The 72,089-nt window shown below is 44.6% G+C and overlaps 2 protein-coding genes and 2 long non-coding RNA genes across 4 annotated transcripts; all 4 read right to left on the bottom strand.

The window, feature by feature from the left end:
* Nucleotides 1-18,179: 18,179 nt before the first annotated feature.
* On the bottom strand, nucleotides 18,180-23,992 carry LOC132460779 (uncharacterized). The gene is made up of 2 exons (XR_009526435.1): nucleotides 23,839-23,992; nucleotides 18,180-18,380 (listed from the first exon to the last, which is right to left on the bottom strand). It is a non-coding gene; the product is annotated as an uncharacterized LOC132460779 (long non-coding RNA).
* A 3,438-nt stretch (nucleotides 23,993-27,430) lies between these two features.
* Nucleotides 27,431-30,634, bottom strand: LOC132461131 (uncharacterized). Its single transcript, XM_060056177.1, has 7 exons — nucleotides 29,742-30,634; nucleotides 29,055-29,175; nucleotides 28,838-28,893; nucleotides 28,655-28,723; nucleotides 28,162-28,224; nucleotides 27,907-28,053; nucleotides 27,431-27,714 (listed from the first exon to the last, which is right to left on the bottom strand). Exons 1-7 carry the CDS (start codon nucleotides 29,926-29,928, stop codon nucleotides 27,431-27,433), a joined length of 927 nt encoding a protein of 308 aa, XP_059912160.1. The 5' UTR covers nucleotides 29,929-30,634.
* Nucleotides 30,110-35,492, bottom strand: LOC132461132 (uncharacterized). The gene is made up of 3 exons (XM_060056178.1): nucleotides 35,107-35,492; nucleotides 32,004-33,458; nucleotides 30,110-30,124 (listed from the first exon to the last, which is right to left on the bottom strand). Exons 2-3 carry the CDS (start codon nucleotides 32,937-32,939, stop codon nucleotides 30,110-30,112), a joined length of 951 nt encoding a protein of 316 aa, XP_059912161.1. The 5' UTR covers nucleotides 32,940-33,458; nucleotides 35,107-35,492.
* Nucleotides 35,493-46,984: 11,492 nt separating this feature from the next.
* On the bottom strand, nucleotides 46,985-50,196 carry LOC132461088 (uncharacterized). The gene is made up of 3 exons (XR_009526514.1): nucleotides 50,097-50,196; nucleotides 49,877-49,986; nucleotides 46,985-47,558 (listed from the first exon to the last, which is right to left on the bottom strand). It is a non-coding gene; the product is annotated as an uncharacterized LOC132461088 (long non-coding RNA).
* Between the last annotated feature and the right edge of the window lie 21,893 nt (nucleotides 50,197-72,089).

Here is a 72,089-nt window from a genome sequence, read left to right on the forward strand (position 1 = left end):
TGAAACCAGAATGTAAATTTAGTGTATGTGTTTGTATATTTGGGGTTCTGTGTGTCTGGGTGCTGAAATACAGGGAGCCAGTCCCTAGTTGATATCGGCAAAACACGCAAATATTTGTGTAGGTTGTAATCAATGTTTTTTGATTCACCAACATTAATAGTTTAAACGATCTGTAAATGTTTACATTTGTACTAAATTTGTTTTTTCTATTCAGGCCTTTGCAACCCAAGCAGTGATGGATGCCCGGCATTCATCATTTTAATTGTTTACATTACCACCCAACACTGATCATTTTACTTCTGTGCATTGATCTTAATATTATCTCTCTCTCTCTTCAGGAAAAAAGTATATGCAGTAACGAATGCCTAACACTCAGACATTAATGTTTTTCAAGGTTGCTGGGCCCTTCTGTCTGTTTCATGCGTTTTGTGTATCAAAACAGGAGTGCAATAGACACTGGTTGTGTCATGCACATGGATATTTGAGAACCAGGATGGATCAAATAGACACGGGGTTCAACTGCTAAAATAATATGTTTAATTAATAAATGATGCACATGGTTTTAACCGGTGCACAAGGCGGGAGTTAGCTCAACTGCTGTAGTTCAATTACAATAACATTTGTTTCAACCGATAACTTCTGAATTTTTCTTTTAGGTTCAGTTTTTGTTTTGTTTATAAAATATCACCATATATTTAATACCCAGATGTGCATAATTGTTGTGAGTTTGGATGACTCTTTCTTCTACCTAGTTTAGACGGTTTTGATTTATAGTGTCAGACGTAGGATTGTGGCACTCCTTGGGAGCCCCCGAGCCACACGTCAACTGCACCAGGTGTCAAGACGTAGGATTGTGGCACTCCTTGGGAGCCTCCGAGCCACGCGTCAACCGACTAATCGTTCCTGCAGTGTTCTGGAGTGGTGACGGTGGAGCTCAATGGGAGGCTCCAGGAGAGTTGACCATCGCGGGCTCACACGGGGAGTGGTGACGGTGGAGCTCATGGGGAGGCTCCGGGAGAGTTGTCAATCACGGGCTCACACGGGGAGAAATCAAGTAAGTCAGTAAGACAGAAGGTTGAATTAATGTATCGATTTGATGTTGACCAACAAAAAACTAGATAGTTATAATAATAAATACTGTTCATGTAATGGTATAGTTAGGTCTGGGACCTGCGTAGCTAAAAAAACTGTTTTGGAAATAGTAATGGACGTGTCCGGGACATGTATAGCTATAAAATAAGTAAAGATAAAACTGGGTTTTACTTTACTTCACTTTGCTAAGACATATGCACGTTTGATGTTGTTACGTATTTTAAAGGTCCCATGAAATGCTATTTTATGTATTCTTTAATATAGGTATTAGTGGGCAACTAACACAGTATTCAAAGACGTTCCCGAAATTCAGCCGTGGTGCAGAGTTACAGCCACTCCGAGCCAGTCGCACATTGAGCTTCCCCCAAATGCGCTGTTTTGGTGTCTCTAGCGATAATGCAAATGAGGAGGAGCGAGGCGGGTCAAGGAGGAGGGTGGGGGTGTGGCCCTGAGCAGCTTGCAGCCACGGTACCATGCGCTCTGTTTACAGTGGATGTATCGCAATGGCGAGGCGCGCACAGCCTTTAGCCGTGTTCTGTAAATATTGTAGAACACACGGGAGTCCTGGAGCTCTATATCTAAATATTATCATATAGCCTACATAGATATCTATATCATATAATATATATTATAACGGCCAAAAGCTGTGTGAGCCGATATTATGAATCTCAAATGACCGCGTTGGGTTCTCCGACGTTCCTGGTTCTTCAACGTCCTCATCAATGTGAAGTAGACTGAACCGCGACAAGGAGGAGAAAGGGATCGTTGCCGGGCAGCGCTGAGGCACCTCCGCCTCCGCCGGTGGTCCCTCAGCAGGTCTCAAGCTGGAGACATTCGCCGCCAACAATCCCTTTCTCCTCCATGTCGTGGTTCATGTTCTTGAGGGAGTCAAAGCCAAAGTTCCTTCCCCCCAATTAATTCTCAACCTTGGCTGAGATAACCCCCAATACGAGTCTCGTTGTAGAAATACCAGAGACGAGAGTCCGACAGAACGGTTATCCAAATAACAAGGAAGTGTACAACGCTTGCGTTACAGTCCTGGAGCTCTATATCTAAATAATATCCTATAATACATAGAAATCTATATCATTTAATACATATTATAACGGCCAAAAGCTGTGTGCGCCTCCAGACGATATAATGAATCACAAACGACTTTGTCGGGTTCTGCGACGTCTCTGGTTCTTCCACTTTCACATCAACCTGAAGTCGACTGAACCGCGCGCTGCCTGCTGCCGGCTGCCCGCTGCCGGGCGATGGTGCCTCGCGGCAACCGGCGGCATGTCGCAGTTCATGTACTTCAGCCAGTCAAAGCCAAAGTTCCTTTCCCCCAATTCCTTCTCAACCATGGCTCAGATAACCCCCACAACAGTCTCGTTGTGGAAATACAAGACACGTCAAAGAACGGACAAGAAACACTTGCGTTACAGTGTGTACACAAACACACACACACATGTGGCGCTCGCACGGTCGAGTCTCATTGGCGGGCCAACGTCTCTGGGCGGGCCAGGCAGAGTAAGGGGAGGAGCTGAGATTCCTGATGACGTAATGAATACAGACATTCCAAATCAGCGCACTTGAGCCTCCGTTTTTTCAAAGGCGAGCAGAACAGCTAGTGCTCGTTTTACACCAAACGCAAGTTTTAGCCATTGGGGGACCATAGGCAGGCTAGGGGAACTCATATTTATGTTTGAAAACCTCATAAAGTGAGATTTTCATGTCATGGGACCTTTAAGAACCTAAGCTACCCACACATATACCCTATGAAGCAGGACCAAAACATATAAGCCGTAAATACTATACATAGCCACAAGGGGAGCAAGACCTTATTGAAGGCTGCTCCACCACAGAAGACATCACCTTTAGTCAGGTGAAGAAGCCGAAGCCATTACGTCACCCCGGCCACGCCCACTACATAGGACACGCCCACTTGACGTGCTCAAGCGGGTGATTCGAAGGAAACAGCCCCAGAATCTCACCGGCAGCTATTGGACAGGGTTAATGTTTCTTGATCAGCTGGGAGACGCTTGCACATGCTTAGATACGCTTCAACCTCCCATTGCTTCATAGTCTCAGTTTACCATACCGAAAATACGAGATATCAAATAAAGTCTCTTAAAAGCTATCCTTTGGATTTGACCACTTTCCTTGAAGAACTCAGCAAAATTTGTGACTCCTGGCGTTCTTGGAAGTTCTAAGGACCGAGACTCGAACCACGCGGCCACCGAGACGCATAACAAGCTCTTCGCAGGCCATTCAGGAAATAGGTAAGCAGAGCCCATTGTCTTAAAGATTGAATCTGCAATATAATTAGTTATAGAAACGTTTAGGTGAAGAGCTTGTTGTGCCTCCGTCTGGTCGCGAAGCTCTGTGGTCTCGGCCTGGATTGAAATTCATAACAGCCGGTTAGATAAACGGCCTCGGATACGCTAGCAGATTAAAATAAATTACTACCTCAAGAAGCAAAGGGCTAGGAGTGTGTTTTATATGGGTTTGTAGATAGACTGTATCCAATCCCGTCTAGATCTAATGTTTGTACCGCGTGGGAGACATATTACCTGTGGTTTCAGTGATGTATGGTGAATGTGCCGAAGTTAAGCCGGGCCACCATAACGTATTATTTATTACCGGCCACAAACGTTCCAAACTCTTACGGTGGGGTGAGGGATAGGTCAGGTTTTTAACGTTAATCTAGCTTAGTTGCATATTAAACCGGAGGCTTGGCCGTTGTTTGCCATGGAGTTCCAATGAGATTGATTTCTCCCGGCCCGGTTCATGTGAAAATCGAATGTGCAATTTCGTATAGTGTATAACGCAGCCGTAGAGGCAAACTTGCGCAGTTTTAACCCAGCTGTGTTGTATGCTTCGCTAACCCGCCGTGGGGACAAACTTGCAGGAATCTCATGCTTCTTATAGAGATCCAATACAGTGCGTTTGACCAGTGCTATCTGGGTCGAACCAAACTAGTTTGATTCTACCACGGATATTGGATGTACCACGTGGTGTACGGTTTAAAGAGACGGCGCGTCTTGGAAACGTGCGTTTCTTTTGTTCAAACCTCCACCGTCTTTGTAGTCAGAGCCCTTTTTTTTTTTTAAAACAAAACGCCATTGCTCAAGAGCAGCGGGGGGCCCAGCTAAAGTGTTACATCCTCTCTCCCTCTCTCTCTCTCTCTCTCCCCCCCCTCTCTCTCTCTCTCTCACTCCCTCTCCCTCCCTCTCCCTCTCCCCCTCCCTCCCTCCCTCTCTCTCCCTCTCCCTCTCTCTCTCTCTCTCCCTCTCTCCCCCTCTCCCCCTCTCTTCTGCAAGTCGGTAGGGGCTGCATAGTCAGTCTTTTGTTAAGGCTGCATGACCTCTGACCTGGGCAAAAGCAGATCTCTCTCTCTCACGCTCTCGCTCTCTTCTGCAAGTCGGTAGGGGCTGAATAGTCAGTCTTTTGTTAAGACTTCATGACCTCTGACCTGGCTCTCTCTCTCTCTCTCTCTCTCTGCCTCTCTCTCTCTCTCTCTCTCTCTCTCTCTCTGCCTCTCTCCCTCTCTCCCTCTCTCCCTCTCTCGCTCTCTCTCTCTCTATAAATATATTCCCTTAAAGATCCATCTGTTTCAAATGATAATAATGTTTTGGCAGCTACTTATTCAGCTAATGATGCAAGTATAATTGTCACATTTCACTGGTCAATAGCTGGAGATATTATATTGTATATTTCATTCCAATATTTAAGGTATTTAGTTTAATTTTGATTTAAATATCAAAATTTACATCATAACTACAGTTTCCGCACGCTCATTAAGTGCCCTCATCATCTACATTTCATTTAATCCATAGCAATAAGTGGAAAACCATCGGTAAAGACACTAGTTTCTGAACACATAATATTTTGGCTAAAATTTTGTAACTAAAAGCATTCAACATCTTTGGGAGAATAATATTCATGTATACATGTGGTGATATCTGTAAATCCACTTTGTTTGTACAAACATATTACTTTTGGGCAACATACAAAAAGGTTGTTCCACAGTTTCAATATGGAATATTGAAAAGTAATTAATGTTGTACAATCTTGTAGCTCTCGCTCTCTCTAGCTCACACTCTCTCTCTCTCTCTCTCTCTCTTGCTCTCTCTACCTCTCTCTCTAGAGATATGTTCTCTCTATCTCTCTCTCCACGCACACACTTATTGAAGGCAACAAGTGTCATTTTGACCTGGGTGCTCCTGGCTGTTTGATAAGGCAATGGTAGCCTGCACAAAGGGACCCCCGGTGTTATATCTGTCTGTCTGTCTGTCTGTCTGTCTGTCTGTCTGTCTGTCTGTCTGTCTGTCTGTCTGTCTGTCTGTCTGTAGAAATATGTTCTCTCTCCATAAATATATTCCCTTAAAGATCCATCTGTTTCAAATGATAACAATGTTTTGGCAGCTACTTATTCAGCCAATGGTGCAAGTATAATTTTCACATTTCACTAGTAAATAGCTGAACGTATTATATTGTATATTTCATTCCAATATTTGAGGTATTTAGTTTGATTTTGATTTAAATATCAATATCTAGTTCATAACTACAGTTTTCGCACGCTCATTAAGTGCCCTCATCCTCTACGTATCAATAAATCCATAGCAATAAGTTGAAAACCATCGGTAAAGACACTAGTTTCTGAACACGTAATATTTTGGCTATAATTTCGGAACTAATAGCATTCAACATCTATGGGAGAATAATATTTATGTATACATGTGGTAATATCTGTAAATCCACTTTGTTTGTACAGACATTACTTTTGTGCAACATACAAGAAGGTTGTTCCACAGTTTCAATATGGAATATTGAAAAGTAATTAACGTTGTACAATCTTGTAACTCTCCCAGTTCCTCTCTCTTTCTCTCTCTGTCTAAAGGTAGGCCCTCCCTCACCCCGTAAATTCCTTCCCCACCCTTTGTCCCTGTCTCTACAGGTTCGGTCGTCGGACCCCCCCTCCCCATCCTTTTGTCCCTGTCTCCACAGATCTCCACAGATCCTATTGTAAACCCCCCCCCTTCCCCACCCTTTGTCCCTGTCTCCGCAGGTCCGGTCATAAGACCTTCCCCCCCCCCCCCCCCTCCCCACCCTTTTGTCCCTGTCTCCCACACCCCCCTCATGAAGACCCCCCCCCCCCCCCCACAGAATAGCTTTGTCTTTAATGCCCCACTCTGGCGTCGTTTTGAGTACTCGTCGTTAACGATTGTTCATGGCTATGGGTGCGAGGTAAGGTCCTCCACTATCGGTCTCTGTGAAGATCGAGCCACAATAGAACATTAACGAGAGTTCCAATCATTATTATCTTTCACTTCTCCCATTCTTCTGAACTTTCCTGAGGCCGGCACGGTCTGTGTTCCTAAGCAGTAGCTCCATTGCGGACGTTCAGAGTAAATACCATCCTATCTGCTGATCCGCGATTACCATCCAAGACGGCATGCTTACATTTTACATTCAAATCTGTTGGTATTTTGTTATTAAAGACGATGAATTATTAATCTACGAGTCCCTCCTAACCCTTTACACCAGTAAAGTCCCCACCACCCCCCTCCAGGCCCAGTCTAACACCCCGTCCCCTCACTGGCCTTCCATCTCTCTCTCTCTCTCTCTCTCCTACCCCGTCCACTTCTCCTCCTCCACTGTCTTAATGAACCCCCCACCACCAATCTTCCTCCCGCCAAGCCCTCCTCGTAAATCCAACCCCCAGCCTCTCCCAAAAACATCTCTCTCTCTGTCGCTATTTTTAACAACGATAACTTCTATTTGTAGTTCCCCTTATCATCCAAGGATCTCATAGGGCTATCTGTGTACATATAAATGTACATACAGCGCAGAAACAGTGTATTGAGAACACAAATTGCGGTTAAGTGGTAGCCTTATGCCGTAAGGTACCACAGTTTCCAGCCGGACAGATAGAACTCAGAGAAGTTTCTGTAGTCGGCTGGTACGTATGTAGTTTGCACCGCAGCCATATTTGTAGTTCTTGTTAGTGAATCCAACCCCCCCCTGTCCCCTCCCTTCGATCCCCCTTCATGGATCTCCTCCTCGTCTCTTCCTCCCGCCTGAACCTCCTCGTAAAGACCACCCCCCACCCCTCCCACGACACCTCTCTCTCTCTCTCTCTCTCTCTCTCTCTCTCTCTCTGTGTGTGTGGCTGTTTAAAACCAACGATAACTTCTGTTTGCAGTTCCCCTTTTCATCCGAGGATCACATAGGACTATCTGTGAATATGTACAATTGTGTACATATACACAGTGTGTACATATTGGTGGTGGTTAGTGAGGTCCCCCCTTCACTTTAGGCGTCTTTGAGTGTTATTAATTATTATTATTCTTCATGTTTAACCTCTGTTTTCCTTTTATTCCTAGTCTGTTTTACATAGTTTTGAATGATGACTCTATGCTCTGTAAGGTGACCTTGGGTGTCTTGAAAGGCGCCTCTAAATTAAATGTATTATTATTATTATTATATATACATGTACACACAGCGCGGAGAAAGAGTGTACTGAGAGCGCAAAATGCGGTTAAGTGGTAGCCTTATGCCATAAGGTACCCCAGATATCAGCCGGACAGATAGAACTCAGAAAGTTTCTTTTATCGGCTGATACGTATGTAGTTTGCACCGCAGCCATATTTGTAGTTCTTGGTAGTGCCCCCTACTCGTTAACACGAGATTATTCCCAATTACATCTCAACATCTCCAAATGTACCACAAGAATATAACTATTATAAGTCCCAACTAGACGGCCCCCAGCTTTCCAAGTAGCCGATCTACTGTTTTCCCCTCATCCAGCTCAAGAAAACCAAATTTGCCTTGCAACAATAGGGTAACGCATTAAACAGCCGTTCAAAACCCCTCTTGACTTTAACATTCTGTTACGTATTTTAAGAATCTAAGCTACCCACACATAGACCCAATGATGCAGGACCAAACATATAAGCCGTAAATACCATACATAGCCACAAGGGGAGCAAGACCTTACTGAAGACTGTAATAAATACTTTAGCCACAGAAGGCAGCATCACAGACCAGGCGAGAAAATACCGAAGATTACCTCACATCGGCTCCCCCCTACTACTTCCGGACCGCGCTGATCAGACCCGGGCTGTTTCCCAATGTCAAGGAAGCATGCTCAACGGCCGCCCTTTTAAGGACGCTACGTCATAGAACGCCGACAAGCACTGTTCCAATGTTGAGGACACTCGAAAGCCACGCCATTTTTGCGTCCTTTGTTTTTGAGAATTCCGAGATTTTTCAAGGATGCATCGCTGCATCCTAGACGAGCCAAAACTACCCACAATCCTCTGCGTTCACTGGGCGGGTTCTTGAAAATGGCAGAGCAGTACACGTTCAAACGAAGTGAAGTTATATTAGTTTTCAGAAATATTTTGTGCCGTATTGCTTTTTATAGATTCATCATGTTAATGCAAATAATATATTTTGCATGGACGTAGCTGGTGTTAAACACCACTGTCACCAATGTCTATTTACTCGCTCACAAGATTACATTATTTATGTCTATTTATATTTGTGTTGAATCGTTTTTTTTAGGGTCAGCCCTGCAAACGGAGGCTTTTGTGCGCCTTAGGGTGGCGCACAAACATTTGTTTACCGGTGGAAGGGATAGTGCCACTATCCAATGTTGTAAAATTAATGCACAACCGATCATTTGCAATGTTTGTAATTTTTAATGAACGTATATAATTGTATTTTATATGATATACTTATGTGTTCAAAGCACTGGTAGATTGTAGGAATATATAAATGAATGAATCAGATCAGTTAAATAATATATCCAAATATATACACGTTTATCATCTCTTTCTTTGTCTTTTTCCCCCTGCATAATAGTAATCAACCGTACTGTAAATGTGATGCATGAATTAAGTTCTCAGACAATTTCACTTAGTTTTATAAAAATTTAATGGATTTTCCTTTTAATAAAGACAATTCGATCAACCACAACAAAGCTTTTGTGACTTCCCCAAAGAGGCTCCATGCGAAGGAGACATGACCGCATTCATAACAGACAAAAGTCAAATAAATATCGATCAGCTTGATTGCTGCCATGTTTTATTCATAAGCGCACATGTGTTTACAAGCGGACACACAGTATTAAAAAGCGGAAGCGGAAGCGCTTCCACACTACCAAGTCGTTCCCAAAGTCCGACGTTACAAACGCTAGGAAGCACTCGAGCTAGCACTCTAGTCTCATCTCCATAAGACGCGACTAGCAAGGACGCGTCCTAGCAAGGCTGCAGCCTTCACTTTGGGAAACAGCCCCTAACAGCCTACAGACCCACATTTGACTTCAGAAACTCCCGGTAGCTCTTAGATAGGGGTTAGGTCTATTGATCAGCTAGGAGTCGCTCAGCACGTGTTTAGAATACATCTTCAATCTCTCTTTGCTTCAGAGTATCAGTTTACCATACCGAAAATACTTTATACTAAATAAAGTCTCTTTAAAGCTATTCCTTTGGATTCGATTACTTCCTTGAAGAACTCTGCAATTCATACTGAATCAGAGGGATCTAATACATTTATATACACCCCTATGCCACATCAACTTGACAGACATAGACCTATTGATTTCCCTGCAGATCACACAGCCCTGCAACTTAAAGAGGATCACACCTAGGCTGTACCTTCAAACGCTCTCTACCACACACTGCCTTATTCACATTGCTGAAAGAAGGAGGCTAAACCCCTTCCTATAGACCCTTTTACTGTTTGTACACAATGATGACGTAGAACGCATGCGCGCGCAGTCAGGCGACAGAAGTATGGCAGAGATCAACAGCTTGTCAAGCTATGCAAGGGAATTATCAACACAAGATCGCGAATTTTACTTCAACAAGTTGACTTTGACAAATGGTGTGCGACTTCCAGATCCGTGTACTATTAATGAGTGGGTTGAAGACGTCAACAAGTGGCCGAATATACAGTGGCCCAACCCGGTCTCACGAAAAGACGTGACACTGTCACGTTATTTAATCTATTGAAACGTGTTCAGGATCACGTATTTTCAAATTTTTCGTGTTTACAAGCACAAATTCCAAACCCATGTATTTCAATTGGAAGTATTTGTCGTGTCACCAGCACGACTTCCAAACTAAGGTTCTGTGCGGGAGCGTTCTCCCTAATGTCCCTTAAGGAGCTCCGTACAGTACATTTATTGTTAAAAATTGTGAACGATATGACAGCTTTAGGCCACCCGTTTCTACTTTCACCTTTGATTCTGAGAAATTGTGACAATTCACGGATATAGGCTATTAAATGCAGGTGCGCTGCTCAGGCAAACTGCGAAAGAAAAAAGGGTAGCTGCTTAATCTGATCTTTTTAGAATTGTATGTCTTGATGTTTTGATCTAACCATAGATCTATTGTCTTGTTTTTGGCTATGTGAATGGAAGTCTGCGTCGATGCCTCGCAAGTCCAGTGTCGCGAGCGGACGTGACATCTAGAAGTCATACCGTATAATAATGGGTTATCACTATCCTCGGGCCGGGCCTTTGATCGAGCGTTTTTACTTTTATTTTATCATTATCATAAATTAGCCTAATCTGAGGAGAAATCTATGCCATAAACAGAAATATTATGGGTCTTTATTACACGGGTCTTCTCAATGCCGTGGAACGCTCCGTTCACTTGCATGGGTCCGGGGATATCTCGGGATTGGTTTCTTTATTAATCGAATGGGAAATGCAATAGGCCTATTTTAGGACCGAATCACAGTTGAACTTGTTTCTAATAACATTTCTAGCGAGAAATATACTTTTTACTTGCATAATCTTTAGTCAGTGATTACGTATGATCTTTAGTTTTATAGTTATTAGGAAGATTTTATCGGCTCGCTCGCATGTTTCAATGACGTCAGGTTGCTAAGGACGCTGCTTTTGCTAAACTAGCACACCCACACACACACACACACACACACACACACACACACACACACACACACACACACACACACACAATGCATTTCGCTGCAGATATTCCCTCAATTATTATTACTTTCAAAACGTTGGCCAAGGTTGAATATCCTTTTTATTTGGGCTGCTTCTAGGACATTTTGGGTGGATTTTGAACGGTATGTGGGCGGGACGTTTTTTGCAGGACCTGGCAACCCTGCGCTGTTGCCCGGGGTGCTGAAATGCTCCGGAACAGATCTGGATCCACTATGGCCAAAAGACTTGTATGCCCCCCCCCCCCCTTAAATAAATTCTATGGCAGAATAAAGAATAAATTCATGCATTATCATTCAACTTGAACATGTGTTTTTACAGTATAGCGTGGTGGAGGGCTGACGTATGTTGCCCAACCCGGAAGTGAGCGTCGCCCTGGTTTCCCTTGACAAAAAGGGGTTTTTCCATTGGATTTTGGATTATTGCAGAAAAATTAGCATCTTTGAAGCACCTCCTCAAAAACTGAAAATAAAAAAATAAATAAAAAATATCTGTGCTCCAAAGAACGAAATGTAAACCAATGCATTATGAATAATAATAATAATAATACATTTAATTTAGAGGCACCTTTCAAGACACCCAAGGTCACTTTACAGAGCATATAGTCATCATTCAAAACTATGTAAAACAGACTAGGAATAAAAGAAAAACAGAGGTTAAACATGAAGAATAATAATAATTAATAACACTCAAAGACGCCTACAGTGAAGGGGGGACCTCACTAACCACCACCAATGAGTAGCACCCACTTGGGTGATGAATGGCAGTGTTTCTCCGATTTTTCCATGCTACACAGAACGAAATGTAAACCATGCAAATAAAGACTTCATGTTCATAATCATTTAAATATCATTAATCTCCTGAGTGTGTCGAGTGGTATTCTATTTTTTTCAACGGGGCTGCATCCAGTCACTTGACCGCCCCCTCTAATCCTTACATGGTTCTAAAAACCACGCGGCAAAGGAGCTGCCGTCCATTGTGTTTTTTTTGTCGTAAACTAGGGTCAGATGGTTAAAAAATAGACAGATATTCCAAGGTATCCTTAAAAGGCAGCTTGGATGTTTTTATTTTGTGCAGTTTAGACCTCTTCTATAACCTATTTTTGAAAGCAAAACACCAAGCTCATTGATTTAACGAGGCAGGGTTATTTGAAACAATTTATTGAATAAATATTTATGAGAGGTCATTCCTTCTCCTGAGTTTGCTTCCTATTTATGTCTAGTGTACACCCCTACTGTCAGCAAGCATCACCCCCCCCCCCCCCCCCCCCCCCCCCCCCCATATGGATTTGGAGAATTGCTGCCACGTCCCGGTGGTGGAGGTATCATATATATGAAAGAGGGCATTCAATTATACTACAATGATCAATTAGGAGGCCGAAGCCCTAAAGGAAGTGATGCAATAGGTGACTGAGTCGACAACATTTAAGTAAGCCTTGGGGTCTTATATATCAAAGGGGGTCTCAAAGGACACGTATACGCTTCAACCTGTGGCTTACAGGAAATGACTCAGCAAGTGCTCCATCTTGTTGCACCCACCCAGCGGCTCGCTTGCAAGATTTAGGCCTGAAGTTCTTCCCAGACCTACACCGTAGCCATCCAACCTGCATATCGGAGAATCAGGCCTCTCTGTAATAATGACAAAAAGTTATGAGAGGAATACACATAAACTTTTGTTGTCTCATAAGCGGCGTGGTGTCGGCTGCTTTTGACCTTTTGACCCCAGACTTCTGAGGGAATAGCTGAATCAATTCATTAGTCAATCAGAAGTATGTAAATATCTTCCCGGTGTCGTAAGAGGGCGAACAAGGTGTCCTTCAACATCTACGCTTCCAGGTGATTGCAATGGTGCCATACATGAGCATATTCGAACATGTTTAATGGTAGTAATTAGCTGTCGAAATTGGAGGCCTTAATCAATAATGAGGAGCTATTGATTTACTTTCCGATAGAAATTTGTGACAAATTACATATTATTTAGCATCTACACGTTGAGCTGAGTCCAATGACACCAAGCATGACACTCTAGCAAATGTATTTTACATGGTACATATGGTCTAGGACATGATCTCGGTGTGGCAAGAGGGCAAGCTTGATCTCATTGGACTCAGCTTAACGTGTAGATGCTAAATAACATGTAATTTGTCAAGAATCTCCATCGGGAAGCAAATCTATAGCTGGTCATTATTGATAAAGGCCCCCAAAATCGACAGCTAATTACTACCCCGAAGCATATTCAAATATGATCATGTGTGACACTGTTGCAATCGCCTCGAAACGTAGATGTCAAAGGACACCTTGTTTTCCCCCTTACGCCTCCGGGAAGATATTTTCATACTTCTAATGGATTGATTCATATTTTAAGGTTCTCGGATTGAGACTTTAGGCGGCTGCAGCAGAAGTGTTGAGACGAAAGATGATATCAAGACATTTATAGAATATTCCGATTCACATTATGATTCTTCGTCATAACTATCCGACCAAACATCCTTCACATTCACCGAGCGAAGATTATGAAAGTCCAGGCCCCCCTCCATCTCGTTGCACCTGCACCCAGCGGCTCGCTTGTATGATTTTGGCCTGAAGTTCTTCCCAGACCTACACCCTAGCCATCCAACATGCATATATTAGAATCAGGCCTCTCTTTAATAGTGACAAAAAGTTATGAGAGAAATACACATGAACTTTTTGTTACCTCATAAGCGGCGTGGTGCCGGCCCCTTTTGACCTTTTGACCCCAGACTTCAAAAACGTGGCCACAGGCCAGCTGTGTCTACACACCTTAAGCCACAAATGTACACATCCATCCCACAAAAAATGGGGACTAGAAACTAACCTCTGTCTTATGTACATTTACTGTACTGTTGGAGGTCACGCCCCTTTTCCGGCCTTTTCGAGAGAGCTAGGGATACTGAAATGTTTACACACATTTCCCGGGGCCCAGAGAACGACATATCCGAGATTTGGAATTGTAGCCCTTAGAGAAAAAAAGTTTTCCCAAATGGACTGTCATTTGGACAAAGCCCCTCAGAAGTGTTGCCTGCAAGACCTAATGGTCCAGAATTAGGTGGAAAAACAGTTTTTGAGATAGGAAGGTCGTACCCCCCTGAAATTTGAATACCTTATTCTAGGGCCTAACTGGGACCCCTGCACCGAAACTTGGCCCGGTCGGACCCGGAGGGCCCTTCCTGCCCGAAACTTGGCCCAGTCGGAACCCGAATGGGGGCCTGGACTTTCATGATCTTCGCTCAGTGAATGTGAAGGATGTTTGGTCGGATAGTTATGACGAAGAATCATAATGTGAATCGGAATATTCTATAAATGTCTTGATATCATCTTTCGTCTCAACACTTCTGCTGCAGCCGCCTAAAGTCTCACTCCGTGAACCTTAAAATATGAATCAATCCATTAGAAGTATGAAAATATCTTCCCGGAGGCGTAAGGGGGAAAACAAGGTATCCTTTGACAATTTCGACAATTTCGACAGCTAATTTGACAATTTCGACAGCTAATTACTACCATTAAACATGTTCGAATATGCTCATGTGTGGCACCATTGCAATCGCCTGGAAGCGTAGATGTTGAAGGACACCTTGTTCGCCCTCTTACGACACCGGGAAGATATTTACATACTTCTGATTGACTAATGAATTGATTCAGCTATTCCCTCAGAAGTCTGGGGTCAAAAGGTCAAAAGCAGCCGACACCACGCCGCTTATGAGACAACAAAAGTTTATGTGTATTCCTCTCATAACTTTTTGTCATTATTACAGAGAGGCCTGATTCTCCGATATGCAGGTTGGATGGCTACGGTGTAGGTCTGGGAAGAACTTCAGGCCTAAATCTTGCAAGCGAGCCGCTGGGTGGGTGCAACAAGATGGAGCACTTGCTGAGTCATTTCCTGTAAGCCACAGGTTGAAGCGTATATGCGTCCTTTGAGACCCCCTTTGATATATAAGAGACCCCAAGGCTTACTTAAATGTTGTCGACTCAGTCACCTATTGCATCACTTCCTTTAGGGCTTCGGCCTCCTAATTGATCATTGTAGTATAATTGAATGCCCTCTTTCATATATATGATACCTCCACCACCGCGACGTGGCAGCAATTCTCCAAATCCATATGGGGAGGGGGGGGGGGGGGGTGATGCTTGCTGACAGTAGGGGTGTACACTAGACATAAATAGGAAGCAAACTCAGGAGAAGGAATGACCTCTCATATATATTTATTCAATAAATTGTTTCAAATAACCCTGCCTCGTTAAATCAATGAGCTTGGTGTTTTGCTTTCAAAAATAGGTTATAGAAGAAGTCTAAACTGCACAAAATAAAAACATCCAAGCTGCCTTTTAAGGATACCTTGGAATATCTGTCTATTTTTTAACCATCTGACCCTAGTTTACGACAAAAACAACACAATGGACGGCAGCTCCTTTGCCGCGTGGTTTTTAGAACCATGTAAGGATTAGAGGGGGCGGTCGATAGCAACCACCATAGCAACCATGACGGTCAAGTGACTGGATGCAGCCCCGTTGAAAAAAATAGAATACCACTCGACACACTCAGGAGATTAATGATATTTAAATGATTATGAACATGAAGTCTTTATTTGCATGGTTTACATTTCGTTCTGTGTAGCATGGAAAAATCGGAGAAACATTCCCATTCATCACCCAAGTGGGTGCTACTCATTGGTGGTGGTTAGTGAGGTCCCCCCTTCACTGTAGGCGTCTTTGAGTGTTATTAATTATTATTATTCTTCATGTTTAACCTCTGTTTTTCTTTTATTCCTAGTCTGTTTTACATAGTTTTGAATGATGACTATATGCTCTGTAAAGTGACCTTGGGTGTCTTGAAAGGCGCCTCTAAATTAAATGTATTATTATTATTATTATTATTCAGAATGCATTGGTTTACATTTCGTTCTTTGGAGCACAGATATTTTTTATTTATTTATTTATTTTCAGTTTTTGAGGAGGTGCTTCAAAGATGCTAATTTTTCTGCAATAATCCAAAATCCAATGGAAAAACCCGTTGGCTTTTTGTCAAGGGAAACCAGGGCGACGCTCACTTCCGGGTTGGGCAACATACGTCAGCCCTCCACCACGCTATACTGTAAAAACACATGTTCAAGTTGAATGATAATGCATGAATTTATTCTTTATTCTGCCATAGAATTTATTTAAGGGGGGGGGGGGGGGGGGGGGCATACAAGTCTTTTGGCCATAGTGGATCCAGATCTGTTCCGGAGCATTTCAGCACCCCGGGCAACAGCGCAGGGTTGCCAGGTCCTGCAAAAAACGTCCCGCCCACATACCGTTCAAAATCCACCCAAAATGTCCTAGAAGCAGCCCAAATAAAAAGGATATTCAACCTTGGCCAACGTTTTGAAAGTAATAATAATTGAGGGAATATCTGCAGCGAAATGCATTGTGTGTGTGTGTGTGTGTGTGTGTGTGTGTGTGTGTGTGTGTGTGTGTGTGTGTGTGTGTGTGTGTGTGTGTGCTAGTTATATGTTGCCATGGGGACCCCAACACCTACGCTGATGAAGTGAGGTGTTGCCATCGTTAACACCGTTGTAACTGCCATCGTTAATGCAGCAGAGAAAGATATACTTAGACATTGGTACCTAACATGTGCCTAGTCACAGTGCTACGGATCGCCTTCAAACAAGCCCTTGCCAGTGGCCGCATCTACAAACAACTGAGGCAAACCCATGATCCCGTCCCGCAACCGCCCCGCAACCGCCATCGGACGGTGAAGACCTCCCTGTGGATTTTAACAACTACGTGCGCCAACTTCAATGCCATGAATGGACAATGTTCGAGATTCATGAAAGACAATTCAGGAAATCATTGGATACCAAACTACTCCAAGAAAGAGCGCACTTTGCCTGCTCCGGCGATCCAGCGAAGTGGAGTAAAGTGGCATCCATCCTAACCGGAGTATTCTTCCAAAATGGAATATTCCGCACAGGAAATATCAACGGGAAGGAGTTCGGATTACCACTCCTGAAATACGCAACACGGATTCTAAAGAAATTTCCATTGAGCGATAAACATCCAACCCCACATAGCAAAAGTACTCCGCGCCGGATCCGCCGCGGAGGTATCGCGGCTTCCGGAACGGGCCCGCGAAACGGACCCGTATCGGGGTCCACTTGCACGCCGCGTTGGATCCGCCACGGAGGTGGATCGCGGACCAGGGACGCTGGAAGTAATTCACAGTTGGGGGGGCTGAGAGGGGGGGGGGGGGGGGTGAGAGTTTAATTTTTTTTGTACTGCTTGTGATATCTATATGTTTGAGTTATGTCAATAAAATGACAATAGTATAATAATAGTCTGATATATTTATGTATTTATTTCCACGGGGGTTTTTGCATTTCACATTCAGCCTCTCGCCACCAGGGGGGGCTGCAGCCCCCCCAGCCCCCCCACTTCCAGCGTCCCTGTCGCGGACCCGCCGTGGCTCCGCGCTGCCTCCGCTCCGCATCCACGACTAAAACCTTACCTCCGCGACGGGTACGTTCGGGACCCGTAAATTGATACATATATCCGTCGCGGACCCACAACGGACCCACAACGGACCCACAACGGACCCACAACGGACCCACAACGGACTCATACAAATCGTGGCTCATCCGGCCCGGATCCGTTTGTCCTTCCAAAATCCCTTCTGTTCTCGTGTAGGATAAAATAGGATAAACTAAACTATTTGATAAAACTAAAAACTATCGCTAGAACTAGGCCTACTACAGCAATATAGCCCTAAAGCTTAAATCTGCATTGCATATTTTCAACCTTACAATACAATAGGCCTAACAGAAAAGGTTCAATTCAAAACATCAGTTTACTGTACAAAAGTAATAACTTCTCAATGGAAAATGGACATTTATGGAAAGATACCGGTTATAGCCTATTCTGTTTTTGCTAACCTGTTAAATGAATGTGGCTACATTCATTTTGTGGTCAGAAACTAATTTAGTGCTTTACCGGCCTATAGTGCATACATTTTATATATTAGGCTACATCTTCAATGAAATTCAATAAAATGTTGTGCAATGCACAGCTAAAATATCAGAAAATTAAAAACTGGTTAACAACAAGAATCAAACGTTCAATAATTTGAGTAATTTTTTTATTCATTATGTTCTCAACTGCTTCATTACGGCTTCACTACGGCTGTGAGGGACATGTCGGGGGACGGACACCTCCTCGTCTCTTTGTCGCCCGATCCATGGCCAGGTTAAACCACCTGATGGTGTGCTTTGTGACCTCCGCATCGGTGACGGACTTTGTGAGGGAGTTTTTCCTCACAGCACCTGAAATCAGACAAATATGTTTATGTTTATGGTATGTAGCATTCAAAGCCAAGTAGGCTAACACAATACAATAGGTAAGGAGATTAAATAATAATAATTAAAAAAATTACGAGGTGCAAAAAAGTTATGAAGGTTGTGGGGATCAAAATAAGAGGTGGGTAAACTAAGAATTTGGGTAAATTAAGAATTTGTGATCAGGGCAAGGTGTGCCATGATTAAAAGGACATCCAAAATGTTCAAACAATATCAGTTGTATTAAATGTTTCCCTGATCAGGGGCCTCATTACAGAAACTTCCTAACTCTGAAATCCTATCCTATCTTGAGATAGGAAGGCATTTAGGGGTTTTGATATTACAGAAGGAGGTTTCCTAACTTAACTTAGGAAGAAATCCTATCTTATTTTAAGATAGGAATTTAACCATTACAGAACTATCCTAAGTTAGGAATTTCTTAAATTAGGCTCCCTAAGTTAGGTGGCCATACACCCTGTCCTAAGTTCAAAATAACTGTCAGTAACTGAAATAACAGAAAAATGGCAGCAGCACTGCTAGTGGGTCTGCTGTGTGACAATGAAGACGAGGACGAACATGACAACAGAAACTTGATGACTGAAAGGCTACTGAGACCGCATAATGACGCGTTACATTTTCCGGACCATATTTTAATATCCCTTTATCGCCTGCCAAGACAGTTAATTTTGAATTTGGTGGAAGAATTACGTCCTGCTCTGGAGAGGCCTACAAGGAGACATGGAGCCTTGCCAGTGGTTGTGCAGGTAACCAATGCTCTACGTTTTTTTGCCAAGGGGGACTTCCAGACTGAGGTTGCAAGCCTGTCTTCGGTTTCACAGCCATGTATTTCACGCAATCTCAGGGAGGTCACCAATGCCATCTGCAATCTTGCAACGAAATACATTCAGTTTCCTCGTGGAGAAGAGCTGCAGCAGATTAAGGAGGCTTTTTTAAGTCAGAGTGGGATGCCAGGGGTAATTGGGCTTATAGATGGGTCACTTTTCCCCATCAAAGCTCCGAGTGGCCCAACTGAGCCGGCTTATGTGTGCCGTAAGGGATACCATGCCATCAATGTTCAGGCCATAGGGGACCAAAATATGGTTAGACGGCATTTGTTGGCAAAGTGGCCTGGATCCACCCACGACTCTTTCATATTCAACACCAGGTGGGTCCCATAGACACTAACATAAATAATTGTTTTACCTGCTTTATTATTAGGCTTCACTCAAATAATAAATTAATATATTCAATATGTGCATTTACAGTGATATCAATGCATACCTGAGTGAGGGCAGGGGAAGTGGATGGCTTTTGGGGGACTCGGGATATCCCTTGAAACCCTACCTAATGACACCAGTCATGAACGAGCAAACGGAAGCAGAGAGCAGGTACAATGTGGCACACAAAAGGTGCCGTAGCCGTCAGGAGAGGCTATATGGTATATGGAAAGGAAGGTGAGACATATACTGCTTTGGTGCATTCAATAGCGTAGATAAGGAGTGTGTCGTAACCCCTAAGAAGATAGTGTTACACTATATACTTCAAAAGCAATGTAGCAAATGTATTTATTTAAAATGATTTAATAATATTAATATGGACTATAACATCACACCAAAAAAGGAGATAAGTAAAGCATTGTAAGCAAACAAACTGATTAACTTTTGATGTTGTAGATGGAGATGCCATGATATGAGCGGGGGATATCTTCAATATTCCCCGGAGAGAGCAGTGATGTTCGTGAAGGCCACTGCTGTGTTGCACAACATATGCAGGATTGCTAATCTCCCGGACCCTGAGGACGTCCCGGCCATGGTTGAAGATGAGGAGGAAGGCCATGATGGCATACATGATGGTGCACAGACTGGTAGAACTGCCAGAAACAACCTGATTGCACATTATTTTAGATAAGATAATTAAAAAGAAAACATACGAATTTGATGTAAAATATTTAATTCAACAATATAAAAAATAAATTAACAGTTTAACTCAATCAAATTTAAATAAGTGTACAAATTATTTCATTTCATTGTTCAAATAAATTCACAATATTGTTCCCGTTGTAAATAAAATACTGCTTCATGAATTCAAATTTTTCTTTATCCAATTTCAGTCTCTCCTTCTCAACATTTAGTGTCTCTCGCATCACCAACAGCTTCTCCTTCTCCAACTCCAGAAGCTCCTCTTGTAGGCTAATGTGTTTCTTCTTTTTAGCTGTAAAGAAGAATTTAAACTGTGAATCAAGACAATTTTCCTTGAACAGTAGCCTTCCTATTATAAACCTCAACTGTTCATAAATGGAGTAGCTACAGTTGAGACAGCGTCGTTGTAAAAATGCACCTCATATTTATTTAAACAGTGAGCATCAACTTGCCAGGTGATGGGATAATTATTGCTGTTGGCAGAGTCCTGCTGTCACACTCTGCTTCCATCAACGTCAGTATGACCTCAGTTGAATCAGACACCTCGGCACTGACGTTCTCAAGGATCTCCTCAGGCAGGCCAACCTCTGTGCCGGTTGAAATGCCTACACACAAATGATTTCATGTTAGGGGGGTTGGCTTTTCTTTTGCTGTTTACTGGTCCATATTCTGTATTTTGTAGTTCAACAACTATCTTTGTCTATATAGCTTCTAGTTTGAAGTGAGACGTCAGAAATCAAAACGAGGCCATGGTCCCGATGAGGCAGAAACACCGGGGACATTCCAGTTTGGATATTAATGTGATTGAAATATCCAATGGGACAGGCAATTAAAATCGGGGACGTCTGGTCGCCCTATTCTAGTTAGGGTTACTATGGAGCCACTCCTCAAAATCACTTATCGATAGCGCGTCTAGTTGTACATTTTAGATTAACCGTTAGTTGCTACACCGTAGCACTAGCAGTACACCGCCCCCAAAATGTGGACACTGACACTAGTTTATACAAATTCTGTGAATCTGTGGTCCACTCGTTAGGTTTGCCAAAATCTAACCTTCGCACCAGCGTTCTTGCCTTATGTATTGGTGAAGTCAAATTTAAACATAATCCGCGGTTGCTAAACTAGATAGATAGAAGCGTTGAGCTGAACTTACCTTGGGTGTAAACTTCACCCATGGTGGCCAGGATCTTCTCCTCTAGCATGGTTATAGGCTTCACTTCTGGCATACCAGCCCCCGTCTTTGCCTGGTCCCTCTTCTGTAGCGTCCCTCTGGTCTTGGCGTCACTCGCTATGGTCGACCACTTTTTCTTTACACCGTCCACCGTCCTCAGTACCCCACAAACCGCTGAGACAGCGTCCGACACCTCTAGCCATTTGTTTGCTTTGATCCGCGACGTTACATTTGGGGAAAATTTGCCGAATAAAATACTTTTCCTTTCGTCCACCGCCTGAACTAATGCCTCCATCTCGTCGTTTGTAAAGTTAAAACCCCTCCTCTTCTTGTTTTCCGTAGCAATCCCCGCCATGACCGTACCACTGCTAGAAGAAGCTTGCCGTTATTATTGCCGTTATTATTAAGCCTTATATCAATCTCGTGCGCATTATGTGCAGAACCAGACATCACCTGACGATTGCCGATCGAAAAATCAGATTGAAAGAACAGTTAGGATCACCTAAGTTAAGATAAGATAGGTGGCTAAAGATAAGATAGGAAACGGCCAACAGGTTAGGAACTGCTTCTGTAATAGGAAGTTAGGAGTTTTCCTATCTTTGAGTCCCTAACTTAAATTAGGATGAGAAGTTAGGATTTTTTCTGTAATGAGGCCCCAGAGCACATATATTGTGATGTTGATAGGTTTTCAATGTAGTGAGTCCCCGGGACCCACAGGTGGCGAGTTGGGTGGGTCCCTGAGAAATTCAATGGGTCCCGACTCCCCAGTTTAAAAAATGTGTTTCTTTTTTATTATTATTCTATTTCTTAAATTAAATGAATAGTGTTAAACTCCTTGATGGTGTATGATATGATTATAATAAACGGATATATCAATGTATTGTAGCGACCCTGGGACAGTTAAATAGTTTGTGTGTTATGTGTTACATTATATTTCGTTGTCCGTTATGCCAGTTGTTCTATGTGCATGTATTGTAATGTTCTTCTTGTCAATCAGCGTAATGTTCTTCTTGTCACCTAATGACAAAAAATCATTAGGTCAGCTGGGGGAGGGCCTTGGAAGAACAGGAGGGTGGGGGCCTGCACGCGAGTGAGACCGTGTTGCCGGGGTAACCGGGGTTTGTTTGGGTCCGGTTTGGCAGCTGTTGGTTACAATGTTGTTACAATGTTACGGGTTTCTGTGACCTGGTTTTTGGTCCATTAAAACTACCTTCAACTAATGACTCGACATGATTATGTCACCGGCGAGGTCGTTACAGTATGTTCAAAATGTGGAATGCGCGATGTATGCGCAGGCGCCGTTTGGGCATAACAATATGGCGGCTGCCGTTCAATGTAGTGTTCATCACCACCACCGGATTCATTTATTTCATTACAGCACGTCCCCTAAACGTTACAACATAATCGACACGAATGAGCACAGCGGAAACGAGTGAGCAGTGGAAACGAGTGAGCAGTGGAAACGTGGGTTTATTTACTATGAAGTTCGTATTTTCAATTGTTGAAATGAAATCAGCGGTGACGAGCTAGTTGTTTTGGTAGCGGCTAAATTAGCATGTCGCGATACTTTGTACAGGGGATCACGTCTGCGCCGAGTAGATGCGCAGAGGGTTGAAACAGCGCTTGTCCGGTCTGCTCACAAGAAGGTTTCTTTGGCCAGTTACTGTGATTAAACACGAGTTGTTTAATGTTCACAATGTATCGTTTTTCATGGGGAAAATGAGATGCGTCCCCGGGACGCATGGATAGTGAGTTTAGTGCGTCCTTTCAGATTTTAATGCGTCAGGGACGCAGGACGCGTACCTAGCAACATCACTAAATCGGGGTGGTTTTGTAATGTTTTGAATTTTGTAGGGTCCAACAGATACTGTAGGCTACATTCTATTTGAAGAAGACTAAATCCAAAACACACCGCTGCCGAACGGCACGCCTCAAAACAGAACATTTCTATGTAGGCCTACACCCCCCACACCGGCGGCGGCGTAGGAATGTACGAGAACCTTCCTACGTCATTTGACGCGATCGCCCGTTTCCGCTATTCGATTAAACAATTAAATACAATACAAATATAAAGTAAAAACAAGTTTTATCTAGCGATCCGTTATCTGTATTATGTTACTTCGTCTTTTGGAAACAGGAGCCGAATGTTTTTTGCAACCTGCCCGGCAACAGACGATCGCGTCGTCTGTTGCCAGGCAGGTTGTCAAGATGTAAACAACTGATGACGTAGGCCGGTAAAATTTTCGCCCCCGGTACAATTTTAACGTGACACCGCCTTGCTACACTTCACGCCACTGTCTACATAATGCTACACAACGCCACAGACAATCAATATTACTTTGAATTATATACTTACTGAAAAGCAAGCTCTTTGCCGACATCTGGCTGAAGGCCTTTTTGGTGTTCACACCTTTCCAGTTGATCTGGTGGGACACGTCGTCTGTGTAAAGCCGGCCTAGAATGTTCCAAGTCACCCTCTTCAAATCATGGCCTCCAATTGTGGCCAAAGAAGCAATCTAAAAGGCAAATATATATATATTTTTTTAGATATCAGCAAGGTAAACAATTCTAAGCTTATGCATCCCGAAATGTAGAAAAACAAAAACGTCTATATTTGTACTAGTTGCTCCCAAGAAAAAAATCCTGTTCCCTTGAATTTTTCTTTTTCTAAACATGTACTTGGCTCACACTCTCATGGACATGTGCCACCTTACACACAATGTCATACCAGGTAGACTGCCGCTCACTGACACAATCTGGGAAAAGGGGGTTCAGGACAGGCCTGTTCAGTGCTGCTTCAATAGAATACCAGGGACGCTGGAAGTAATTCACAGTTGGGGGGGCTGAGAAACGTTCCGATGATGTCATAATGCGAAAGGTCAAACATAAATAAATAACGTTCTCGATAGGGTGTTACACTTGGTTATTTATATGCCTAGTAATCATGTGATAAAGGCTATAATGAGATGTCATCACAACCGACCTGTATTAGACCAGAGGTTTTAGAAATACACCATAAGGCCAACTTGTGAATGTGCTTCATTGAATCACACATGAAATGCAAGTATTTCTCAGAATGTCTTTAATTAAGACCTCAAATATTTAATTACACGCACAAGGTACTGATAGTATGCATTACAGTGTTATGAACAAATAACAGCCTAGATGAGGCTAACTGATTTTGATTTAACGTTAAGAAAAAAAACTCCTTCCTCCGAACTCCGAAGCAAACGCACGCACAAACCATCCTCCTCTTGCTCCCATTCAAAGAACTACAGAAGAACACACACAAAAAAGAAGTAAATTAGTACTATTAGCCAAAAGGTCTAACAACAACTTTTTTTTTTCCCAACTAATCCAGCTGCACGGCCACTACATAATGAGAACACAAACCAACCATCTGATATCGCTAATCAAGGGCCCACACCGATATGCAGTTAAAAGACATTTTCTTACCTTAAGTAGATGGTATGACTCCAAAGGTGGTCTTTCGTTCTGGGGTGGTGCTGATGAATTCCGTCATCAGAGCAGGGACGTCCAGTGTATCCAGAATATCCTGGTGCATATGTAGAAGGGCCAGGTGAGTGAGTCTTCTCTGTACGACGGTGTTGCGCAGCCAGGTCTTCAAGCGGCGCAGTGCAGAGAATGACCTCTCTGATGAGGCCACGGAGATGGGCAAGGAAAGAGCGAGATGGAGTAGATTTCCTACGTCCTTGAAAAGACCTCTTGTTTGGGCGTGCAGGGAAGACATGAAAGTGGCGAGGTCATAGAGCGTTCCAAATTTCTCCTGCCGTGTAAGCCCCACCAGCATCCGAAGTTGCATATGCAGACCAGGCACATCAATATTACCCGGCAGCTTGAGAGAGACCAGGTCTTCTTCTGTTCCAACCATCCCGTTTGTGGCAGAAAGCAAAGTTGCTTCCCTTAGTGCGGCAGTTGTCATGCCACTCTGGTCAAATCGGCGCTCTATTTCAGCATGGACAAGGTCCAGTGCCTCAAAAAACTGCATTTTCCATGATGCCGCTCCCTTTGAAGTAACAGCATCTTCAGTCTGCCTTGTGTCACGGTATCTGGATGGAGTTTTCGTGATCCGGTTGGTGGTTGGGTCAGGCATCTTCAGATCGTATTTAGCTGCTGATGCGTTGGTCTTATTCAGCAGCTCCTCCACAGCATTATCGTTGCGCAGGGCCTGTATGCGCTCACTCAGCGTTTTTATGCATTCCAGCGCTCCAGCAGCTGTGGCCTTCTCAGCTTGAAGCACTTTAGCCACAGCTTCGCAAGGAGTGAAGAGGGCCTCGGAGCAAAGAAGACCAAACATGGTCTTTCCCTTTTTGGCTTGTTTCAGTAGCCCCGATATCTTTGCCTTCATTTCGCCGCGAACATCTTGCTGGAGTGTTTGTAGGGTTTTGAGAAGTGGGCCAAATGCACAGATTATCCTGGATACTGCAAGGGCTCTCACGCACCACCGCGTAGGACACAGTCCAAGGATGTTACATCTCGCATCCTCATCACCGAAACAGGACTCAAAAGTTGTCCGTCGCTTGTTGGATTCCCTGATTATGTTGGCTGCGCTCTGGACGAACTGAAGAGCCTCCTGGAGTGCCAGGTCAAGGGAGTGATTGCAGCAATGCACAAACAACGATCCCTGACATACCTCTCCAAGTCTTGCTTGCACTCCAGAAAATCGTCCGGACATATTGCTTGCGCCATCAAAACAATATCCCTTCAGCTTCTCTAACGGAAGGTTGAGACGCAAAAACACGTCTTTGATGCACACAAAAAGAGTTTCTGCTGTGGTGTCGGGCGCGTTATAGTAACCAAGAAACCGACTGTGCTGGATAAAATTGTCATCTGTGTAAAACAAGTGACAAGAGAACTGTTCTTTCGCTGTTATATCAGTGGTTCCATCAGCAATTAGCCCATAGTATGGGGAACCAAAAGCCTCTCTCACCACAACGCGCTGAACGGCATGGGCAAGACGCTCAATGATTTCATTTTGGATGTTGTCCCCCATCCAGTTGTCCCTCCGGAGAAGCCACTCACGAGCAGCAGGCAGGTCGTACGTCCTCTCTAACATCATCTGCCAAAATGTGCCATCCCGATGTTCTTGTCCTCTCAGCGGCAACCCCTGACGAGCTAGAAACTTGATGGAACGAAACGCCAGCTCCAGAACAGTCTGGGCAGTCACCTGGTCCTTGGCGATAGCCTGTGAGAGGAGCGCGTTGATAGGCGTTTGTTTTAACGCTGACAGCTTGCTGACTACCTCCAAGTGGAAACTGGATTTCTCATGTTCCCGAAATTTGTCCCCTGCTTTTCGCCAATTGCCAAACCCCCCCTTCATAAACACCCCCTCCCTCATTCTTTCTGCACTTATCAGTTTCTTCTCCATCGCCGAACAGCACACAAAACACACAGCTCTGTCAGTGTCTTTCAGATAATGAATCCATGGCCATTTCGAAAACCACCCTGCCTTGAAAGATCTGGAGAAGTTTTCATTGGCAAAACGCCTGGCTGGGAACGAAAAATATTTTGGCTGAAAAGGCTCCTCTATCAGACTGTAGCTAGTGCTAGCTTCCCCGCCGCTAGTAGCAGCAACAGAATCAACCGACGGCGCCGCAGCAGTTAGCATCGCCGGCTCATCCAAGCTCTCCTCCTCCAAGCTCTCCTCCTCCGGTCTGATTGGGGGGTGATGATCCTTTGATGGTAAAGACACTTGAATGCTGACACATTCTACATTCGTAGTAGTGTTTTGCCTTTTGGTGGAACCATGACCCACAGGATCTTTGAAAAAATCCGAAATTCTTTTCTGACTCATTTGACTATTGGACTATTTATTTATTTCCGCGGAGGTTTTTGAATTTCACATTCAGCCTCTCGCCGGGGGATGGGGGGGCTGCAGCCCCCCCAGCCCCCCCACTTCCAGCGTCCCTGTAGAATACTTGCAATAATCATGGACAATCAATATACCTAATAGCATTATAGCATGGACCATTCATATTAAGAAGACTCACTATTCTCTGTCGAGCTGGGTGGTTTGAGGGTTCTTTTAAAAACACCTCAAATGCCTCCACTGCCTCCAGGTGTTCCAACGGGAGATTAATATTATCAGGCATCTCAACTTCTGGCCCCGGGGTGCTGTTCATCCTGCTGCAGAGGTAGTTGACCTTTGCCACAAGCTGGTCTTGCTGCGTTTTAATCGTCTCCAGCAGGTTGAGGATGTGGACTTCAGCCACTGATGACAAACATGAAATATAGCTCAAATGTAGTGTGTGAAATACATCACGTTTCAGTGCTTATCCTCATTACTCACAATACTGACATTAGTTATTGATAAAGTTTGAAGAAAATATGTGAGAGTTGTTATAATTTCTTCCAAAATCTGTAGCATAGAATGACCCTCAAGTATTTGCCAGTTATTGCTTACCAGAGCAGGGAATGGACTCATTCATTCTTCCCCCTCGCCATGTTGGTCCGATGGCGGGGATTGAAGAAGGCTCCTCTGTTGGCCGCAGGCTCAGGGTTGATGTCGGGGGTGGAGGGGGTGGAGGGAGAAGAGGAGGGACTGCCGTTCCTGGCCCAGAGGGGGAAAGAATTGTATTAAATCAGTCATCTGTTAATCATGACTGATAATACACATGGGACCGTTCTATTCACTAATATTTCAGAGATCAGTCCTTACCTTGAGTAACTCTCCGGAGTTGTTTTGGCAACGGTTGTTGCGGTCCTGCCCCATGGTGAGGTGCTAAGGGAAGGAAATTGTTATTAAATTATTGTGATTTGTTAACCATGGTAGACTGTCAGCTAGAGGACCAAACAATTGCAAACGAAAAATCTCTGGTCATGCTCTGGTTGTGCATTCATTTGTATGTTGCAACATTTTGGAATGCACTACCTATTTAAATCCCATGAATGGATTGACGATGTATTTCAATACAATTTGGTATTGATGAATGATAAATATTGCATGAGTGCAGATGTTTTTAATTGACAAAATATGTGGCTGACATTTAGATATTTTTACAAAAAAAAAAAGTTACAATTTCAGTGGAGTATGCAGAAAATCTAAGATGGTAATGCAGTTGCAATCTGTTGATTTGAAACAGAGTGACCATTGCTGTGTTAATATAGATGGGACCACTGTATTCAATATTATTTCGGAGATCAGTCTTTACCTAGACAGTTTTCCTCAAGTCGAGGAGAGACTCTGCTGCTGCTGCCTGGCCCTCGGCGAGATGTTGGAGCTGGAGGAATGGATACAAGGTGAGGTGATTATCTTTAGCACTAAGAATGTTAACCATATCTTAATATTAAAGTTATGATTATGTTATTTCTGATGGCAGGAGATTATCCCTTACTCTGCCAGTGCAATTGGCCACCATCTTCACTCTCATCAGAGTCCCCAAAGTGATGCCTGTTAAATAACCATATTATATTATTATTGGGGTAACTGCAATCCCAAAATTGCCAAATATACATACAGTATAGCACAAACCTATCTGGTCTATTTTTGAATGCTACGGGAAATATCCTTCCTATCAATACAAAAACATAAACAAGACAGAACACACTTACACTGCCTTCCTTGGTCGTTTATCTGGCAGCCCACACTCCTCCTCTGCCTCAGACTGAAGATCAGTGGTGTTGCAGCCCGTCTGGTACTTCTCCATTAGCCTACAGGCATCTTTGTAGTTGTCTAAAATTGAATATGTTAAAATGATCATAAGGTTGAAATTAGCTGCAATATTATTACTAAAGATACGTAAACTAGGCACAAAAAGTAAGCAAACTTGTGTTTGGTTGATATTTTCATTGCTATAACAATGCTTTTTAGCAAGAAAACTTACATCGTTGGAAAGCCTGAAACCTCCCCTTTTAAATGATGCCACATTTGTAAGGAACATGTATTTGTGGTTTGAGCAGCAGAGCTGAATGGGTAGGTTGCGCCCAAGAAAAATGTGCCAAACAGCATTCTGCCATTGACTCTTAGTTTGAGCTTTTGGTATTCCCAGGCGATGCCAATCAGGGACAATGGCAGAGCGCTGAGAGTCAGAGTCAGAGACTCAATGGCAGAGTGCTGTTTGGTACATTATTCTTGGGCGCAACCTACATACTCAGCACTGCTGCTCATACCACAAATTAAAGGAACATTTTAAACAATGCAAGACAATTTTCACAACATAGACAGAATATGTTATTCCAAGCAGAAGGAGAAGAAACCATCACATTTTCTTTAAACTACAGTTTTATGAATTGGCATACCACAAGTTCTGATGACCATGATGTCATATTTTGGCCAGTTTGACTCTGGTGTCTCACTGTTGGCCGCTGCCCTTTTGGCACGTTCGGTGTTTTTATATTTTGGCCAGTACACCATCCCGTCATCACACCAATTTTCCGGGACCACAGCAATGTCCCCGTCGGCAAACTTAATGAGATGAAAACTCATCCTTAATGTAGAAAGAAAGAAAAATTATTTGTCATGTGTAGCAGGGTTAATGCTTCCCACTTGCCATTGCCAGCGAGATCCTTGCGCTGGCTGTGGTAGTGGGAGCCTTGGTTGGAGTGCTAGAGCTCCCCCTAGCGGAATGCGGGGGTTGTATTGTACGTTGCTGCCTCCTCTCCTCAGTCTACGTATACCCCGGCTGGGAGAGGTAGGTAGTCAGAGCAGTTAAATATGAATCCACACTTTGGCGATGTATTACGGGAGTCTAAATGTACATAATACTGTATTAATACTTGGTTGCTTGTACATATATATATTGTGTTCCTTGGAATCGGTTATTACATTTAAATGGACTTTAGGCTTAGGATCGCTAGCTTGGCTACCATGTGCTTTGGTCGTAGCTACTTAGCTAGCGTGGACTGCGCCAAGAATGTGTACTTCAGCTTGTCTTTCTCTCATGTTAGGCTGCCATTGTGAGGGTTCTCAAAGAGCATTTCCCATGTTAACTATTCCACCAGGTATGTCACCAAACGCCCATTCAAATATTAATTTGTTTAATGTGATATTTATTTCCATGTAAATGGCTAGTCTACGTATACCCCGGCTGGGAGAGGCTGCCATTGTGAGGGTTCTCAAAGAGCATTTCCCATGTTAAATATTCCACCAGAATAAACGGCTGGCTGCCAATGGTTCCATCGTGGTCTCAATCACAACGCAACGAGAGTGTGTGTGTGTGTGTGTGTGTGTGTGTGTGTGTGTGTGTGTGTGTGTGTGTGTGTGTGTGTGTGTGTGTGTGTGTGTGTTTTATACATTTAATTTAGAGGCGCCTTTCAAGACACCCAAGGTCACCTTACAGAGCATATAGTCATCATAAATCGTTTAAAAAACAAGACATTGTGGAAAAAATAAAATAAAATAAACATAATAAATAAAAAATAATAAATAAAACAAAAACAAGACACGTAGTGTATACCTGGAAAAATACCACCTTTTCTGAAATACTTACAGCAAGAGTAATGAAGTAATGGAAGTAATAGTCAGAAGTCAGTAGTCAACCATATTATTAAGAGTTTTTAACTTGAACTGATTGTTTAAACTGATTGATTTATTGAACTGATTCATAGGCAGTAGTCAACCATATTATTAAGAGTTTTTAACTTGAACTGATTGTTTAAACTGATTGATTTATTGAACTGATTCATAGGCAGTAGTCAACTATATAATTAGTTTTTAACTTGAACTGATTGTTTAAACTGATTGATTGATTGAACTGATTGTTTTTTTTATTCCTTATGTATTTAGTGGAGGAGAGGTATGGCCACAAAACCATCCCTGTACGGCAAGGCTACACATTTCTGTCGCAGCGCTGACACCTCAACCGACTTCAGCTCATCAGATGCATGATTGACAACGAATATGTTAATTCTGTCGGAGTTGAAGGGGTAGGTATAAAATGGCGACTGCTGGGAAAATTCAGTGTATACAATGAACACACCATTATCATTTTGGATGATGTTTTTGACAAGGCAGACTTTCTCCCCCACCAGAAATACATTGTCCCCTGTTGATAATTTTACTGTCCATCGTTCACATCTCATTTCCCCATATTGGCCCTGCACTCCCATCCCAACAACAATTGGCCCCACAAAATGCTCCCTTTTTAGAGTGATGTCTGCATCAACATCCAATTTCCTAGCTTGAACCTCTGAAAGGCGCCGGACAAGCTGGGCTAGTGGGAACTCCGGTTTTCTTACGAGTTTTTTTATTTTCCCGAGGTAGTTCTCATACGGGAACGCTGAAAAAGTATCCAAACAGCCATGTCGATTCACCTCGTCTGCTAGGTGGACCAAGCAGTGAACATTGTCAACAATTTGGTCTGTCCCATACAGCTCACCAAAATGAGCAACAAAAGACTTCAGCAATTGGCCAGCATAGTCTACAAGGCTGTGATGTTGAGGGCTTACCAAGATCGATATGGCAGTTGACAGGAGCATGAAATTAGAATACATATTCTGGTCCAAGAATCCCGCCAGCACCACAGGGCCAGTGTACAGTAAAAACTGCCGGAATTCGGTTGCCTTCCGAATGGGGTGCTCTGGTCCAGGGAACGACATGCGGTGATTCTGGTACTTCCCCGGGTGTTGGCACTTATCGCACCCATGGTAAGCATTATGGGCCTTTGTTTTTTTCACGAAGGCCCGTGCAGGGGTGTCACACACTACTGTGTGAAGCTCAATTGTGAGGTTCTTATCACCAAAGCAAAACCCAGCCTCGAGCTCCTTTAATTCAGTCACAAAATCTGATAAGAACTCTGTGGCCGAACTTGGTTTTTTAGGTCCACAGTACGCCCCAATCACCACTGGTTCCTTCATAGGGACGGTAACTAGCAATCCAAGGATCGGCCACAGCTGTAAAGTGGAACTTTTAAATAAAGGCAGACCATCTACATTAATCTGCAGCCCCAATGTCATGCCCTCTGTCAGTATTTTGACGTGTTTATTTAAAGTGTTCCTTAAGGAGGAAAGGATCCCAAAGTGATGGTAGTTCCCCCCAGCCTTCTCTTGAATATCATAGTGGACTTTTGTTTTGAGAAGGGTCCTACCATCCTTGGGCAGATTGGGATGGGTTATGTTGAGTATGCTCAACAGCGCAGTCAGGGCAACCATTGAAATGCCAAATCTCACTGCCCAGTTGGCAATGTTATCGGAAAGGGATGGGGATGGGACATCAGGTTCAGAATCTGATGGGACATCAGGTTCAGAATCTGAACATGTTGTCCCATCCCCATCATCAAAATCCATGTCCTCTTCACTTAAATCGTCAAGTGAATCAAATGCATCTGCAGCTGAAGAGGTAGGAGCAGTGTCCTCAGAGAGAACTCTGTAATCTGCCGTCATTGCCGTCATGTCCATGTCAGTCATGTCTGTCCTAATGTCAAGAAGCCTTTTTTGGACGTCAACACGTGCCCTTCGTCTTAAGGCGTTTGAGGAGACAGGCAGAGTCTTTCTATTCATTTTTGTTCTAAAAGAGACATTTGAGAAAGACAGGTTGCAATCAATTTATCATTGTTCCTAATGTAATGTTCCTAATCATTGCTCCTAATGTTGTTTTTTAAATAAATACATTGTTGAATATACTTTAGTGGTGTTGTCTGTTTCATTGCTACAAACTAGACAAAAAAAAACATTTGTGATGCTCTACTTGATTCGGCTACATGAAATGGCCTTCTTGAAAATGTATGTGTGAGGCATTATTATTCTCATTATTGTTAGCAGACCATTCATGCCACATCAGGGCGCTTTAGTTCCATTGATGTGTTGTGACTGTGTGAGTAAAGTGGGAAGCAGAAACCAATATGGAGGGAATGTAATGAGGTTGCAATGAAATCTTCTGTGCTCCAAAGGCAATTGTATCATAAACGTAACATGAGCAAGATGCAAGGGATAATGCCTGACGAGGTGTCCATTAACAGAAATGTTGACTTACTTGATCAATCAAACCCAGCAGAGGAGGCAATGGCAGAAAAGTTGAAGCTGCAGAACACAAAATAGAAGATGATGAGGACCAAGTTCCAGAATTCTACCATAATAAATCACAAACAGGCGTTGTCTAAACGACTGTGAAAATTGTTGAAGCTTAATTTTCATTACAAAGAGGATGGAAAAGGGGCAATAGACACTATGAGACCAAACTCTGCTGGAACACCGTGGCCACGGCGTTCCCGCGTCTCCCCCGACTCCCGCCGTGCCCCGCGAACGAATGAATGAATGGCCCGGGAACCGTGGGCAACGTGGCCACGGCACTCCCGCGTCTCCCGCGTGCCCCGTGAATGAATGAATGGCCCTGGAACTGCGGGCCCGTGACAGCAGCCCGGGCAACGCGGGCACTGTCACACTAAATTTGTACCGGCTGCCAAATTTGTACCGGGCGCATCATCCATACGTAATCCATTCCAAACCTGCCTGTCAGCAGATGATCGCGTCGTCCGTTGCCGGGCAGGTTTCAAAAAACATTTGCGCTCATGTTGCCAAAGACGAAATAACATAATACAGTTAACGGATCGCTTGATAACACTTGTTTTTACTTTATATTTGTATTGTATTTAATTGTTTAATCAAATTGAGCAAGTAAACTGAGTGTTTAAAGCAGGTCAAGGACGAAATAGCACAATACAGATAACGGATCGCTAGATAGAAGGTTCGCGAATGTTCACGTCATTCGACGTGATCGTCCGTTGCCAGGCAGATAGGCTACGAGTAGATAATGGATATGGGCCTTAAAACAGACCAGACCGTTGTCTAAACGACTGTGAAAAATGTTGAAGCTTAATTTCATTACAAAGAGGATGGAAAAGGGGCAATAGACCAAACTCTGCTGGAACACCGTGGCCACGGCGTTCCCGCGTCTCCCCCGACTCCCGCCATGCCCCGCGAACGAATGAATGAATGGCCCGGGAACCGTGGGCAACGCGGCCACGGCACTCCCGCGTCTCCCGCGTGCCCCGTGAATGAATGAATGGCCCTGGAACTGCGGGCCCGTGACAGCAGCCCGGGCAACGCGGGCACTGTCACACTAAATTTGTACCGGCTGCCAAATTTGTACCGGGCGCATCATCGTCGTCCGTTGCCGGGCAGGTTTCAAAAAACATTCGCGCTCATGTTGCCAAAGACGAAATAACATAATACAGTTAACGGATCGCTTGATAACACTTGTTTTTACTTTATATTTGTATTGTATTTAATTGTTTAATCAAATTGAGCAAGTAAACTGAGTGTTTAAAGCAGGTCAAGGACGAAATAGCACAATACAGATAACGGATCGCTAGATAGAAGGTTCGCGAATGTTCACGTCATTCGACGTGATCGTCCGTTGCCAGGCAGATAGGCTACGAGTAGATAATGGATATGGGCCTTAAAACAGACCAGACCGACACGGGGCTCATTTTCCCCATAATGACCGGCGTTCTATACATTGTCCCTTACATAACATAGTCTGCCGAAATTGCTATTGCATTTTAAATCAAATACACTCACATGATCAATCACTTCTCGGTTCTACTGCTAGTTCAATATCAAGCAAAGGCATTACAATACAATTATAGCATAGCCCCTACACGATGAAAACTGAAAGGCCAATGTTTACTGTGAATGTCGCAATATCTCAATTAATAAATGCACTTACTCAGTCAAGAGGATTCAGCCCAAAGTCGAAAAAGCACAGAAAATCTCCGATGATGTCTTGACCTTCTCCGGTTCTTTAAGCGTCTGCGATAGCTGTTAAGTTCAACCGTTAAAAGTGGGCGGAGCCATCCTCTGTGAAAGGCGCGTCCGCATCCAGGTATCCGAAATGGGTCCGCTCAGGATCCGCTGTTTGACAGTGGGCGGAGCCATCCTCTGTGAAAGGCGCGTCCGCGTACAGGGATCCGACATGGGTCCGCTCAGGATCCGCTGTATGACAGTAGAACTTTCGGAGGCGGAGCTGATCCTCTGGGCGGCGCCCAAACGGATGAGGCAGCTTACGCGGGTTTGGCGGATTGAAGGCGGATCCGCCTAGGAGTCTCCTGCTATGTGGGACGGAGTTGACACCGGCTTCCATTACTTCCTGGATTGAGAGACAGCTGATCTTCGTTAGAGACGTCATCCAACCATCACTCAGCAGAGGGGCAGCAGACGAACGCCACAAACGCCAAAGGAGAGTAAGCAGAGACAAACTGTCATACCTATGGCAGCACCGCAGGTCCAAAGCTATTGACATAATTGAAAATAATAGCATGTTTCCCTCCCCCCCGCCAACCGTCAATAATACTACTGACGTTTATAAGTACTATATGGCCAAATGTCAATCACCCCTGATACAAACGCTGACCCCGCCCCCTTGGTCCACAAGCTTGGAGACGGTTATCCCGGATTATTATCCATCCACTGCTAAATTCACTTTTGAAGAAGTAGATAAAGTTATTTCCCACCTGCCCAATAACAGTGCCAGTGGATACGATGGGGTGACATATGAGACCATCAAAGCCAGAAAACCCCAGTCCACCCAAATACTAACATATTTATTTAACACCTGTTTGATTAATGGAAAGGTGCCAGGATCATGGAAGGGGGCCCTCATCCATAGAATACCTAAGAAAGACAATATTCCAAGCGACCCATCCACATGGAGAGACATCTCTCTCCTTCCCACTGTCTACAAAATCTTTATGAAATGTCTGCTTGGCCGCATCCTCCCATGGCTTGTGGACACAGGCATCCTCTCACCCAAACAAAAAGCTTACATAGCCAGACAGGGTATGAACGAGCATGTGTTCTGCCTTAAAACTGGAGTCGATGATTTTAAACATGAATCATCTAAACTTTTTACTGTATTCCTAGATTTTAGAGATGCCTTTGGAACACTATCCCACAAAATTATGCTGAATGCACTGAAGGAGATCCATCTACCTCAGCCCTTTGCAGACCTCATAACGGATGTATATAAGGGATCTTTTCTGCAGGTAATCTGTGGACACCAACTCACAGAGCCCATTCCGCTCCAGGTTGGAATTAAAACAGGCTGCCCTTGGAGTGCGGTGAACTTTATCCTTGCCATTAACCAGTGGCTCAAGTGGCTCGTTCAGTGTGCACCACCTGATATCAGATCCCCAAACCCTGTTCAGGGTTACGCTGATGATGTCGAGGTGTCCTCCAGAGACGAGAGTGTCATACATAACATGCTGGCCAGAACAGATGAATTTCTTCACTGGTCAAAGCTGGAGGTGAAGCACACCAAGTGTGCAGCTCTTTATGAGCGACGCAGTGGTGGCAACCGCTGGTATAAAGCCAAATCTGACAAACCGCCCTCCTTCACAATAATGGGGCAGCCTATCAGGGTCTACTCACGCCAAGAGTCATACACCTATCTTGGCCATAACATCAACATTGCGGGTGAGTGGGGGGAGCAGGCACAGGAGCTATGTAGTGCCTATAAGAACAGAATCGATCTAATTGATTCCTCCCCACTCCCTGTAGTCATGAAACTGGACGCTATCAGAGAGGTGGCCCTTGCAAAGGTTCAACACCTCTTTGCAAACGTTCACATCCTGCAAAATGTCTTACAAGACATGAACAATAAAACAGTCCAGGCTGTCCGAAAATGGCTAGGGCTGAACTCACACTCTACCCGGGACCTCATCTTCCTCTCACGTAAAGAGGGGGGGCTGGGTGTCCCAAACATGGAATGGGTATACACTGCTACCAGGCTGACACACCTCCTCAGCATGCTCAACAATGATGACGCTACTGTCAGAGAGCTTGCCAGAGCTTCCCTCATGCTGGACCTCAGGAAGAGGAAGGTCCCTCTGGCCAAAGCAGGCCAGGACAGCTTCTTAGGCTTTGGGAGGAAAAGCAGCGGGAAACTGGACACACAAGCTGCAGGCTTTGGAGTTCGGTCGGACTGGCAGGACCTAAATGATCTGTGCAACAGAATGTCAGTCAAACTGGAATGGACACAACACAACTCACACACAGCACCACAGGCATCTGATGCAGTTGTCACCGACCCTTCTGTAACCGCAGAGGCAACTGTATATCACAACGAGGCACAACACATACTACAGAACACAACAGCAAGGAGATTCCTTCTCAACATAAAACAAACAGAGACCAAACAACACTGGACTGGACTTAGAATGCAGGGAAAGCTAGCATGCCTAGACTTTGCCGACCACTCTGCTTCCCACTCCATGTACAAAAATGCTGCTGTTGGGGAGGACATCCTCTGTTTCACTGCCAAAGCTAGGCTGCAGGTGCTACCTACCAAATACAATCTGGCATTATGGTATCCTGCACACCACCATCCACACTGTATAATGCACTCTGGCCATCAACTTGAATCAGTTGCCCATGTTGTGAATGGCTGTACTATGTACAAAGGACTGTATATTGCACGCCATGACCGACTTGTCGATCTAATTTCCAGTAATGTTAAGGAAGTATCTCTAGAAAATGTGACCATGTACAAACATTCACGCATCATGCCGGAATGGTTTAACAGCTCTATTGATTTGTTTTGTAACATCCCAAATACCCCTGATGTTGTGTTTTTAAACAGAGACAGAAGGGAAGTGCTCTTACTTGAGATAGGCTGTGTATTTGATTTGTACATGGAAATGGCTTTCAACGATAAAATCCTTAAATACCAGCCCATTCTGGAAATTCTAAGGGACCTAGGCTACCAATGCAAGCTAATAGTGTTTATTTTTGGAAGCTTGGGGCATGTCCACAACCGTGTTTTCAGTGGGTTAAGGCTGGCTGGGCTCTCCAGCAGAAAATCTAAACAATTAGCAAAGTTCTGCTCCATATCAGCAGTGATAGGCAGCCTGGCAGTGTGGCGCAGGAGATGTTTTTTGTACCCTTGAACAATGACTTATCTTATCTCTGAAATATTTGAATCTTGTCTCTTGTAATGTGATTGGTGGATTCAAATAAAGAATTAAATGTGTGCTAGTTTAGCGAAAGCAGCGTCCTTAGCAACCTGACGTCATTGAAACATGCGAGCGAGCCGATAAAATCTTCCTAATAACTATTAAACTAAAGATCATACGTAATCACTGACTAAAGATTATGCAAGTAAAAAGTATATTTCTCGCTAGAAATGTTTTTAGAAACAAGTTCAACGGTGATTCGGTCCTAAAATAGGCCTATTGCATTTCCCATTCGATTAATAAAGAAACCAATCCCGAGATATCCCCGGACCCATGCAAGTGAACGGAGCGTTCCACGGCATTGAGAAGACCCGTGTAATAAAGACCCATAATATTTCTGTTTATGGCATAGATTTCTCCTCAGATTAGGCTAATTTATGATAATGATAAAATAAAAGTAAAAACGCTCGATCAAAGGCCCGGCCCGAGGATAGTGATAACCCATTATTTTACGGTATGACTTCTAGATGTCACGTCCGCTCGCGACACTGGACTTGCGAGGCATCGACGCGGACTTCCATTCACATAGCCAAAAACAAGACAATAGATCTATGGTTAGATCAAAACATCAAGACATACAATTCTAAAAAGATCAGATTAAGCAGCTACCCTTTTTTCTTTCGCGGTTTGCCTGAGCAGCGCACCTGCATTTAATAGCCTATATCTGTGAATTGTCACAATTTCTCAGAATCAAAGGTGAAAGTAGAAACGGGTGGCCTAAAGCTGTCATATCGTTCACAATTTTTAACAATAAATGTACTGTACGGAGCTCCTTAAGGGACATTAGGGAGAACGCTCCCGCACAGAACCTTAGTTTGGAAGTCGTGCTGGTGACACGACAAATACTTCCAATTGAAATACATGGGTTTGGAATTTGTGCTTGTAAACACGAAAATTTTGAAAATACGTGATCCTGAACACGTTTCAATAGATTAAATAAAGTGACAGTGTCACGTCTTTTCGTGAGACCGGGTTGAGTGGCCAGATATATATACGTACTTAATAGAGAAACCGAGCGTGTACACCAGAGAGAAATTACGAGCCTATAAGTCACTGGATGCTTATGAATACGTTGTCTGTGTTCATGTACAGAACGTCAAATACCATGACATAGACTCTGAGTTTTGTGTGGTGAAATCAGAAATCCTCCCTAGTCAAAGACAAGGACACAAGACAACGATGTATGAGGCTTGGGTTAGAATCAACCAACGAGAAAACTACGTCCTCACAGCGAATTGCACCTGTATGGCGGGGTAAGTTGCCTATTATTTGGTTTTGTGGGCTTGTAGCTAACATAGTTCAGAGCTCTATGATATACATAGTTATGCAAAGATGAATTATGCTTCTATTCTATTATTAGGCTATTACTCTGCTTTATTACTATTCTTTTCCATAATGCATAACATTATGGAGCAGACAGTATGTTTATTATGTTTTTGTGAAATTTCAGACTTGGGTCATGCTGCAGCCATGCAGCTGCAATACTGTTCATAGTTGAGCTCTATGTTAGGATGGGAAGGACAGAGAAAGCAGCGGTTACTTCTCCCATAAAGACTCGATCACTGATAAGTATGAACAGGATTTATTTAAATAACGACATGGGAATATTTTGCATGGTAAATCTTTGGCATGAGCCCCGTCACTGATCCAGGGTGACGTGCGGACTCGGCGTATCCTGCCAGGACTAGCAGGGGCGGAGCCTTCCCCTGGACAAGTAGACTGAGGCCGACCTGGTGGTGGTGGGGTGGATGGAGGTGCGTCGAACGAAGACCTGAGCAGCAAAGACATATGTTAGACTACTCTTTATAGAGCAGGTGTAGGCAGGTGATTGGTAGCTGGTGATTGGCGGCCAGCCGCGCGTGATTTGAGTCCTCCTGGTAGAACTACCAGCAAGCTTAACATTTCTCCCATAAAGACTCGATCACTGATAAGTATGAACAGGATTTATTTAAATAACGACATGGGAATATTTTGCATGGTAAATCTTTGGCATGAGCCCCGTCACTGATCCAGGGTGACGTGCGGACTCGGCGTATCCTGCCAGGACTAGCAGGGGCGGAGCCTTCCCCAAAAGAGGACGTAGGCCTACGCCGGAAATAGGTGATAACTCGGCATGTCCTGCCGGGACTGGCAGGGGCGGAGCCGACCCCAAAAATACAATAGCGAAAGGGGGTAATGAGACCATACATACCTGCGTAGAAGAAGTGGACAAGGATCTATACTGCTTCTGGAAGATAAAAGGCATACCCAATATACGACATATTAAGAGTCAATCATACATACCGTAAAACGATAAGCTTAAAACCGTCAGCGAGATCGATGAATCACGTAAAAGCAGTTGACATGAAATGAAACGAGATCAATTAAAATTTAGAGCACTCTGCAGCTGTTACGCAGCGAGCCACGAGTGCCTTCGTGCTGTACCAACTGCCGTGGTCGATTCACTCTCCGGGGTCGCTGCGTGACCCGAGTGCTTTCGCGTTGAACCACCGACGTGGTCAACGAACTCACGAGTGCCCTTGATGTGCCACCGACGTGGTCACGCACTCACCGGTGTTGTTGCAGCAAGTATTGTGAACTTCTATGTTGAACACCGACGTGGTCAACGAAATCACGAGTGCCCTTGATGTGCCACCGACGTGGTCACGCACTCACCGGTGTTGCTGCAGCAAATATTGTGTACTTCCGTGTTGAACACCGACGTGTTCAATGAACTCCGAGTGCCCTGCACTTGAGTGTTTGATATTATGCCACCGACGTGGTAATTAAATTTGCATGTGCCCGAGTTGTGCCCACCGACGGTCAACACACTACCAGGGTTGCTGCAGCGAACGTGGAGTTCTGTGTTGTACCGCACCGACGTGCGCAACGAACTCACGAGTGCTTGAGTTGTTCCCACCGACGTGGGCAACGCACTCACCGGGGTTGCTGCAACGAACTAGAGTTCTGAGTTGTACCGCACCGACGTGCGCAACGAACTCACGAGTGCTTGAGTTGTTCCCACCGACGTGAACAACGCACTCACCGGGGTTACTGCAGTCAAACCATGAGTATTAGATAACGTGCCACCGACGTGGTCATACTCACGAGTGCCCGAGTTGTTACCACCGACGTGGTCAACGCACTCACCGGGGTCGCCGCAGCGAACCGAGTTTTATTTTTTCCATGATATGCCACCAACGTGACACCAAACTCAAAGAGTGTTTTCTAGATGATCCACCGACGTGGTCGAACTTGCCGGGGTTGCTGCAGGTTAACCTTGAGTTATATAGCCGAATTTTGCTTTATGAGTTTAGTACCTGATAACCACCACCACCACCAGTAGTTGCAAATAGTGTTGCTTTTGACACCGAGAATTATGACTAAATGTCGTCATCGACAAACCTTTATCGCGTGAGGAAAACAATGCTGGTCATATGACAATAACTATAATTAAATGCGTAGTGCGATGTTGTTGGCGAATACAAACGAGACTGAAAGTGTTTTACAAAATAAGACTGCTAAAATGTCTTCATTTCCGTTGACCTAAACTAGGTGATAAACTGTAATAACGTTTTGTCCAAACGGAACTTCAACTGTTTAAGACATAACATCAATTTTACCTTATTTAACAAATCCACGCACTTGTATCTTTGATAATACCTAAACGGAATTTCAATATGTTGCATATTCTTGAAGAAAGTTGTCCAATCCCGGGATGCTTTTAACTGACTTCATTTATTATAAAGTCGGCATGTTTCGGTATGGTAACTGAAGCTTAACGGAGGGAATTGTATCTAACGCGTGTGAGAGGAAAATACCGTGATCTACTTCGAGCCCCCGGGCTTAGGCCCGGGGTGGCTCTCTGCCGTCTACCTATTGATCTCTGGCCTCTCGAGTTCGAAACCACCCGCTAGAGAGGACGTCAAGTGGGCGTGGCCTAGTGGGCGTGGCCGGGGTGACGTAAAGGCTTCGGCTCCTTCTGTGGTGGAGCAGCCTTCAATAAGGTCTTGCTCCCCTTGTGGCTATGTGAGGGAAATGCAGCTCCTTAAAATACTTATCACATATCACTAGAAAGAGTATGAACGTGTCTAAACTAATAAAAACAAAAGTGACACCTTGACACAAAGACTAAAACTAGAATGGAAACAGGCCGCCAAAAACAGCTGTAGTAGCAAACGTGATAAACCTGCCTTAACCGACATTAGAGCATCGTGTGCGCTTGAAGGAAGAACCATGAATTCGACCGGATGTAGGATTCGTAAGCTGTGGAAGACCGCCTTCCCAGCCGTTTGATAGACGCGACCGGCAACCCTTGTTCAGCGGCTGTGGTTGCCGCTCCAATCCGGAAGGAGTGGCCGATGTAGGGGGGAGATGGTGGGCCGCACCCTTCTACCACCGTCGCGAGATTGACTCTGAACCACCCTTTAGTCATTGGCAGGCCGCAAATAAACAGGTGATTCGGGGACGTGCGTTGCCGAAGCTTGAGATAAAGGAACATGGAAGCGTAAGGACAGAGAGTTGTTGATTCTTGAAATGATAATAGTAACCGCTGCTCCTAGGCTATCGCTTTTAGATGATAAAATGCCTTGCAGAGAAGGTGACATCAGCGAAAGTCAGGCCCCGTGTAGGGGAAAAAGTCTGAGTAGGAGACGTGTACGCATAAACCCAACGCATAAACCCGAGAACGCATAAACCTGTAAAACGCATGAACCCGTAGAACGCATGACCCGTAGAACACATGAAGCCGTAGAACACATGAACCCGTAGAACGCTGTGAGAAACACTGACTCGAGTAATATGTTAAAATAAGGATGAAAACTCCCAGAGAGAGCACACTAATCTATTCAAAATATCGAGTGAGTTGGAGTGGCCAAAACACATAAATAATTGTAATACACCAAAATTGTTAACTGACATACATGGCTAAACAAGCAAATGAAAAATTAAATACCCCGTGTAGGGGAAAAGTCTGAGTAGGAGACGTGGACGCATGAACCCGAGAACGCATGAACCCGTAGAACTGTGAGAAAACACTGTCTCGAGTAATATGTTAAAATAAGGATGAAATCTCCCAGCTCTGAGAGAGCACACTAATCTTTTTGAAATATCGAGCGAGTTGGAGTGGCCTACACGCGTAAATAATTGTAATAGGCCTACACCAACATTGTTAACTGTCATACGTAGCTAAACGAGCAAATGAAAAATTAAATACCAACGCGACTGAAGCTATTAACAATAAGACTATAAATAATCATATAAAATGATACCATAATGTACCTGTTCTTTGTCTTTGGATCTTTTGAATAAATTGAACGATATGTGAATCGCATTGCGAGCAGAGGAACGTGAGAGTTAGTGAGCAGCAGCTGAACCAATCTAAAAGGCCTTTCGTCAATAAAAACCTTTTAGTAATAATCAGTTACCACAGTGCCTAAAACCCATCAACTTCATTCATGTTAAAGTGAAGGGAAAACCTCAGACACAAGGAGTTAACCAAACAGTGCACGGTATAAAGATAATTATGAACCTTTGATTGTGAACGTAGAGTTCTGTGTTGTACCACACCGACGTGTGCAACGAACTCAACGAATTCAACTGGATGTAAAATCCGTATGCTGTGGAAGACCACCTTCCCAGCCGTTTTGACGCTGCTTTGTTATCGCAAAACATGGTTAGCCGTTAACACCGCCATGCTTTGCCCCACAGAACGCTAGCTGCTGCGATAGGGTAAAGCTCGAACAGCGCAGACGACTCTGACCCGAGGGCGAACGTACCAGCTTCGACTGGCCATCCCTCAGCAAACCATTGCCCTTGGAAGAAACCCCCTAACCCAACCGAGGGAGCCGCATCCTGAAGCTGGACTGGTAGAGCTGTGAGAGAAAATACGCTGCGGGGGCTAACGCGGGGACTGCAGTAGCCATGGTAGCAGGGCACGTGCAAGGTGCGTAGCCTGTTAAGGTGGAGGAAGCCGAGCCTGATGGTTGCTGGAAGTAGAAAGGCGCCGTGGCGACCGACGACAGCGGGTTGGGGCCTGGACCCGTCCGGGAGTTCCGCATGGCGTTTCGACGGCGTCCATCCTGGCGCCAATGCTTTGCACCAACTCGGCGAGGGTTTGTAGAACCGGGCGGATGTCCGTGTTGGGAACTTGTTGGTGGTGTTGTTGAGGATACCGGGGACCGAAAAGAACGGCTTTCTGCGCTCGCTTGCCGGGACCAGAAGTAGTAGGCCGACCAGCACGAATCCGAAGTTATGACCTCTTGGTGTGTATTAACCGACGTAGCAACTAAGCGACGAGATATGCGAGATAATCAGAAGCACAGTAAAGCAGCAGCATGCGTCGAACGAAGACCTGAGCAGCAAAGACATATGTTAGACTACTCTTTATAGAGCAGGTGTAGGCAGGTGATTGGTAGCTGGTGATTGGCGGCCAGCCGCGCGTGATTTGAGTCCTCCTGGTAGAACTACCAGCAAGCTTAACATTTCTGGAGTGTGCATGTGGAAAGATATCAGCAGGAAAGAAGTCAGACCAGCTCCATTGAGGGAAATCAGCTTCCATAAACCAAAGAGGCTAAGCAGGCAGCTTCCAGCAGCTTCAACATCTGCTAGGAAGAGTAGTATCACACCGAGAGGCATGTAGTAGTTGACAGAGCTTAGATAAGTTTCATTTTGCCATAGTGCATTTTATTAATTCAGAGGATTTCTTCTCAGTGTTTTGACACCATAATCTAGCCTGAGATAGGTGTTACTTATGCATAGATGAAAAGGCCTACAGACACAGTTTGAATAATGTCAGTATAATTTGTTCTGTTTTAATATGTCTGTGCATTTGTCCTCAATTTACTGATTCTAGAAATCTGATTGTTTGTTATCTATTGTTCACCCGTTTAAGAATAATTCAGTCAGTATTCTTAAAATGAATTAAACTGAACATTATGCAGCACAATAATCGTGTATTTTTGATACTCTCGGGAACTGCAGGTTGTGGACCCAGGTGTTGCAGTGCTGACAAGCCTGGAAAATAGTGACACGGACACTGCATCATCTGACCCTGATTCAGAGGAGCTTCCAGACTTACCTGAGCCCTTGACTGCTTTATTTGATGCAACACTTAGGGAACTCTCACCACAGGAAATGCAGGTGAAATGTCAGGATATATTTCACAGACTAAAAACGACACTACAACCTCATCAATGTGAGAAATTGGAATTTGTGACTCGGCAACAGTCAATGTCAAAGGAGTGGCACACCTATAGGGCTGGTCGGATCACAAGTACCAAATTTCACCATGCGACCACAACTGACAAGATCAGCATGACATACCTAACTGATATAATGCAGTACAACAAAACAAAGTTAAATGTCCCATCTGTGCTCTGGGGTCAAAACATGGAGGAAACGGCAAGACAAGCCTACACTGCATTTATGTCCCAAAGCCATCCAGATTTCAGCATAAGCTCATGTGGCTTAGTGGTGCAACCTTCTGAGCCTCACCTTGGATCATCACCAGATGGGATAGCAAGATGTACCTGCTGTGGCAAAGGGGTGGTAGAGATAAAGTGTCCCTACAAATACCGTGATAGCCTTCAAGGATGTACAGAAGACAAGCAGTTTTGTCTGGACAAGTCATTCTTATTGAAACAGTCACACACATACTACTATCAAACTCAACTTCACATGTTTGTGTGTGGTGTTAGCTACTGTGACTTTGTGTTGTGGACGAAGGAGAAGTTCATTGTGCAACGTATTCTAAGAAATGAAGATTTTCTGCAGGAGGCGTTGCTAAAAGCACATGACTTCTTTATCTCAAGTGTGTTGCCCACTACTACTACTGACAAGAAGACATGACCCTGTCTTGGTGACACAGAGAGCCTGCGAATACTGTAAAAGGCCAGATTTTGGAAAAATTATCATCTGTGTCAAATGCACCAACCACATACACTACAGCTGTGCACAAATAAAAAGGAAGTCTATGTTGTTTGTATCATTGTTAATATGTTAATATCATTACAAATAAGTGATGCTGCACACTGAATTAAGAGGTAATCTGGGGGGGAAAGGACCATTAGACACACCAGCAGCAGACAATGTTGGGAGGTTTATTATAATTCATTACGTTTTAAGTACAGTAAATACATGTTACAAATAAATCACTTTAACTCCTACATTCTTATGTGCAACTCATTTGGGAACAACACTCTTACAGAGGTTTGTGAGGGCACCACATACAGTCACAACATCATCCAGTAAATCAACCTGCGACACTGGAATAACTGTTTGCAGAATCTTAAAGTTTTTCCACCGACCAATAACTCGTTCCACATGGATCCTCACACGAGAAAGTTGTCTGGATGTGTCCACTTCCTGTGCAGAAAGCTGCTTTTTTCCCTTTGTGAAATGAGGGATACGAAGGGTTGCACCATAAGCTGCAAGCTCGTCTCTGATGAGAAATCCTCTGTCTGCTAAAACCACATCTCTAGGCTCCAAAAGTTTGAAGAATCCTGACTCTTTAGTGATCTGCTTGTCTGAAACCCGTCCACCCCACCCAGGAGACAAATGAAATTGCACCAGCTGGAGTGATGCCGAACAAATATTTAATGGTGTTTGTAATTTGACCATGTCTGGGCCCTGGAAGTCAGATTACTGGGTCTAGCTATGAAAATTTCTGTGCAATCTATTATGCACCTGCATCTTTTAAAGTTGCGTTTGAATATTTTTGGCATATTTTTCAGTACTGCCTCCTTACTTGGCCATTTAATGAGTGGCTTGAGGACCACGGCCATAACAGGGACCCAGCTCTGCAAAATATTTGTTATGGTGGTTTTTGATACCTTAAATCTATATGCCAAGTCAGTATTAGATAGGCCCAACCTTAATTTCATCAATATAACCAAAAGGTGGTCCTCAACTGTACGTTTTTTGCAAATTATTTCTACGCTGCCTGTTATTTTTGTAAGCAGCCACTCAAAGATCACAGAGGTCGGTGCTGTGAGAAAAATCAATTGTACATTGTTGCACTTAACAGTGGTGTAGGAAAATGTAGATTTTTGCAGCTCCTCTTTCAGCTTTACATTTTCAGCTCGTAGTGTGTCCAAATCCTGTCGCAGGTTGACATAGTCCTCCTGAAGTTGACTGTGTCTCAGGTTCAGATCATCATACTCTCTCCTTGGAACTGGGATATCCTCTTCAGCTTAAATATAGAAAAAAAAATATTAGCATGTGCTGCAACCAATGCAGACAAGTTCCCAATCAAGGGGTACTCACACATTTTTACCAATGATTTTTCATAACGTTTCCATGATAGAAGAGAAGATACTTTATTGATCTCAGGGGGAATTTTCCTCTGCATTTGATCCATCTAGGGGCCAGTGTACACATACATATGCAATTGGAGCAATGTGCCTCACACACACACACTGTGGTAACCCGCTCCTTGAATGAGCCGGGTTCCACTGACAAAACTCGCTTGGCGTAGGGTTTTTAGCCATGGCAGGCATTTATTCAACATCAACGTGAAACAATCAAACCAAAGAAGGAGTCGTGGTCTCTAGGGCCTCCGTGGGCCTCTCGGCTCTCTCCTTGCCACAAGCCCTTCCTTCCTGCTCCCGACCCGTGCTGTGCTGTGCTGTGCCTCCTTTTAAAATGGCTCCCGTGCTTTCGGCCAGGTGTCCCCCAATCACCCTGATTGGGGTGCCGAAAGGGCTGCTCTCCATCGCCGGCTGGTGGGTGGGGGTGGTACACCCCGTCCTCCACGGTACCCCGGGCCCTTCCAGGCCGAGGACCACGTGGCGGGATGCCACACTCCTCCACCCTTTGTCCAAGCCCCCGGTAGCCGAGGGACCCGCCCAGGCTGGTATCTCGCCGGGGCCAGGTGTCTCCTGCGGCACCGGCTGCGTCCCTCGCGTCGGCTGCGTCGTCTCCGGCAGCCTCGTCTCCGGCAGCCTCGTCTCCGGCAGCCTCGTCTCCGGCAGCCTCGTCTCCGGCTGCCACGTCTCCGGCTGCCACGTCTCCGGCTGCCACGTCTCCGGCTGCCACGTCTCCGGCTGCCACGTCTCCGGCTGCCACGTCTCCGGCTGCCACGTCTCCGGCTGCCTCGTCTCCCGCCGCCTCGTCTCCCGCCGCCTCGTCTCCCGCCGCCTCGTCTCCCGCCGCGCCGGCGGCGGCTGCCTCTCCTGCCGCGGCGGCGACCGCATCTCTCCTGCCCCAGGACTCTAGTGCCGGGTCCCAAAGCCGACGGAATATCGGGCAGTCCCTCCCAATTAGGAACGCCACCGGCAGGTGTGGCACGACCCCTGCCCTAGCCGTGAACACCCCCTGTGGTGTCCGGACGACCACGTGGCAGGTCTCGTAAGTTCGTGTGTCCCCGTGTACGCATGTCACCTCCATGGGTGACCCTTCCCTTCCCCCCACCAGGTCGGGCCGGAGGAGGGTGACCATGCTGCCAGTGTCCACTATGGCCTGCGTCTGTTTGGACATGACTCTCGCAGGTACGGTTGGGCACCCAGACGCTTCCTTGGCCCAACATGTCGCCAGCATGCAGGGCCGGCCCGTCCCCACGTCCGCGTAGGCCGACGGCACTGTCACGTCCCGGTCTCGCGCTGCGGCCTCGTCTCGCGCTGCAGCGGCGGCGGCGTCCCTTGCGCCGGCGGCGGCGGCGTCCCTTGCGCCGGCGGCGGCGGCGTCCCTTGCGCCGGCGGCGTCCCTTGCGGCGGCGGCAGCGTCTCTCGCGGCGGCGGCGACGTCTCTCGCGGCAGCGGCGACGTCTCTGGCGGCAGCGGCGACGTCTCTGGCGGCAGCGGCGACGTCCCTTGCGGCTGCGGCAGTGTCCCTTGCGGCGGCGGCGGCGGCGTCCCTTGCGGCGGCGGCGTCCCTTGCGGCGGCGGCGTCTGTACCGGGGAGCCGTAGTGGGACCTTCATGGTGCCTGCATTCTCCACCAAGTGTGGTAACCCGGTCCTTGGTCGGACCGGGTTCCACGGACAGAACTGGCTTGGCGTAGGGTTTTTAGCCATGGCAGGCATTTATTCAACATCAACGTGAAACAATCAAACCAAAGAAGGAGTCGTGGTCTCTAGAGCCTCCGTGGGCCTCTCGGCTCTCTCCTTGCCACAAGCCCTTCCTTCCTGCTCCCGACCCGTGCTGTGCTGTGCTGTGCCTCCTTTTAAAATGGCTCCCGTGCTTTCGGCCAGGTGTCCCCCAATCACCCTGATTGGGGTGCCGAAAGGGCTGCTCTCCATCGCCGGCTGGTGGGTGGGGGTGGTACACCCCGTCCTCCACGGTACCCCGGGCCCGTCCAGGCCGAGGACCACGTGGCGGGATGCCACAACACACACACACACACACACACACACACACACACACACACACACACACACACACACACACACACAGTTGATTCCAAAACCACTTCAAGGTCTGGAAAACTGTTCTTATGTAATCATTTCTCCTGGAAATACATGGCGGTGGGAACCCTGACAATCAGTTAATTGTAAGATTAAATATATTCATACCAGAACAATGATCCATGCTGCATTCTTGTTCTGGAGTTTCAGATGGAACCGGAGGATTTGCTGCAGTGTTAGGTCTGTTAGGTCTCTCTCTCCTCCTTTTCCTATGGTACCTACAGTATAAACTGATCCATATCTCCAAACAGCAGCTGTATGCACCAAAGCTTATGCAAGAGGAAAATAAACTAAAAAACGACTAAGAGGAGGGCAACTCAAATCGTACCTGTCCATCTTTGCATCGGGGTTCTGGCTTTGTTTTGTGTACACAAACACAGAAGGCACAAAATCAGGGCTACTAGAGTCCAATGACGCCTCACCTGCAAATAAAACACCTTTTAATCTAGTTTCAAAACTTTATTTACACTAGTAGGGCATTGTAGTTTCCCTAACTTACAATGACCACGAGTTTACAGCAAGGGACATGCAAGCAGCAAATCTAACGCCAGCTTATCAAACTTTAGCTGCATTTGATTATTATTCTACATTGTAAATACAATCACTAATGTAAACCAAGCTTTTCTGTAAAATCAAAGAGTAGATAGATAACCTTACCTGATATAAAGTGGGCGCTACAGACCCAAGCATTTTTTATTATGTCCTCATTCCAGTCAACACGTTTAATCGCCTGCAGCCACAGACGCCACCGGTTGCTCTTAAATGGTTGTAATCCTGTCGGAATCCTATAAAACTTTAGTCCGCCGGTGGAATATCGATTCTGACAACCATATCCGCAACAACCAGACATTTTGATTGCTTTTTTATCCACTTTTAAACTCTTGCTAGCCAGTTGCTACCTCGTGTGTGAGTCAGAACGACTGGGAAACAACACCACTTCTGTTGCCGGCCTGCGCACGCAACTATTTGATGACATTGGCTGTAAAAGGGTCTATTGTCAGTTAAATTGAAGTCTTATCTTATTGTTCTTTCTTCCCCTTGCTCCCTCCCACCCTAGACACCTGTTCATGTGTTGAAACCAGAATGTAAATTTTGTATACGTGTTTGTATATTTGGGGGTCTGTGTGTCTGGGTGCTGAAATACAAGGAGCCAGTCCCTAGTTGATATCGGCAAAACACGCAAATATTTGTGTAGGTTGTAATCAATGTTTTTTGATTCACCAACATTAATAGTTTAAACGATCTATAAATGTCTTGCATTTGTACAAAATTTGTTCTCTTTTCTCGTCAGGCCTTTGCAACCCGAGCAGTAATGGATGCCCGACATTCATCATTTTAATTGTTTACATTACTACAAATATTAATTGTCTTTTCTCTTCAGGAGGTGGCAACACAAGCATTATAGTTGCCAAACACTCATCTTTTTACTTGTCTGCATGGATCTTAATTCTCTCTCTCCAGGAAATGGCAGTATAAGCAGGAACGAATGCCAAACACTGACAGTAATTATTTTTTTTTTTTTCAGGTTGCTGAGCCCTTCTGTCTATTCCACATGCGTTTTGTGTAACAAGACAGGTAGAGAACCAGGCTGGTTCAAATAGACACGGGGTTTAACTGCTAGAATAATATGTATAATTAATAAATGTGCACATGGTTTTAAACGGTGCCCAAGGAGGGAATTAGCTCAACTGCTGTAGCCACAATTACAATACATTTTTTGCAAATATTATATCTACATGGGTTAAATTCTGCTATAATCAGCTACTACATACGAATAAACTGAATACAACTGCGTGAAATGTTCAAAGGTCAACTATTGCTTCCATTGGAGCGATTACAATAGATATAATATCTTACCACCAATATGCATGCATTATCTTGAATTCAGCAATTAGGAAAGCCGGATGCCAGAACCGAAAGAAGTCCTACAAAAGGACACCAACCCAGGGGTCTTACATCAACCAGATTCCTGTACGGCAGTTACACGGTGATCTTGAAATAGGAATAAACCGTTCACATCATGAACGGTTAGCCTTTAAAGTTGTCCATAGCATGCATACCGCTCGTCCACAGAAGTCCGGGGATTATCCAGGCCTGGGGATTCTTATTAGGAGAATTCTGGGATAACCTGCCTCGTAGGAGAGCGGAAGAGTCCCCCCCAATAGAGGATCCTGAGGACAAGCGGTAGAAATGCATAGTTCAACAGACCTGACGAGGTCCAGAGTAAAATAAGAAAAAATAAAATAAATATTTACTTACAAATTATGAAAATAACAACATTTCAATAAAAGTCTTCTACTGTTAATAATTGTCAATATTTACAATTAAATTACATAAGTAGAATACAATGTTATCCATATTTCATCCTAATTGTGATTGACAATATACGTGTTACGTTTTTCATTACACGACGGGCTATGTAGACAGTGGGAACTCGATTATTACAATATATCACAACCAGTTTATTGGTCAACCAAAACACACAGCAATAACATAACCCAGACTGGACCCCGACTGACAACATTCCGGTAACAAAAGTATGATGCCTAATATTGAAATGCAGATTTTTAATATTAAGATATTTTGTTAGTGTTCAAATTTAAGTTTTGTATGTTTGTGTTTTCCCATGGGGTCTTGTCACCCTGTTATTCTGCAGGGTCGTTTAAAATCCTTTGAGGTTAGTGGAAATCAGTTCTCACTCTGTTCCTTTGTTATCCTGTGTTGGTTTGGGCCTGTTATCCTTGATTCCCAGGGAAGCGCAGAGACGCAAGTGATAGGGAACGGCCAACCCCATGTTTATGACATCTTAAGGAATGATGACCATATGGTTAACAAAGGCTTTTGGTTTGTTGTGAGGCAGCTGTCCTCAGCAACACTTCTGAATGTGTAAGAACTCCTGGCCACTCAGCGGACCTCTCTGCGGACCTTTTAGAAAATGAAGGGCTCCGCAGGAAGAAATCCCATCTGAGGTCTCAAATTGTTGAATAATATGCTTATTTTTAGGTCTGTTGATGCATGTTATGATGCATCTTCGTTCGTGCTTTTCGTATGAATGTGTATATAGAGATAAAAATAAAATTTAAATAAAAATAAGTAAAAATATAAATAACAACAAATGGTGGATTCATATACCATGTGTGAATGTCCTCTCGTGTGTGTCAGAGCCACCAAGATAATGGAGATTACTCGACTGCTACACACACGAGGGGATATTGAAAGCATACCACACATTAAACTATAAGATAATTAGAAAATGGTTCATTATAATTAACTTGCAATAACATTTGGTTCAACCAATAACTTCTGAATTTTTCTTTTAGGTTCAGTTTTTGTTTTGTTTTAGAATATCACCCTATATTTAATACCCAGATGTGCATAATTGTTGTGAGTTCGGATGACTCTTATTCTACCTAGTTTAGACAGTTTTAATTGCCCTGGCTCAAGATTCCCCCATAGACTTGGTGTCAGACGTTGGATTGTGGCACTCCTTGGGAGCCTCCAAGCCCACGTCGACTGACTGATCGTTCCTGCGTGTTCTGGAGTGGTGACGGTGGAGCTCATGGGGAGGCTCCGGGAGAGTTCGCAATCACGGGCTCCTTCGGGGAGAATTCAAGTGGGTCAGGATTAAAAGGTTGAATTAATGTATCGATTTGATGTTGACCAACAAAAAACTAGATAATTATAATAATAAATACTGTTCATGAAATGGTATAGTTAGGTCTGGGACCTGCGTAGCTAAAATAGTAATGGACGTGTCCGGGACATGTATAGCTATAAATAAGTAAAGATAAAACTGCGTTTGACTTTACTTCACTTTGCTAAAGCATATGCACGTTTGATGTGGTATGCAAAAGGCAGAGAATAAGGCGTATACACGTTTGATGTGGTATGCAATGTACATAGGAGTGAAACAAAGTGTGGACAACATCAAATGCGAACAATACGTAGAATAAATGAAGATTAGGTCATCCAATATACATAGTTAGTGTAGGACAATCGGGTAGTATAATGAAGGTAACTGTTAGAACCAGATACGGGTACAAAGAAGTGATATTGAACATGCAAATTTTAACATTGTTATTTCCCTTTTTTCAACTTTTTGGGTTTATAGGTAAGAAATGGATTAGCGATACATCTGCTGGGAAGGGACAATATAGGCTCAATTTAGATTCAGATGTAGTGGGTTCACCTTTCAAATGCCACTGCTACTGCTGTAACGCTTTGGTACAACGTCAGCGTTTCATAGTCTGATATATTTTTTTACTCTGATAAGTTACGGCACACAGGTATACTGACTCATGAAACATTTACGGTTTACTGCATTTAAGAACAGCGTGGTCTCAAGACGGCTGCATAGACCCACCACCATCGACCTTTGGTTTTGTCTGTACTGGTCTTCATTTATCTTCACAATAGATTGGTTTATGTACAGAGGATTAAGGAAAGGAACTTCAACTTGGTTGCACTACGTTAGATGAAGGAATACAAATGAGGCATTATCAATTATAATACAAACATATTTGAAACGCATACAATTTTCAGGTCCAATGTTTCCAGAAGCAAGATGAGTACCGTGTATCACTCTGACACAGCTAACTTTGCACGTAATGCTTACGGTTAGATTCATGCTTGCACTTACATTTCAAAGGTCCCATAATGGACTTCCATTAGAACAATTAAAAATAGAATTAAAGGAAATATGTTTTTGAACAACTAACTGCTGTACATGAGTTTGTATTTCCACAATAGAAACAAAAGTTCCAGAACCAGATGCAGACACACCCGGAGCCTACAAACTACGTCCGCCGAGCAAGGAGTAACAGTCACATGAGGAAATCAAATAACGGCAGGATTTGAATCGGTTCTGTTTTGGTTGTCCACCATAAGAAAAATATTGTTTGTATAAATAACATATATCATAATCAGCAACAGTTCGTAAAGTTTTCCACGAATAAGGTTAAAAGAATATATAAGGTATGGATATGTTATTGACAGAGCAAGGAGGGGTGTATGCGATGATAGGCACAACATGAACATGTTGTACTTTTATCCCCAATAACACAGCTCCGGATGGGTTGGTGACCAGGGCGCTGGCATGATTACAATCCCTCAGGTTCGAATTGGCAGAGAACTCCGGCATTAATGACCCTTTCACAGGATGGATGGAGAATATGTTTGGGAGGTGGAAAGGCATGATCCAGTAAGTGCCCGTCGCGGGAATAATGGCAGAGACCGTGTTAATTGTCACCGGCTGCCGTTGTATTCCCTGCGCACGAGGGCTACTGCATCTGCTGATCACCACAGCAGTGAGCGCTACAGAAGCGCCAAGTGCCATTCAGGCTTACATGGGGATCAGATATGATCCGATGAAAGTGAACGATACATCACCTGAGGGGCCCGACCCTATCCAGCTGTAATATGTAGAATAGTCAACACCTATACTATTCTAGTAGAAGCACCTGTGTCTAAAATAATCAATATCCTGGATTTACTTGAATAACTAATTATTGAACCACCAAGACGGGTTGTGTTTGTTATTATATAGTATTGTTTGGTTGCGAGTACAACCCGTTATTTCTGTATCGCTGCATTGATAATGGTACTGTTGATCTTCTTTGAGACGGTTGTTTACAGGCCACCTGTTGCTGACACAACGACGATGGAGAACCTGTTTGGAGGCTCCCATGATGTAAAAGTAACCTCTCTGTGAGCTGAGCCCTTGACAAGGAGGGACAAGTCTTGGGTTCATGAATTACAGGCCCCGGCGGCGACAGAAGAAACAATGGCTACGATAATAACAACGTCCGAAACCACCCACATGCAAAAGCGCACCAATACACGAAGATCACCTGAACCACCCAAATCCATGGTAGCCTATCAATAATCTTGAATTTTTTAAATTTTATTATGACTACTAATTTTACTTTACTTTTGCACATGTTGAAAATGTTATGACCTTGTTGCACATAACCAAAAAGTATTAGCTTAGGATTTCTATCCACCGGACGCTAATGTAAACACAGCCCTCTCTCTGCTGCATAATGCCATCAATAACCACCAGCGCGCCCACCCCAATGGCGCCCACATTATTGCAGGGGACTTCAATAAAGCAAATCTCAAGACTGTTCTACCAAAATTCTATCAATTTGTAAAATGCCCAACAAGAGGAGAAAACACTCTGGATCATGTGTATTCCAACATCAAGCGTGCATACAGAGCCGTACCCCTCCCCCACCTGGGCCGGTCAGACCACCTCTCACTGCTCCTCACCCCCGCATACACCCCCCTCTGTCGACAAACAAAGCCCACAAAGAAGACCATTACCACCTGGCCTGAGGATGCCCTCCCCCGACTGCAGGACTGCTTTGAACAAACACAGTGGGAAGCCTTCTACCATGAAGACCTGGCTACATTCGTAGACACAGTACTGTCTTACATCAAGTACTGCATTGGGAATGTCACTGTGGAAAAGTGCATCCGGGTGTTCCCAAACCAGAAACCATGGATGACAAGCCAGGTCCGCACGCTCCTCCGGGCCCGTGACTCATCCTTCAGATCAGGTGACAGAGCATTGTACAGCGCCACTCGCGCCGACCTGAGGAGAGGCATTAGGTGGGCCAAAGTAGAATTCAAGAGGAGGATAGAGGAACAGCTCAACCCCTGGCAGGTGTGGCAGAGCATACAGACGATCACCAATTACAGAGGCTGTGCTGTGACACCCGGGGACTCAGATGCGGCATTGGCAGAGGAGCTGAACAGCTTCTTTGCCCGCTTTGAGTCTTCCACACAGCACTCAGTCACATCAGTCCAACCACCACTACAACCCCCATCAGCCAAAAATATATAGAAAAAAGAGGCAGGTGCGCTGTCACCCCCAGCAGCAGCAGCAGCAATGGCAGGTCCTACAACCCCAGCCACAGCCCCAGCAGCGGACAGTGGACCTGTGGTTAGGAGCCAGTGGCGTGTGCAGCCCCCAGAAGAGGGCAGGGGTAGAAAGAGACGTAGGCCTGAGATGTCCTCTTTTGAGGCAGGGCATGCTGGCACTCATGGAGCCGCTGGCTAAACTTGCCTGGCAGCTGCAGCCAAAGCCCCCCTCTGAGGACGAGATTTTTTTTAGGGCACTCCTCCCCGCTATGAGCAGGCTCTCCAGTCCCAGTGGAGCCATGGTGCGGTACGAGGTGTACCAAATTGTTTCCAGGGCGGATATGGAGGCGCTACAGGTTAGGGAGGTTAGGAAGAATGACAGTCAGTGAGTGACTGAGGGAAGTTTTATTTGTTATGGTGTTAAGTTATGGTGTTTCTGTTGTTTTGTTGTTCTGTATGTTCTTAATTAAAAAATGTACTTTGATTGTGCTGTGTTCCTTTGTTTTTTTTATAATACATTTATAATACATTACAATTTGGAACTGGAATTATGTTATATTAATATTAGCATATTAATAACTATACAGTACACTTGCAGAAAGACAATAGGGATTCTTGAAAGCTGGCTCGGGTCATCTGGCTGTGAAAAAACAAAACCAAATCATTATCAATCATTATTACATTTACTTTGAGCAAATGTACAATGTATACGCAGGTATAAGAAGGTGCAGGTGTAGTTGGAATATGCTTCTTTTCTGAAGAAAAATATGGGTAGCTCTTAAAAGAGCTGTTTGGTTTGAGGAGCCTTTGTGTTGCTAGGCTCTTGGCTGCCATGCCACTGCACCCTCCTCGTTGAAGAACGCACAGTAGGCCTCCCGCATCTGGATGGTCAGTCTGGTGGCGTTGTTGGAGCCCATCCTGGGGGCATCACACAGGGCTTCAGGATCAGTCGATGGCTCGATGTTCGGTTCCACCCCGCGTCTTCTTCCCTGCAGCATCTTCCTCTCGAGAAAGTTGTGCAGCACACAGGTGGCCCTCACACACACCTCAGCTACCTCAGGACTGGTGCCAATCACGCGCCGTTACATGCGCCACCTAGATGCCAAGATCCCGAAGGCACATTCCACTACCAGACGAGCCCGGCTGAGGCAGTAGTTAAACACTCGCTTCTCCAGAGTGTGATGTTGTCCAGGGAATGGTCGCAGCAGGTGGGTCATTAGTGGAAAAGCCTCATCCCCCACAAACACGTGAGGAAGTGGCCCCCGCTGCTCTGCGCCGGAGATGACACAGTCAAGTGGGAGGTCAAAGGTGCCATCACAAAAAGCTTTTTTTTTTTTTTTTGTTGTACAACTTGTGAAGAAATGCTTTAGGAGTGCAGTAACATTACGCTATTAGTTATTTTTAATTCTTACTCACAATTAGTTTAGTTAACATGTTTTAATGTAGCTCAAAATATATATGTAAAAAATATAAATTGTGGGTGTGGTCATACGCCAGTAGTTTCTGCCACACCGAAATGAAGGGGCACCGCACGCTACTGATTCTAACACGTTATGTCTTTTTCACTGATCCAAGCACTCCAATACAAAAATGTAAAGTAACTTGTAATTTGAGTAACTTTAAAACAAAGTACTTTTTTACTCTTACTCAAGTAGGTTTTCAAATTGGAATACAGTGGAATCCGCTTATAGTGGTCACGTTTGTCCAGAGCCAATTTGAACACTATAAGCGGATGATTACTAAAACCGAATTTACCGTTATTTCACTTATTTTTTATGCAGAATATAATTTGTATGGTTTTTCAATGAGAACAATGAAATGAAACGGATAGCTTCCACATTTACTGAATTTTATTACAGTATCATGCAAGTTTAATTACATATACCTGTACTGCGCTGTGCGCAGACATAACTCTGGTACGTAACTTATTACAATACAGTAGTGCTGTGCGTCAGCCTCAGCAGCCTCTCCGTGCAGCTTCTTAAACACAATGTTCTCCCTCTTTTTAAATCGCTCAAACCAGCCGCTAGAAACTTTGAAACTCTCCTCTCCGAGACTTGTTGCTAATGACTCAGCCTTCTCCCTGACCAAGGGTCCGCTCAGCGGAGCGTTGCGAGACCGGGCATAATCAATCCACTTCACCAGGGCAGCCTCAACCGCAGGTGCTTTGCCCGGGCGCCGTCGTTTTCGGTCTCCGTCATTAGCCTTCATGACTGTCTCTCGTTGCTTAATTAGACTCCACAAGGTAGCCTGATGAATGCCAAGCTTCGCCGCAGCATCTCGTTGACTCATTTTTGGCAACTTATCATATGCCTCGAGGAGATTACGTTTTTCATTCATAGAAAATGATTTCCTTTTTCCAGCCATGATTCGCAAGCTAGTTCTAGCTGCCTGGTCGTCAACTCTTTACGTTAGCTAGCTAGGCAGAAGCAGACGTCCAGAAAGGAATCATGGTAAAAAATAACAATAACTACACGTAATAATAATAATAATAATTTTTAATAATTGTACAATTATTTTTGCACATGTTGTGGCAACCCGGGCCCGAGAATGTCTAGGTGAGGCAAGGAATCACCACACGGGGCGGCTGGTTCAAAGCCCGGAGGGCGTTTATTCTGAACAGCGATCTCCCCGGAGGGCAAACGAAAATCATACACTAACTCCGAGAGCTAGGAAACAGTGAAACAAGGATTGAGCTGTCTCTGGTGGGTCTGCTTGGTCCGGGCGCGGCGCGGTTGTCCTCCCCTCGCTCGTTCGTGGGTCTCTTTATGCTCCCAGCGTCTCGCACCAACTCTCTCCTTGGATCCGGGAAAGCGCAGGTTAATAGCGTGTCTCACTTCCCCCCCCAGGTGTTTCCCATCCCCCTCGTTAGTGTGTCGGGAGTGCCGGCCTCTGGCTCCCTCTGTCGGCTGCCGCCGGTACACGCCCTCCACCACCTCTCCCCTGGGCCCTCCAGCCCGAGGGGTTGGGGGCGGGTTGCCACAATGTTTCCATTCATAAAATGGCCAAAAATGAACATTATAAGCGGATTTCTTGATTACTATAAACAAATTATTTAAACAGCATTTGTATAGAAATGATTCGGTCCCAAGCCTTTTGAACACTATAAGCGGTTGATTACTATATCCGTGACCACTATAAGCGGATTCCACTGTATTTACTTTTACTAAAGTAGATTTTGAAGGAGGTAATTTTGCTTTTACTTGAGTATAGATTTTCAGTACTCTACCCACCACTGCTTGCCAAGCAACTCGTCGAAGTGGTCCGGAGGCATCCGAAAATACTGCTGTAATAGGATAGCATCCAGACGCAACTCCTGCACAGGTGCGTGATACTCCCCTCTCTGGTTGCGTGTCCGGAGAATGGGATGAACCCACCAGCGCCGATGCACATGCTTTCCACGTCTGTGGACAAAAGCATCAGCAACTTGAAATAAAACCCTCCTTGCTACAACGGGATCCATCTTGCAATGATTGGCTGACGGATGCCTCTGCAACAACTACTCCCCCATCCGTCAGCCACGCCTTCCAACGTCCTTTGACTGACGGTGCAGTGGGCACGAGGCGTAACTGTTGCTGGGCCCAGCACAGTGCCAGAATTAACAGAGATGGAGGAGAAGGCGCTCGCGATAATAGGTGAGATCTCCTGTGATGGGATCTCGAGGGGCATCGACCTAAGAAGAGGTGATGCTGGACGCTCTGAGGCTAGGCGATCCCCATCCCCAGCTGCGAGGACATCCCCAGCTTTGAGGATCTCACAGGACAGGCCGGCAGCTACCTCCTCCCCCGCCAGCAGCACCTCACAAGGCACACCGCCGCCTTCGAGACGGAGTCTGACATCCAGCGAGAAGCTGATCGCACTTGAGAAGGAGAAGTTGGTGGTGCTGAATAGAGGAAAAGAGGAAAGAGGCGAATGATATTGCACGCCAGGCGCTCCAGGTGAAGAGAGCCAAGCTCGATTTGGCGATCCAGCAGCATGCGCTCGCTGACGCCAAGTTTCAGGGTCCCGCCATCTCTATCCAAGTCTAGCTGGCACCTGAAGGTAAGCCTATTGTTGGTTTATACAATCTGATGTGTTGGATTTCTTCCCAGTGGGCAAACAGTCCCGTTGTCAAAATTCCCGCTTGGACTGTTGTTTTTGTTTCCCCCTCCCTGTTGGAGTTGGACTTTGTTTGTTTCAGCCATGTGGTTTTAGTTTTAGTCATGTGCCCGTGGTCACGCCCATGTCCTTTTTTGGGCTACTTTGGGCCTTTGTTATTTTCCCTCCATTTTCCCTGCAGAAGGGTCTGAAGAAAAGCAATACAGAGCCAATCACCAAGCTGGCAATACAGAGCCAATCACCAAGTGACGGCAAGCAGCCAATTGCGTACAGAGTCAGTTGAACTAGGCCCGATGATCCCGTCTCTTGTGCTGAAGAAAATGACAGCAGCCTCCCCAGACCAACATGCAATTGAGATTGAGCTTGGTCTGGCAATAGCCAGGCTACTGTTCACCGGTCTCTCATTTCGGGTCTGAAATTAGTTTGAGTAGGCTATTTAAACCCTTCCTTTTCAGTTAACTTTGTCAGATGGTCGCAGCGTGTAGGACGTTACCTGACTGCCAATTTTTTTTTTACAGTTCTGAACCCTGCCTGTCTACGGACTCTGCCTGTACCTGTCTGCCTGCCTGCCTGTCTACGGACTCTGCCGGTACCTGTCTGCCTGCCTGCCTGTCTGGACTCTGCCTGTACCTGGCTGCCTGCCTGTCTATGGACTCTGCCTGTACCAACCTGTCTGCCTGCCTGCCTGTCCGGACTCTGCCTGTACCTGTCTGCCTGCCTGCCTGTCTACGAACTCTGCCTGTACCTTGACTCTGTTTTGCCTGCCGCACTGTTCTGTGAATTCATTTCAATCACTCAGTAAATTATTCTGATCTGCGCTTGATTGAGTCGTGACACCCGTCAGTGTTTGTGGGAGTGGAGGATGTAATCAAAAAACCTGCATATCAATTACGTTGTTTGTCATGTTTGGTCAGATCAGCTGATTGTTTTTCGGAAAAACCACTGTATTATATTTGTATAATTAGAATATATTGCAAATAAAATCTTCACACAGTGTTTCTATTTACAATTCGTAGTGTTGATCAGCAGAGAAATAGTCCGCCAAAGACGTTGACGTCATTTAGCAACCGGACACCCACCCAAAACCAATCAGAGTAATTGTAGGCCTACAGGCCTACATTTCGATTATAGCGGACTACGCCACCTCTTCTATTCCACATAGAATTATATTCCGATCAGTAGGGATGGGAATTGATAAGTATTTTATGATTCCGATTCCGATTCCGATTCTGCTTATCGATCCGATTCCTTATCGATTCTCTTATCGATTCTCATTGGGTGAAAAAATAAGTACAAATGTGTTTGTTTGTATTAAATCTCTTGAATATCTGATCAGAAGTGCGTCAAGTATCAGGAAATTGTATGTTTTCAAATCAATTGGTCTAGACAAAAAAATATACGTTTGGCTTTTTAAGCCCAAATGCCATCATTATGTGCCATAAAACTATAAACACAGACTGAAAAGAGTCAAGTAAGAGCTTTTGCCTTTTGGAATGCTAACAGTGATAATTTGCATTCAACTTGTAACAAAATTCAACTGACATAAACAAAATGAAGTATTGAGACAGAGATTTATTAGATGGGCTTACCTAATAAACCGTTGGAACACACAAGACCGGAAACCATAGTAAAGCCGGTAAACAAACCCCGAGAAGCCCATTCCCTATGAGAGCTCCCCACGCTACGGCCATCCAGAGGCGCACAGAGCTGTTGGCCGTGATATTATATATACAATTATTGTAAGAGCCATTTTCCTGTTTTTTAGTTATGTTGTAATGTCTGTGTTGACCACTGAGTGGTGTTGCCGTATTGCGGGTACAGGTGTAAAGGGGACGTCATTTGGGGTACCTCTGTTGTTTGACCCCGGAAGGGCATACGGTTTTTGACCGCAAGAACTACGAAGGTGTTGTTATGTCACTGAGGATCAATGAATGTATTCCGTATTCCCATGCAATTGGTGTTATCTTGAGGAAATAAACGGGTTGTAAACCGGAGACAATCGCATGGATCAATCATTGCTTCACGTACCTGCATAGTACTGGAAACATCAACACAGCGCGTCAACCAGGTCACCCGGGAGTCAAAACACACGGAGCACACATTGGATGTGGCTCGTATACTTGTCAAAAACCTTCCGTTTATTCAAAACTGCCGGTTGGAACTGTAGGAAACCTTCGGCACGTAAGGCAACTGGTGGCACAAGGACTTTGAAAGCTATTGGTAGCTTAATGCAGCTTCGACTATCGTACCTTTTGGAGGACGTTTGCGGGCTGCAGAAGGACCGGGAAGCTGTCGGGATTTCGGCTGCGCTGGAGTGCGTCTGGAGGCTGCGGGATTTCGAGTAGAATCGCCTGCGGGAGCTGTCAGGACTTGCGCTACACCTGCATCATCGGGTCTAACCATGGGCTACGGTGCTAACGCTGGAGGCTACGGCTGTGGAGTGGACTACATCGTACACAAGCTACTGGACGGCGCACAACACAACATTTAGAGAGCAGGTATTTGTGGAGCCACACACATGCCCGGGCTTTAAATCCAATGCATTGGTGACAAGCTGACAGGACGGTAGACTTTGCATTGACTTGACGTTGTGTTTCAAACTATTGAACTGATTTGTGACTGTTGTTCTAATGGAGGGAAACGCAGCATCAGACATTGTCAACGGGACTGGTAAAATACCAACAGCTAAAAAAGCAATCAGTGTTACTGGTGGTGCTGAAACACTGCCACTAAAGCGGGTGGTCAAACTTACAGCAAATGCGTTGGTTGGTAAACTAGATAGTTTACAAAAGGAAAGAAAAAACAAACTAAATACAGCAGATGTTATAAGAAAAACAATACAATGTCTAATGTTGAATAATGATGAAACAGAGGTAAAAAATGCTCTTGACAAACTGATAACGGTGTGTAATGAGGCTAAATTCAGCCATGATTCTTTGTTGACCCTATTGCCGTCTGAAGAGAAGGTGAAGCATGAAACATGGTTTAAAGCAAAAATGTTGTCAAATAATGGTTCTATTGCTGATGCTAAAAAGTGGTTGTTGTGTCATGGTCATTTAACTTTACATGAAAATGTTCATGTGGAGGATGGTATCTGTACTGATGACAGTATTTCAAATGTGGGTAGCAAACACTCTAGTCAAAGGAGCCACCGCAGTGGGAGATCAAGCACTGCATCCTCTGGACGGATAATGGCTGAGGCAGACAGAGCGGCACTTCTCGCTCGCCAAGCAGCCCTAAAAGAAAAACATGCTCTGGAGGAACAGCAACAACAGCTAAAAAGCAAAATGGAGGAACAGCAACAACAGCTAAAAAGCAAAATGGATGAGCAAGAACAACAACTGAGGAGGAAAAGAGAGGAGCTTGACTTGAAATCCGACCTTGCTGCATGTAATGCAAAGCTGGCAGTACTGCAGGCATGGGAAACAAAAAGTTATTCTCAGTTAGGCTCAGATGGTATGAATTCCTATTTTGAAAAAGGAAAAAAGAAAGAGGACTCTGTCGTTGTCCTAAACCCCATGGTGAAGGAGTATGAGCCTACATGCAGGCCTGTGCAACAAATTCACTGGGCACAATCATCATTAACATCTGACAAACATACATCAATGGACATAAGGCCAAAACAACCTGTGCAATTGTTAGGAAACATCATAGCAACATCACAGCATGCACAGTGCCAGCCTACAGTTGCTCAGTCAAACGATGGACCAAGACAACATGGTAGTCATCAAAATCTTTCTGACGACATAATTAATATCATGAGCAGACAAAATGAAATTACTGCTGCTCTGGTGCAACAACAGCATTACTTGTCTCTACCACCAAGAGATATTCCTACCTTTGAAGGACACCCTCTCACATACAGGTCATTCATAAAGGCATTCGAGCAAGGAGTGGAAGGAAAGGCAAGCAATGCTGATTGTCTATACTATCTGGAGCAATATACGAGAGGACAGCCGCGAGAGTTGGTGCGTAGCTGCCAGCATATGGATCCTGAGAGTGGCTATGGAGTGGCGAAGGGTCTTCTACAAGAACATTTTGGGAACCACTATACGATTGCAACTGCTTATATGGAGAAAGCTTTGGCCTGGCCATCAATTAAACCTGAAGATGTGGATGCACTCCAAGCCTATTCATTGTTTTTGCGTGGTTGCTGCAATGCAATGGAGGATCTCCAGTACTTACAAGAACTTGATATGCCAGTTAACATGAGGGCCATTATTTCCAAACTACCATTTAAAATGAGAGATCAGTGGAGAGTCAGAGCTCATGATGCAATGGAAAGAACAAATGACAGAGCACACATCAAAGACCTAGTGTCGTTTGTTGAACGCCATGTGAGAATTCTGTCAGACCCATTGTTTGGCAACATACAGGACTCCGGGTTTGGAGCTGCAGGGCCAAAGACTTTCACCAGGTTTACCTCACAGATCAGGAACAGAGTTAAGGAAAGTATTTTTGCCACTGCAGTAGCTTCTACAAACGTCACTGAAAGAATTAAAGAACAAACAAAAGTGGAGAAAGCTGGATGCCTCTGCTGTTCTCGTGGGCATTCATTGGATGAATGTAAGGAGCTCATTGGATGGGGACACAAAGACAAAATTCAATTTTTGCGTGAAAAAGGAGTTTGTTTCGCATGTTTATGCGTGGGTCACATGAGCCGTTACTGCGAGAGGCGCATGATATGCAAGATCTGTGGTCAAACTCACCCTACCTTGCTTCATATAAAAAGGCAACCAGCTCTGGACCAGCAAGAGGAACCTCCCAATGAACAGCCTGCTATAGTTACAACATGTGGACATACAGGGGCCGGTAGAGACCAGTGCGCTTTGTCTATCCTTCCTGTGAGGGTGAAAGCTTCAAAGGGAAATAACATCATAACAACATACGCCTTTCTGGATCCCGGCAGCTCAGGCACCTTTTGTTCGGAAAATCGAATGAAGAAACTGAATGCTGCGGGCAACAAAATCAGCTTCCTGTTACGCACAATGGGGCAAGAAACAGTGAAGACTGCTTATTGCTTAGCTGGGTTGGAGGTTGCTGGGCTTGACAGCAGTGATTTCTATGCACTTCCAGATGTTCTCACACAGGAGAAGATCCCAGTGACTGCCGATGACATAGTGACACAGGAAGATCTGTCTCAGTGGCCATACCTAGAAAAGGTACACATCTCAAGCATCAAGGCAAATGTTGATCTACTGATTGGAACTAATGCTCCAAGGTTATTGGAACCATGGCAGGTCGTCAACAGCTGTGGGAATGGCCCATATGCTATTAGAACTGTGCTAGGATGGTCAGTAAATGGTCCACTAAATGGAAACTGTGGCACCATGGAGGAAAAATGTCCCTCTGCTACGGTTAACAGGATTGCTGTGCATAAACCGGAGGAAATGGTGGCTGCTCAGTACAACCATGACTTCAACAACAAGAATCTGGAGGACGACCTGCTTCGAGTTGGAGGAAGGCTCAGTAGGGTAACTCTGCCAGAAGAAGTCAAGCATCCACTCATCCTCACTAAAGACCAGCATATTTCGACTCTTATTCTCAGGCATATCCACCAGCAACTGGGTCATAGTGGTAAAAACCACACACTATCCAAACTCAGGAGGAAATACTGGATCACAAAGGCTCCTTCAGCAATAAGAAAGGTCATAAATGATTGTTGGACGTGCAGACTCCACGCTGCAAGAGCAGGTGAACAAAAAATGGCAGACCTGCCTTTAGAAAGGACTTTGCCTGACCTACCTCCTTTCACAAGTCTTGGTGTAGACCTTTTTGGACCTATCGAGGTGAAGAGAGGAAGAAACCTCTGTAAACGCTACGGGGTGATTTTACCTGTTAAGTAAGTAGAGCTGTGCACCTGGAGGTTGCAAACTCGCTGGATACTGATGCGTGCATTAATGCTTTGCGGCGCTTCATAAGTAGAAGAGGCCAAGTTTCTCATATGCTATCCGACATTGGTACCAATTTCGTTGGAGCAAATAGAGAACTGAAGGAGGCTCATGCTGCACTTAATCATGAACAGATTCAAAGATCTCTCATTCCAGCAGGAGTGGACTGGAAATTCAAACCTCCAGGGGCATCTCATTTTGGCGAAATTTGGGAGCGCATGATTCGTACAATAAGGCGTGTTCTCAAATCTGTATTGCACCAGCAGAAATTGGACGACGACGGCCTAAACACGGTTCTCTGTGAAGTGGAGGCCATAGTAAATGACCGGCCCATCACCCAGCTGTCCGAGGATCCCAATGATCTTGAACTTCTCGCACCAAACCATATCCTCCTCCTGAAAGGCAAACCTGCATTACCACCTGGGGTGTTTGTGAAACAAGACCTGTATGCAAAGAGAAGGTGGAGACAGGTTCAATATATATCTGATCTGTTCTGGAAACGGTGGGTTCAAGAGTACCTCCCTCTGCTGCAAGAACGGCAAAATGGAACAATGAAAAGGGGAATTTTGTGCCAGGAGACATTGTCATAGTCATGGATTCGGCTGCACCTCATGGCTCTTGGCTGCTCGGACGAGTAGTCGAGACCTTTCCCGACAAAACGAGTTTGTACGGTCCGTTCGTCTTAAGACGAAGTTTAACACTGTGGTAAAACCAGTGACCAAATTGTGTCTGTTAAACGCAGCTTAAGATATCTGATGATAATGCAGTAATGCATGACTGGTATTAATGGCTCTTTGTTGTTTTGGTTTAAATGTTAGCTCCATCCGTCGCATGCATTTAGGGGCCGGAGTGTAAGAGCCATTTTCCTGTTTTTTAGTTATGTTGTAATGTCTGTGTTGACCACTGAGTGGTGTTGCCGTATTGCGGGTACAGGTGTAAAGGGGACGTCATTTGGGGTACCTCTGTTGTTTGACCCCGGAAGGGCATACGGTTTTTGACCGCAAGAACTACGAAGGTGTTGTTATGTCACTGAGGATCAATGAATGTATTCCGTATTCCCATGCAATTGGTGTTATCTTGAGGAAATAAACGGGTTGTAAACCGGAGACAATCGCATGGATCAATCATTGCTTCACGTACCTGCATAGTACTGGAAACATCAACACAGCGCGTCAACCAGGTCACCCGGGAGTCAAAACACACGGAGCACACATTGGATGTGGCTCGTATAATTATATTATATTATATACTATTATATATAGAGCTCCGGGAGTCGCAAACTGCAACAATCACTTTCTCCTCCATGCTGCAGTTCACCCCAGACTGCACTGCACTGAGTTTGACGGTTGAACGCTGATTGGCTGTTACATTACACATGTCACTCAGTTGTCACGCTGTTGAACGCTGATTGGCTGTCATCACGACAAAAACTCGTCGGCGGTTTTCTCTCGCGAAAAATTCGCCCGATACGCGTCTCTACGTTCACTTTGTATGGGATCTTGTCGTCCCGTCGCGTTTGGTGTGAACGCAAAATGCGCTTCTTCCTCGGCGGCGCTGTGTTTGCTGCGTTCTGAACCAAAACAAAAGCAGCGTGTGTGTGACGTCATGACGCATTTGCCGCGACCGGAACCGATAAGCGGAATCGTTAAGCAGGCTTGCTAATGATTCCAAGGAATCGGTTGACTCTGCACCGGTTCTGAACTAGAACCGGTTCTCGATTCCCATCCCTACCGATCAGACAATTGTATTCCGATTGAAGCGTATATATGATCCTTTTCTATTCCGATTGAGCTATTCTTCCACTTCTAATAGGATCAGATGTGTCCATGTAAACGCGGCTAGTGTTGTGTTTCACCAATGGTTTGAAGTCATTCATGAAGAAAATAATTGCTGGAAACACCCAAGCACAAAATAAAATGTGCATGCATTTGAAGTTAGTTCAAGTTGAATAGGGTAAGCTTTAGCCTATTCAAAAGTAGCCTAGGTATATTAGAATGTCATTTAATCAGCCCATTCAGGCCTAGTCAATGTCAAGGCATGCACAATTTTGCAAGCAATTTGTGAAATTTGCAAATTGATAAACAATTGTCAATTTGCAAGTTTTGGCTCTTTGCTCTGAGTGGCAAAGATTTCATAAATGGACGCCAGAGACGGTTGTGAACTGTGGCAAAACTGGCAGCAATATATGGCAAGCCATCCCCGCCAGAAAACGGCATCATTTAGACGTGTATCACCTTAATTTTGCCGTAAAAAACGCTGTAAAATGTAGAAAAACAGCGCATTTTACGCCGTCATGCGCAAAAAAGCGCCGCTTTTTACACCTCAATTAAGCCTTTCAAGAGCGTGCATAAAAAGCGCAGTTTTGAACATCAAACCGCGTGTAAAATACACCTTGCTTGTGCACATCACAACGGCGTAAAATACGGCGTCTCTCTAGTATTCTAATAATCTCCGCCCTTCTTTTCTCTCAGCCAATGCATTTGAAGTGTTTGCGCCCAATCTCTGAACAAGACAAGCAGACCAAATCAGTTCAGCACAGATCTCCTCTCATTTGGCGTTAGTTGTAGCGTCATATAGATATATACATTAGTAAATGCAGTTCCGACGTTGTGATCACCGTGGCCCAATCGATAGAGACGCTTGTTCTGTAGGCAAGAGGTTGTCGGATCGATTCCATTTATTGTCAGATTTGTGCTTTTGTCAGATGGTCACGCTTTTATGATCGCAATGCTTTTTAGTCCGCAAGCCAGACCTCCTGTGTTATAAGTTCCAAATTCAGTGCCTTTTTAGTCAGCCAGCAAGATCATCTCGGTGTCTTGTTAATTATATTTAAATTATTAGTTATCGTTACATCCTCTCTTGTTCAATCGATACACATTGGAAAGGAGTGAGAGGGAGCCATAGAGAGAGACACTGATGAACTGGGGAGCCAAGTAGCCTGATAGGCTTAAGAGGCCCATCAGCCCATCATTCTTTCGAACCTTCGTAAAAAATGTCAGTTTTTTCCCAAAACTCCTCTTTACATGAACGCGTGTGCACTACTCTAACAACGTTCAGAGGCTACTGACACGGTGCTTAAATGGGCTCTGTAGGAGGGGTAGACACAGGAATGTTGTTGGATTCAACTATTTGTGCATGGCAGCAAAAAAATATCTCCTCATCAAGGCCAACAGCAGAGTAGCCTACGGAAATAATAGACTAATATAAATGCTACAAATATTAAAACCCGATTGATTAGGCCTAGGCCGACATATGCTATATCAGTCCTAATCCTGAACGCACCGTGCATACATTTTTCACGGCATTTTCCCCCAGACAGACAGACACTTTATTTACCCCAAACTAACTTTCATAATCCAGCAGGTTACACAATACAATTAACTCTTACACAAATACAGACAGCCTATACAGTAGGCTAATACAGCGCCCACCTCAGCAAAAGCTAAAATGTAAAAAGAAAATGTAAGCTAAATTTAAAATACAGATGCTGCAGCCTACATAAAATACAGATTGCACATGAAATATGAAAAAAATAGGATACAATGTATAAATATGCAAAACTAGGATATAACTATAGGCTATAATGAGAATACTTTGTTACAGCTGTGCTATCCTCCTAAATTAAATTAGTTATATGGGAAGATTTTTGTCTATAGAATGATCCTGTCACTTTACTGCCACACATTGTGTGTGTCAGTAAAGTGATAAGGTAGGAGAATCAGTGTATGGTTTGTTCTTTGAATATTCCGATTTAAAACAAGATCAGAAAAAACAATTAACAGGATTGTTTATTGTTTTTTCTGATTTGGTTTTGAAACTGAAAAAGGGAAAAAGGAATAAACAAATAAACGGCATTAGATTTTTTGTTTGTGTGTTTTGTGTGTTGGTTTTTAAAACCCGAAACAGAAAAACAAATAGGGCCTACAAAAACAGATACATTTATAGTTATAGGCTACACCAGAAGGCAGAACGCAGCGAAGAAAAAAGAGCCAACCACCTAAACCAGCAATAGACTGTCTAGTTATAATTAGCCTTAGTTATGGCCGCACTTGAACCTTATGGTGATTTTATTCGTGAACTATTTGACACTGGAAATAATCTGGCAATCTGGTGCCACGAAGTGCTCCGTTATGAAGGTGAGGAGGTTCTGTGTGGAGCACAACCTTCGAAGAAGAAATCTAGTTTCCGATTTAGTTTCAGATCGTCCACTCGCAGACTAAGTCGCATGCTCCCATGGGAAACAATAAAGCTGGCCATTGTAGAATGCGAGAGACTCGATGGAATGTTTGAAACGTCTTTATAATATGTATATATTTTTTTTGAAACAACCTCTTGCCTACAGAGCAAGCGTCTCTATCGATTGGGCCACGGCCACGGTGACCACACTGTTGGAACTGGATTTACTAATATATATGTATATGACGCTACAACAAACAACAAATGAGAGGAGAACTCCTCAAAGCAGATCTGTGCTAAACTGATTTGGTCTGCTTGTCTTGTTCAGCAATTGGGCTCAAACATTTCAAATGCATTGGCTGAGAGAAAAGTAGGGCGGAGATTATTAGCATACTAGAGGGACGCCGTATTTTACGCCGTTGTGATGTGCACAAATGCGGCGTATTTTACGCGCGGTTTGATGTTCAAAACTGCGCTTTTTACGCACGCTCTTGAAAGGCTTAATTGCGGCGTAAAAAGCAACGTTTTTTTGCGCATGACGGCGTAAAATGCGCAGTTTTTCTACATTTTACAGCGTTTTTTACGGCGTAATGAAGGTGATACGCGTCTAAATGATGCCGTTTTCTGGCGGGGTTGGCTTGCCATAGCAATACAACGCATCCTCGTGCTGAATCAACGACGTCGCCGGCCTTGAAGCTGGCGAACAATTTTATCAGGCAAAACTTTAGTCCCATGGATATCTTGACAGACACGGCAATATTGCAACAATTTCGCCTACCACGGCAACAAATACACCAAGTGCTTGATCTGATTGGGCCTATGCTGGCAAGACCAACGCGTCAGAACTTCTCACTGACACCTGAAGTCCAGCTGCTGGCAGCGCTGCGTTCTTCCGCAGCAGGGAGCTTCATAGACGTTGTCGGGGATGGCCTTGGACTAAGTAAGGCTTCTGAGTGGAGATCTGTCCATGCGGTCACAAAAGCCCTTTTGCCCCACGCCAGGGATTTTATCAGAAAACCTGCCCCTCGCCAGGAGGTCCAGGAGGTGCACCAGGGCTTCCATGAGATCGCCGGAATTCCGATCTGGATGGCCTGGTGGACGGGACACTGGTCCTGATATCCAATCCATCCGTGCTCGACCAGGCCTTCATCTCCAGGAAAGGTTACGCGGCCATCGATGCGCAGGTGGTGGTGGACCACAGGGGGCTCGACCTGGCGGCGTAGTGGCCTGGCAGCGCCCGTGATAGCTTTGTGGGCCCATTCCGCGGTGGGTGAGGAGGTGGACAGGTGGAT

The sequence above is a fragment of the Gadus macrocephalus genome, chromosome 7, assembly GCF_031168955.1.
Source record: "Gadus macrocephalus chromosome 7, ASM3116895v1".
Lineage (NCBI taxonomy): Eukaryota > Metazoa > Chordata > Actinopteri > Gadiformes > Gadidae > Gadus > Gadus macrocephalus.

What these genes read in the sequence shown, in the direction of transcription:
- LOC132461132 (XM_060056178.1), bottom strand. Translation starts at nt 32,939, where the DNA reads ATGAATAGAAAGACTCTGCCTGTCTCCTCAAACGCCTTAAGACGAAGG.
- LOC132461131 (XM_060056177.1), bottom strand. Translation starts at nt 29,928, where the DNA reads ATGAGTTTTCATCTCATTAAGTTTGCCGACGGGGACATTGCTGTGGTC. An exon ending in CATGGTCATCAGAACTTGTG is followed by an intron (nt 29,176 to 29,741) that starts GTATGCCAATTC and finishes ATTCAATTTTAG; the next exon opens with ACAACTACAAAGATGCCTGT. An exon ending in ACTCCGGAGAGTTACTCAAG is followed by an intron (nt 28,054 to 28,161) that starts GTAAGGACTGAT and finishes CCTCTGGGCCAG; the next exon opens with GAACGGCAGTCCCTCCTCTT.